Source organism: Suncus etruscus, chromosome 17, assembly GCF_024139225.1.
Source record: "Suncus etruscus isolate mSunEtr1 chromosome 17, mSunEtr1.pri.cur, whole genome shotgun sequence".
NCBI lineage: Eukaryota > Metazoa > Chordata > Mammalia > Eulipotyphla > Soricidae > Suncus > Suncus etruscus.
This window is the reverse complement of record NC_064864.1, coordinates 43,964,170-44,030,536: the sequence shown is the minus strand read 5'-3', so window position 1 is coordinate 44,030,536 and position 66,367 is coordinate 43,964,170. Positions and strand designations below refer to the sequence as shown.

Genomic DNA, 66,367 nt, shown 5'->3' with positions numbered 1-66,367 from the left:
TCCTGGCTGTCTGCTCAGAAATAGCTCCTGGCAGGCACGGGGGACCATATGGGACACCGAGATTCGAACCAACCACCTTTGGTCCTGGATCGCTGCTTGCAAGGCAAACGCCTCTGTGCTATCTCTCCGGGCCCAGCTGCTGTCTTTCGATCTGACTGAACTGAAAGCAGGAGCTCAATCCTTACACATTGGTCCTAGCAACAGTAAAGCAAACGTCAAATAATGATGGCAATAACCAAGGGAAGGGAAAGGACAGTGAGTGGGGAAGCCAAGAATGGCATTCTGTGAACATATAGAGCAACAGTACTTGGTAAAACAAAGGAAGAGGGAATGAGGTCTCTACTGCCATAGGCTCCCAGGTATCTGTCTCTTCATTAAAATGCTGTCACAGAGTGTGTCACAAAGTATCTCTACTAGTTGAATCCAGAGACCAAAGCAGATGAAGGAGGACTACTTACTGAGTAGTCTTGGGAATGAAAAGTTTTGAAACTTCTTGGGGCCAGAGCAATAGCACAGAAGGTCCAGTGTTTCCATGCACGTGGCCAACCCAGGTTCAAACCCCAGCATCCCACCACCCAGGGTGATCTTCATGTCCATTTAAATCTATACATATTTGAAAGGAACAAGAACACCACAGAGCAAGTCCTTGGTGCCCCTAACCCAGCACTCTCAACAAAAGGGATGGGACAGACTGGACAAAGGCTGCACTGGCCTTTCCTGTCTTTCCTGTTCACTTCCCTCTCACTCACTGCTCATTCTCTCCTCTTGGTCAACTACTTAATTTTTTGTTTGTATGTTTTTGTTTTGTAGTCACACACATGGTGTTTAGGGCTTACTCCTGCCTTTACATTCAGGAATCACTCCTGGCAGTGCTCAGGAACCTTATGGGATGCCTGGGACTTGCAAGGCAAGTGCCCTACCCACTGTGCTCTCTCTATGGTTTTAAAGCTGGCAGGCATAGCCTCAGCTCCTCACAGTTCCTATGTGAAGTAGCCAGGAAGGACAGGGTCTCTCTTGCCCCTCAGAGCTGCTGAGAAACAAAGTGAATCAGCACTGCACACACTTGGCCTTTGTGAGCAATCCTGGCCTGTGTAGAGCAGGCTGGGAGGGGCAGGCCTGGATCCTGAAAAAGGGCAGGTTCTGCCTCCAGCAACCCCAGTATAGCTTCTTAGCACTGCAATTAAGGCCTGTGGAATTTGTTCCCAAGCCTATGTACAAGAATCAGTCCTTTGCCTGCCCCAGAGAAAGTTAACTCCAGGTCACAGAGGACAACTCCCTCTGCTGCTGACATTTCAGTTTGTTGCAGAATTTAAAACTTGATGTGAGCCTTTTTTTTTTTAAATTACTTTATCAAATGCCGATTGCTAGGTACAGCAGACATTCCTGAAAGAAGACACATGCCCTAAAGGATCTCAAAATGTGACAGGAGGGTGGAGTACAGTTTGGAAAACACTAGAGATAAGTGTTGCAAGTTAAAATAGGTCATGAAGTGGATTCTTCTGGAGTAAAGGATAGTCTACGGCTTTTTGCTGGAACTGAGGCTGAGTCTTTGGACTTCAGTCTTGTCCACTGAATAAAGCTAGTATTTCCACACACACACAAAAAAAGGATAGTCTATCTGCAGCCTAATGCACAAATATCCCCGCCATGCCCCTGCATCTAGGACACATGATGTGCTTATCTCGTTTGTTAGATGGGCAGCAAGGGAAAGAGTTTCAGACCATACTGGTCACAGAACCTTTACTCACTTTCAAGTTTTTTCTGGAGTTGTTACTGCATCAAAGAAATTGTGGTAATACTAACACCCACATCTGTGACCTAAAGTAGCCAAACCCTGGTTCAGTGCCTAGAGTTGTGATCATTTGTTCTGAGCCTTGGATAATTTGTCTGAGGTCTATTGGCCTTAGACCTTGGATTTCCATTCAGAAGGATGTTGAGAGTTGGCTCTACCCCCTTTAAGTGTAAATTTTTACATATGGGTTTTTCTGCATGCTTGTCACAGCTTCTAAGAGAATTTCTAGCCAGTGTTAACAGTTTCCCTTTTCCAGGTGGCTAGTGTCTGCTCTGTATTAGTTGGGTATTTTGTTTGGTTTGGTTTTGGTTTTGGTTTTTGGACCCGCTTAGCAATGTTGAGGGCTCAGGGCATACTCCTAGCTCTGCACTCAGCAGGTTTGGAGGACCACGTGGGTGATGAGGAATTGAGCTTGGGTCAGCCATTTTCAAAGCAAACACCCTACCCACTGTGCTATTGCTCTAGCCCCCGGATTATTTGGGGGGGGGGATGGTGTGGGCGGGGGCACATCCAGTGATGCTCAGTGGTTACTCCTGGCTCTAGCACTCAAGAATTATTCCTGGGCCCGGAGAGATAGCACAGCGGCATTTGCCTTGCAAGCAGCCGATCCAGGACCTAAGGTGGTTGGTTCGAATCCCGGTGTCCCATATGGTCCCCCGTGCCTGCCAGGAGCTATTTCTGAGCAGACAGCCAGGAGTAACCCCTGAGCACCGCCGGGTGTGGCCCAAAAACCAAAAAAAAAAAAAAAAAGAATTATTCCTGCAGGTGTTTGAGGGACCTTATGAGTGAAGAGCCAGGAGTAGTCCTAGATGTACCCCAAAACATAAACAAGCAAATAAATAACTACAAATAAGAATACTCCTGGCTTTTCACTCAGAAATTGCTCCTGGCAGACCCGGGGGACCACATGGTATGCCGGGTATTGAACTTGGGTCTGTCCCGGGTCAGCTGCATGTAGGGCATACACCCTACCGCTGTGCTATCTCTCCAACTCCCACAAGTTTTGATTTTTAAAGAGCCTTAAACTCTATACTCTTTATACTTTCCCATACAAAGTCTGTCCCCTCAAGTTTATTTTACAACTCATCTCTTCAGGTGAGCTTATTACTTATTTCCTTTTTTCTTTCCTTTTTTTTTTTTTTGGGTCACACTGGGCAGTACTCACGGCTTACTACAGGCTCTGCAATCAGGAAGCCTGAGTACTCCTGGCAGCCTTGGAGTACCACATGGGGTTTTGGGATAGAGCCTGGGTCTATCTGCAGGCAAGGCATGCTCCATACCTATCACTCCAGCCCAATTTACCTGTGTTGAATTCAGTGGAATAGATCAAGCTCTTATGAACAATTCTTTACTCTTCCTACTTGGAATTTCTGCAGATAATGCCAGAATAAACACTAAATATATAAGCTCTAAGTGGCCCGGAGGGAGTATAGCATTCTGTTTAGTCACTCAGAGGACTGCCAGGTTTAAAACAGAAAGAAATGAAAGCTAGGTGGCAGTTTAGTGAGGATGAATTATTTAAGTTGGGTGCCAGCTCATTCTAAACAAAACCCACTTAGAACAATGCAGTTTGGAACAGCCCAATAAAGTCTTGTCTGAGTATGTAAAACAAGAGGTGAGAGAGACTCGGGAAATTATTTATTTTTTCTATGTTATTTTGGTTTTTGGGCCACACCCAGTGCTGCTCAGAGGTTACTCTACAAACCTTAAGAGCTCAGGGGACATATGGGATGCCACATATGTGGCATGCAAAGCAAACTCCTTCTCATCGTCCAATTGCTTCAGCCCTCTAATAATTTTGAGGAGATACTGTCATCAACACAGACCTCCATGCATATCAACTTGATTTTGGATGTCTGAATTACTGAGACTACAACTTCTTGTATCTGAGAGCAACCTTAAATGAGAAGGGAGCTGGTTCTCGAAAATGCAAAGCCTCAGTGATACCAAAATGGCTATGGTTGGATGATGCAGCTTCTTCAGACTACAGTCCACCTCCTTTGTACCTGTGTGTGGGTCCTTAGATAGTCAGAAAAGCCTATCTCGCCACCTGAGATCCTGGTCCTATTTAGCCTGGAGATTTATAAATGTTTCCTGACTTTTTTTTTCCTTCTCTCTTCCTGCTGTATATCATCAGCATCTTCAGGAAACCACTCCATTCCCTGTAGGTGACTCCATTTCAACTTTTGATTTAGTATTTTTGGGGGCCATACTGACATTGCTCAGGTATTACACCTGGCTTTGCACTCAAGAACCACTTCTGGCACTTGGAACCATATAGGATGCAGGGGTCAAAACCACATTGGCTGTGTGCAAGGTGAACACCCTACCTGCTGTGCTATCACCACAGCTCTTCCACTTCAGCTTTGACCTGGATAGGACAGCCTGCATTGCTGGCTTTCATCTTAATGCTCTTCTGCTCCCTGGATCTCATGCTCTTGGGATCATGTGACCATGTGACACAACAGTGGTCTGGCATTTCCCCAGGGATAAGGTGCCAGCTGGTGTGAATGTGTTTGACCTCATGACAGCAGACTGCTGGTTTCCTGCTGCCAAGACTCAGAGTTTAACCTAAAGTTACCCTTCGAAAGGGTAGCACAGGTTACTGGGGTATGACTCAACCATTGTAGCTGCTTTCTTTCACTCTTAAAGATACAGGAACAGGATTTCAATAGGGTGGTGGACCACAGAGTTAAGTTTCAGGAGATTTTGAATTGTAGCCATAACAAACAAACAAAAACCTCTCAGACTCAAAACAATCAGATTCACTTTACTTTTATTATGAACAAAACACAACTCAGATCAGTACAACTAGCTTGAGAATTGATATTAATAGAAATTATTCCAAAATTATTCTTAGGTCACAAATAACTATTATCCCACATAAAAAGGAAAAAAAAAATCCTACCCAATCAAGGAAAAGGTATCCTGTATGTTTCCATGGCAACAAGTTCATGCATTCTCAGATTTTGTCTGACTAGTTATCCACTACTTATCCAAGAAATTCAGTCTCTCAGACAGAACCATGTATAATGATGAATTCAGGATGCATGGTTCTCAGTGGACACATATTTGCGGTGGATACTGCTACTATAAAAATACTCAGGACTTAAGAGAATTCCTCTGCTGAAGGAGTCCAAAATGCTTTATAAAAAGCATTAGTCACGCCTCAAAACTGCCCTTTGAGGTAGGTCAGTATTATTATTCCCATTTTAACAGAAGGGAAACTGAGGCACATTATAGTTAGGTGACTTGCTCAGGGTCACATAGCAAGTCAGTGGCACAGTGGTAGGAGAGGCCTCGAACCAGTCACGTTATATCAAAACTTGCTCGTTTTAATTTAACCCTTTCACGCTGACTGATTTGAACTACAAGTACAGAGAATACCCTCAGGATACTAGCCAACCAAGGAGAGAAAAGGCTTCCACTGTAAAGGCTACACCCCATCTCTTAATCTAAAATTTAAAAAAAAAAAAAAAAAAAAGGATAAATCAAGTACATTCAAATTACTTCCACCCGCCATCAAATGTGGGCACTTAATAAAATTTTAAAAGAAAACAAAGCCCGAAGAAAAAATTTCAAAATGGAGCCCTTCTAGAAGGACTTCCTGCAAAAGCTCGACTGCTCATTTTCCAGCCAGGCCCCTTTCCTACTAGCCACTCCCAATCACTCTCCCGTGTACAGCAAGGCCAGAGAGACAGGTGGGCTGGAGGGCAGGCTCATAAGCAACACTGATTAGAAAAGATGTAAGGCACCCAAATAAGTTGTCAGCACACCCACAAAAACAAGGACGATGAGAAATTCAGACCACTGATCTGAGTTTCTTGAACCATCAATGTGTCATTTGAATTTAGCTTTAGAATCTTGAAGAGGGGAAAAAAGTCCTGTGCTCAGCAGACATCCCTCCCACCTACATCCTGATCTCCACAGGGGACCCTCAGTCTGGTGCAGGGCAGACTGTTGTTCAGATCCATGGAATAAGAATTAGAAGGAAAAATTTCTAATCATAAATAATAAAGCAGATATCTTATGACCTAAGCTGAGATGAACTAGCCAATGGATATTTCTAAGGCATTGGTACTAGTCTGATTTAAATCACAGTTGTTCTTCCAAACTATCCTTTTCTACTAAGAGGAACTGCTTGAAAGAAAGAGTAAGAATGCCTTCGGTCCAGGCTGACCCAAACAATGAACAGAGAAACACAGGCTCTTGTCCTTCCTTCTACCATTGGCCTCAACTGTGCACAGAACACGGGGCACTGTGTTTCCAAGATAGAAATGCTCTGATCTCAGGCACAGGGTTTGTAGTCCGAGGTGCTCCAAACATGGATGCTGTGTTGTTTCAGAGTCCTTCTATACTAATGCTGGCACTAGGCTGTGCCATGGGGAATGCTGGCTAGTGTGCTGCACAAAACTATTCAGCAAAGGTCATGGCATTTCAGATCACTCTTGCCCCAGGGCCAGGCCATCCACCCTGACTCCTTCGGAGTGAGGCACTTTGGCACCTGCCTATGCTTCTTGTACTCCCTGCAGAAGACGAGGCTTCCACCTACTGCTGCAAGCATTGCACTGTTGGCTGGGAGGCCTGATGCACACACTGGGCAGGCTGGCCAAGTATGCAGGGGCTGTCCCCATACGCACCCCGGTTCTGGCCCAGACCAAGGAGCCTAAAAATGCCAACCCTTCTTCTGCTCTGTGCCTGACACACTGGCATACAACGAGGCTTTGGCATGGCGGTGCCTCGTGAGAGTATCTCTGTGCCAGGGATATTTCTTAAACAGGGCTTTTGCCAATCCTGTCTTGAGTCATCAGTGTGGCAGCAGAGCCCAGGGGGACAGGCGGGGACTCTGTGAAAGTGGCTTGGTAAAGAGGTGTGGAAATTTGGTGGCCCTGAGCATTTCATCTGGAAGAGAGGGAACTGCCTAGCTAGAATAAGCATCACTGCCTCTGGATGCACAAAGGAGCCTATGGGTCCAGAGGGCAAAAACCCACAGGAGACACTGGGCAGAGGCTAGTCGAGGGAGGTACCAGCTTCCTACCTTGCCCCTTGCAGACCTATGTGCTTTATTAGATTGCTGTTAACAGGAAAGGGATTGGTGCTGTGGAAGACACTTCCAGTTTTTTGTTTTTTTTTTTTTTACTAATTCCCTGGAGACACTGGAGTTAATCAATGAATCTAACTAACTAATTTGGAGAACCGCTTTTCACATTAGGACATCTGATAACTTAGTAACCTGTGACCCATCAGTTCCCAGAACTCCTCTGTAAAGTTACCTGCCTATGCTCATGGCCTGACTTCATCACTTGCCAGCAGTGAGCGGGAAGCAGACATTCCATCTCATTTTTCCTCTCCCCCTTCAGCTTCCACAAGTCACCTTTCACCAAGGAAAAAACACTCTCAAAGGATTTGACTACTCTAAGCAAAGCATATAACTTGTATATATATATATATATATATATATATATATATATATATATATATATATATATATATATATATATATATTTAAGACCGATTCCATTCTACCTCCTAAAATTCTTTCTCACTGAAGGCAACTACTCTTACCACTATGCCACCAACACATTACTTTATTGGCTGCCTGGAAACGTCAGTCTCCTTATCACTATGAGGGGAGTTATCCATTTCTCCCAAGGCAGAGTAGAAGATGAAGGCATTTTGATAATCCCATGAGCTGCTAACAACTCAATTCTGAACATACCATCTTCAAATGTTCAGTAAAATGATTTTTAAAGTCTTCCTTTAAAGAGAAAAAGGAGCCTTGTCCAAAAAAGTCCAATTCTGATTAACTATAACCACACGCTTCCTCTTTATCCCCAGCCAAAATTATGGTGGGATACTGGGATATGCTTTTGCAGTATGGCTGAGCCTCATGGCCAATCCCTGTGCCTGCAGTCAGGAGAGAGAGAAGGCAGGTTGGGGGCTGGGGCTACATGCACTCCCTAAGAGGGTTGTTTATCTTGGGGACAGCAGGAACCTCAAATTATCCCACTCTCGCCCCTGACTGTTTCCTGGCTTTAGAAGCTTTATGCCAAATTGTTAAGTTTTTGTTCCATCTAGCCAAAGCCTAGGCTGAAGATGGTGAAAGAGGGCCTCCCCAGAAGAATTAGTGTCATATCTCTAGCTTGAGCTGCCAATGCCAGGACAGCTAAAGAAAGAGTTGTCTGGGAGAAAGACCACTCGTTTTGGACTACAAAAATGTGGCCTGGACTTTGCAAGCTGGACACCTGTCAAAGCAGGCCTGGGGGACAATAAGGGAGCAAGAGAAAGGAAGATTAAAGGAGCAAAGAGAAGGACAAAAGAACTAAAACAAAGAGAAGAATATCAGCTTAGCATCATATGAAGGCAGAGTTGTTGGCTTTCAATACTTTTGCATTTTAAAATACTGTACTGGAATGGGTTAACGTCATCATCTTTAGCATCCTGGTAGCATTATTCAGTAGTTAATAAACAGAACATTAAAACTGCCTGGCTGGCTTTTGGAAAATGGACCCCAGGGACCAGAACTCAGCCACTCTTGATGCTGCCATCTCCAGTTCTTTTAATCCTGGCCAAAACAGCTGCCTTGGAGACTTTCTTCCGGTCGTAAGCCAGCCCCAGCAGAGCCATGCAGTCGATGAAGAAAGTGGTGAAGTTGATGTGATAGCGATACTCGCTGGCTGAGTAGTCATAAGGAAAGGCATGGTGGTAGTTGTGGAAGCCCTCACCTGGAAGACAAGGAGAAGAGCCATGGAATGGGCAGCAAGCTGAGCCCCATGCATACACTCCTGTTATACGGGGGAGTGCAGTAACTTTTACTCTTGCCCGAACAATCTCCTCTGAGGCATTCAGAGATGAATGGGAAGCCCTCAGCACAGGGGTTCTCTGGTAGTTCCTCTAGTGCACAGAAACTAGAGAACTACTGATGGCAGGAATGGATTTTAGATGGGAGAACTCCAACATTTCACTACATCTCAGTCCCACAGCATTGAGGCTCAAGTATTTAAGCATGCATTAGGGTAGGAAAGGGAGAGCATCCACACTGAAAAACTTTTGCTGGGCTAGTGATGCAGCTCAGCAACAGAGCATGTGTCTTGTAAACATAAGGCCCTGAGTTCAATCCATAGCACCTCCATACACTGGGAAAAAAACATTTAGTATTTCTTAGAAAATTGGGCATCAATAGTCAAAGATCAGGAGAAAAGCAGCCCAGCGCAGAGTCCTTGATAGGGTCCTCTAAGCAAAGGTTGCTCTCTGAGAAAATAAGAATCAAGCAATTTAGGGCCAGAATGATAGTAGAGTGGGTAGGATGTTTGCCTTGCACAAAGTCAATCCAGGTTTAATCCCCAGTATCCCCATATGGTTCCCAAACCCACTAGGGGTAATCTCTGAGCGTTGCTGGGCCCAAAAACAAATGAACAAAAAAATGATCCAAGGGTCTAGCTATTTTTTTTTGTTTGTTTGTTTAGCTATTTCTTATGAGATCTGAAATTCTGAGAGAAGCAGTTCAGATTGTGGGGTTGAGGAAAAACCAATTCTGGATCAGATGCTTTCTGTACCAGACAATGCTTGGAAGCCTCGTAATCAGCGTTCTTCAACCCTTGGCAGGAAGCATCTTTCTGAATCCCATTTAGCAGTGGCAGTGCTAGCCCCTATGTGTAAAGCCGATAAAGAAGAGCTAACAAAAGACAGTGTTGAACCCTTTGAAGACAAAAGCAGCCCAGCAGGATAACCATGATATTAATAACAGGCAAGGAAAGGAAGTCCTGCAAGCAATGACACCATCCGGGGCCTCTCCCGGGTGGCTTCTGTGATGCCTGATTGGCTACAGTGTGACTGAGTAGGAGGGTGGGAAACTGGGGAGGTGTCACTAATTTTCATTAAGCGCTTTGCAGCAGGCTCCATGGAAGTTTTCCATGCCTATACTTATCAGATTTCAAACAGAATTGGACCCACACGTAGCCCAGAGAGAAAAAAAGGAGGATCAATGGGTGGAAAGCCAAGACTCTGCAATAAGGATGGCAAGACACAGTCCAAGAGTGGTTCAAAGGAAGATGTCAGGCAGGTGGGGAAGAGGAGCATGTGACTGCGGGGGAGGTAATTCAAGTCGAGAAAGATTCTAGTGGCAGGAAACCAAGCGAGGAGAACAAAGGGTGAGGTGTTAGGGAGGATAGAGGTGGGCAGGGAGAAGAGAATGATAACTGAGACCCATGAGCTCTTGGCAGCCAGAAGCTGACTTTTTTTGACTCACAAAAGAGCAACCCCAGGTCTTACGCATGCCCGCCAAGTCAGGTACTTTACCACAGAGCCATATCCTGGGCCCTTGGCAGCCACTCAGAATTGAGGGTTAAAAAGAGGTTGGAGGTAGAAAAACAACCTGTAGATCCATTTGCAGTATGAATCTCTAATTCCAGAACTTTCCATTTCTTTTACCTTTTTTGTTTTGTTTATGAGCCATACCCAGAGATACTCAGGGCTAATTCTGCACTCAAGTGATCATATAGAATGTTGGGATCAAACCCAGGTCAGCCGTGTGCAAAGGCAAGTGCTTCAACTACACTAGTGTTCTAGCCCTGAAACTTCTATTTCTTTTTTTTTTTGTTTTGTTTTTGGGTCACACCCAGCGGCACTCAGGGGACTATTTGGGATGCCGGGATTCGAACCAGGGTCTGTCCTGTGACGGCCACATGCAAGGCAAAAAACTTACTGCTGTGCTATCATTCCAGCCCCCCGAAACTTCTATTTCTATGACAATCTCAGACTTACATGACTGAGTCCTAAAGTGGTTCAGAGTAGGACCATGTACTATTAGAGAAGACCCTCCAAAGAGTGGGAGAGGCATGAAAGTTAGAGAATCAAGAGTCTTTATTAGGGCCTGGAGAGATAGCACAGCGGTATTTGCCTTGCAAGCAGCCGATCCAGGACCTAAGGTGGTTGGTTTGAATCCCGGTGTCCCATATGGTCCCCCGTGCCTGCCAGGAGCTATTTCTGAGCAGACAGCCAGGAGTAACCCCTGAGAACTGCCGGGTGTGATCCAAAAACCAAAAAATGAGTCAAGACCCACCATGGAGAACATAAGGAAGATTTTGCAGAGGAAAACAAGGAGTGCTGCATTTCAGTAAGCATAATATAATGACAACAAAGTTGCTAAAATACTCAAGGCTGACCAACAACACATTACATTATCAATGAGGAAGGACTGGTCACCGGACACCACCAGGAGTGATTCCTGAGTGCAGAGCCAGGAGCAACCCCTAGGCACCGCCAAATATGGCCCAAAATACAAATCCCAAAAATGCTAACTGAAGGCCTTGGTCAACTTCTATGAAGTTGGAAATGAAAGGATTAAAAATAGTAAGCAGGGGCCAGAGAGATAGCACAGCAATGGGGCATTTGCCTTTGCATTAGGGTGACCTGGGAGGGACCCGGTTCGATTCCCGGCATTCCATGTCAGGCCTGTCAGGGGCTATTTCTGAGTGCAGAGCCAGGAGTAATTTCTGAGCACTGCTGGGTGTGGCCCAGAAACCAATCAATCAATAAAGTTAAAAAAAAAAAAAAGGAAGCAGAGAATTGCCTGAGATTGGCTGTTGGGACTAAAATGATAAAGAGTGGGGAGGCCAAGGGTCTCCAACAGCTGCTCTCACGTCCTGCATGACAAGCATGAGGGAGGTGCACACTGTGTCCGGCCTTTCAGAACAGAGTAGGAAAGAAAAAACTGATTGAGCTCAATGCTGCCGGTTTATTCATCTTTAATAGCTCATTTAAGTATTAAAAAAACACTAGGCTAACTGACCATTTAAATAAGCACTTCTCAATCAGGGGACACAGGAAGGAAACAAGGCTGAGAAACACTGACATGGATGTCCCTATTGTTCTATTTCTGCCTCTTCCCTGCCCCAGTCCAGGGCTGGTTAAGGACACACCTAAAGGGGACCTCTCAAATGCACAGGCACCTTTCAACCTCTTCCTTTTTCCTAAGGCCCTGCCTCACTCTCTACAAGCCCCCCACTCTCGTGACCATCCCCCTAACTATTTTGCCTTTTTCACAGTGGGAAAAAAAAATTGGTGGCGAGTACTAACGACTTACCCACAGCACCCAGTGAAACCAGAATGTTCTCTCGGGGATTAATGGTCTTGTCGTAAGGGCGGTACCCGTAGAGATGTGCGGCACTGTTCACCAGCCAGGTGGCATTGAGCACCAAGGTATAACGCATGAACGTGGCCACATACAAGCTGTTGTAGAAGGTTTCATTCCAGAAATACCAGGGTACCAGGGTGGGCAGGATGAAGCACATGAGCAGGATACCAGCTTTGTAGTGCCTGAAGAAGAGTGTGAACAGGAGTCAGGTGAAAGGGCCCACCCCGGCTTCTATGCATCCTAGGCTTATCCCATCTCCCTAGAAATTTAAGCGGGGTGTGGTGGATCTGGGGATCAGAAGACACGGTCAGGGTTTTTTCTCATAGTAACTGTAGTGAAGGAGTCAATGATTTTGCTTGGCCCAAACTACAAGCAGGAGAGCAAGGACTGGGAATTTGTGTCCTAGCCCTAAACCCAGTGCTCTTAAGGACTATAACTCGGTGAGGAAGAAGCAACCTTCCTTTGTGGGCCAGTTCCCATTCTGCCTCTTGGTTTTAGTCTTACAGGTTCCTGTCTGGTCTTCTCAGTCTGTGCTTAGTGTTTATCCTGCCTCCCTCAAAGCCTTGCTCTTCTCAGTCCAAGGCAAGTGTTGGTCCCTTTGGAGGCTCTGCCCCATCCCCTGTTCTCACACACAGGCCATGCCATAGTGCTCCCAGGAAGAGATTTCCTCCAGCTCCAGGCAGAAAAGTCTCTCCTTCAATGTGACTGTAAGTTCTTAAGTCTCATTGGCACCTGCACAATTTAACCTGAAGTCTGCTTCAGAGCTTCTCCAGAAGAGTTTCATCCCCACCTAGCCTCCTGTCACCCCCATGCCCTTTACTTCAAGCATAAGGACAGTACTAGAACATTCCACATGCTTTTTTAGCTCATTCCCTTCTATTTGCATTGTTCCTCCCCATAACCACACCTGGAAAAAAATTCTATCTATTGCTGGTTTTCTCAGCTATATTCTTTCTTCCTCATCAATCATGTATCACCTAACGATGTTCTCTCTGCAATACCCCACAACCATCACTGACTTTTTGGGTTTTGTTTTCATTGCCATAAAAAATGTTTTGCTAGGGGCCTGAGCACAGCAGTAGGGCATTTGCCTTGTACGCTGCTGATCCAGGACAGACCTGGTTCGATCCCCAATGTTCCATATGGTCCCCCAAGCCAGGAGAGATTTCTGAGCACATAGCCAGGAATAACCCCTGGGCATCACTGGATGTGGCCCAAAACAAACAAACAAAATGTTTTGCTTTATATTATAGTGATTTCCTTTCATATCTCACTGCCTCACCCACCAACCGCCCAGTAGGCAAGGAACTAGAGTAGCTAGAGACCTGTTTATCTTCCTTTTTCCTGAATGTTTCAGAAAGACACCTGACAGTGCTCAGGGCTTACTCTTGCACTCAGAAATCACTCCTGAGTGATTCCCAAGCTCAGAGCCAGGAATAACCCCTGAGTACCACTGAATGTGGCCTAAAAGTCTAAAATAAAAAAGAATTCAAAAAACAAAGAGGGGCCGGAGAGGTGGCACTAGCCTAGGACGAACTGTGGTTCAATCCACCCCCCCTTGTGTCCTATTTGGCCCCCCCAAGCCAGGGGCAATTTCTGAGTGCATAGTCAGGAGAAAATCCTGAGTGTCAAATGGGTGTGTGCCCTCAAAAAGTAAAGAAATCACTCCAGACAGGGCTTGGGGGACCATATGGGGTGTCAGGGATCAGACCCAGGTCAGCTGCATGCAAAGCAAGCCCTCCCAGAAGTACTACTGCCCAGTCCCAGACCTGTTCACCATTGTCTCTGTCCTGAGGTCTTTAGTAAAGAAAGATGCTTGTGAAGAAAGAGCAACTATTTATGGCATGGAGCTTGACAGCAGTTAATTGGGTTTGTTTGGGGGAGTGGGGGCACACCCTGTGGCGGCGCTCAGGGGTTACTACTGCTCTGTGCTCAGAAATCACTCCTGGCAGGCTCAAGGAACCATATGGGATGCTGAGGATCAAACCCGGGTCCATCCTGGTCAGCTGTTTGCAAGGCAAACGCTCTACTGCTATGCTATCTCTCTGGCCCTAACTGGGTTAAAATGAATGATTCTGAACCACCAAACCCAGTCAGTGTCTCAGTTTATGTAGTAAGTGATAAAAAGAAAAAAGGGGTCCCAACACCTGCTGCAATATCCACCATCACTTCTCTCACCTCCTCTGAAACATCACCAGCTTCTCAGACTTCAGGTCAGACAGGTCCAGCAGCGCCCCCTTCTCCTTGACAGCCGGGTGTTTGCGAACAAGCAGCCAGCCCACGTGAGAGAAGAAGAAGCCTCGGCGGGAATTGTGGGGGTCGGCATCTGTTTCTGAAAACTTGTGGTGGACGCGGTGATCTCGGGCCCATTCAAAGACGTCATTCTGGAAGGACAATGAAAATCGTAGAGGTTGAGGACAGACCTCTAGGGGAATCCCAAGAACCTATTGCTTTCAGCTCAACCTCACAAAACACCCAGGAGTCGTGGAGGGTAGAGGAACACCACTGTCACCGCCCTATTGCTCCCAATTTGCCAGTCAAGTGGACAAAAGCAGTCTAAAGACCCCGGAGCCCAGCCAGAGGACTAGGTGCTGCCTTGAGAGGACTGTGGTGAGCAAGCAGGAAACATGGAGCAGGACTCAAGCTCAGAGAACTAGAGGTAGGCAGCCGGGGACCCAGGATTTTGTTTGGCAGAAGCAGTTGCAGGGAGCCCTATTCTGGCAAAAGACAGTTCAGGCAACTCTGTAGGAAATCACTTTCTCTATCCCTGTGCCATTCCAGCCCTGGATTCATGTGCTAACATTGTTCCCTGCCCACAGGATGACTGAAGGAATCTTTGAGGTTGCCAACACTGTGGCCGAGATGCCTGGGAGGCCCGTGGGAGAAGACCATGAAGGAAGGAAGGAAGCCGTTTAGCTCTCTACTTTCTCCTTCTCGCCTCAAGCCAAGTCCGCATTACCAGTTGTCAGCCTTTAAGCACATCCACCACTCAAGAAAGAGACACCCCCACTTCCTATACGCCCCCTCGCTGCACTCCTGCCCTCAACAACCTCCACTCACTGGTGACTCAACCGGCTGCTCGCCCACATGCACGCCCAGTCCCAATTGCCTAACAAATCCATGGCACAGCCCACATCTATAAAGCAAGGAACCTATAGCACCTTCATCCCAAGGCTGTGACAATAAATGAGATCATCTGTGTCAAGGGCTTATAGAGCACCGGGCACACAGGCAGCTTCTCAGTCTCTGCCTCCCACCCTCACCCCCATGAGGATGGAGTGCAGAAGCAGGCAGGGCTTGTCTGTGTGGGAGCCACGATTTGCTCCATTCCCTTCAAACTTGAGCTTGTCTGCAAAACATTAGCCTCAACCCCCACTGTGCAGGACGCCCCAGACATTCGCTCCCAAAAGCACAAGGCCAGCCACATGCACTATGTTCCATTAGGATGAAGGACCACTCACAGCCAATAGATAATCGGGGACCTCAGGATTTAAAACAAACAAACTAAACCCGCCAGTCCCTGGCAGGTCAGTATTTCCTGATAGCTCCTATTTCCTTTTCCCCATGTGGCACAGAAGCAGCCTAATGCTTTTGGGGCCTAGAGACTGAGGTTTCCCTGGAAGCGACCATGGCCAAGAGGAACAAGACAGTGTCTAAGATAGTGCTGTTTAGCACCCCTCCCCCAGTACCTCCAAGTTCCCCCTGAGCAAGTAAGGAGGGCCGTAGTCTTACCTGGAAGGCCATGGTGTTGGCGATGATGAGGAAGATGCGCAAAGGCAACCGAGCTTTGTATGTCCGATGGCTCCACAGGCGGTGTGCCCCGGCTGTTATGCCCAGGGCACTAATAATGTAGTATATAAACACTGTCAGGAGAAGTCAGGAGCAGTGGTTAGTCGTGGCCCCTACGAAAGTTTGTTACCTGCTGCTCTCATGTTGGAGTCTACAACTACTTTAGGTTTGGGGTGAAGCTCTGCTTTACCCTGAAGTCCTCATACTTAGGTTTCTTTGATTTTGCCACTTAAAAAAAATACCATGAGGTGTCTGATAGCAGGAGGATGGCTTACTGGAGCTGTGTTCTTTACTATGGGTCTGTGGGAGCCAGACCGTAGGTATAAACAGGTTGAAAGCCAGTGGTCTAGACTGCTTTGATTAAGACAAATCCACTACTATGGATTCACTGACTGGTTTGCAGGTATACAAAAAGTTTGAAGATGTGCTGGAACAATAGTACAGTGGGTAGGATGTTTGCCTTGGGTGTGGCCAAGCCAGGTACAACCCCAGGCATCCCATATGGTCCTCAGAGTACTACCATGAGTGATCCCTGAGCACCATGAATACTCTTAAATAATGTGTCCCTCGAGGCTGGAGAGATCGTAGGGCGTTTGCCTTGCATGCAGCCAACCTAAGACGAATGGTGATTCTAATCCCGGCATCCCATCTGGTCCCCTGAACCTGCCAGGAGCGATTTCTGAGTGCAGAATCAGGAGTAACCCTTAAGTACCACTGGATGTGACCCCAAAACAAAACAAAACAAAAAAAATGTGCCCCTCACAAAAATAAAAAAGAAAAAGAAAAAGAAAGGAGGGGGAATGGGGCCGGGCGGTGGCGCTAAAGGTAAGGTGCCTGCCTTGCCTGCGCTAGCCTTGGACGGACCACGGTTCGATCCCCCGGTGTCCCATATGGTCCCCCGAGCCAGGAGCAACTTCTGAGCGCATAGCCAGGAGTAACCCCTGAGCATTACCGGGTGTGGCCCAAAAAAACAAAAAAACAAAAAAAAAAAGAGAAAGGAGGGGCCAAAAAATTGACTTGGGGAATCAAAGAGATAGTACAGGGATTACGGCACTTCTTGTAGTCAACCATAGTTGGACCCTCAAGCACTGCATACTATTGTCTCACACACCCTTGAACACAGAGCTAGGAATTAGAAGCCCTGAACACTGCCAGGTGTGACCCCCAAACAAAACAACAACATGAGTCAGAAAGAGAACTCAACAAGTTAAATGGAAGCTCTGCATGCAGGTGGCCTGGATTTGATCCCAGGCACTGCCAGGACTCACCGTCCTCTACCCCCCTCCCCCAGTCAGAATAGCCTAAACACTGCTGGATTGCTGGATGTGGCCATAAAAAAAAGTGATAAGGGCATGAGAGATAGTTCAGGGATAAGGCACTTCCTTGCACGCATGCATGCATGCATCAGATCCCAGTTTGATCCCTGGTAGTACACAAGATCCCCCCGCAGCACAGCTGATTATGGCCCAAATCCCCTGGCCCCCCAAAGTAGCAATGAATTATTTAACAAGACTGGGGTTGTGTTTCAATGGCAAAATAGCATGCATTTGACCTGGATTCAACCCCCAACACTGCATAAATAAAATAAACATAAGTAAATGGCTGAAGAGATAGTACACCCAGCTGTGCTCAAGGATCACTTCTGATGAGGAGCTCTAGGGTTCAGATGTAGTGCTGGAATTGACCCTGGCTCAGCAGAGTGTAAGGCAAGTACTTTACCCCCTGTACTGTTTGGCTCCCCAAGTATTTCAATCTGTTTACAGGCAGTTGGGAAGTATCAGAGACAAGCCTGCCCTGCACGTTGTCATATCTGCACAGTGAAGCTGTATAGTTTCTGATTCATTTACTACTTGAATGGGATATAATGTCCAGAGACGCTCCGAGGTAACTGTCTATGGATAGGAAAAAAAAAAAAAAAAAGCCAAGTTCTAAAACTGGCTTTCTGACAACAAGCTATTTGTATTCTAGCTCTATCAACCTCCACAAGATAAGTGCAATTTCTGTGTCTCCTCTCCTTTACCATGTCCTGGTGAGCCCTGACCGCCCCCAACTCACCAGGCCTGGCTCAGAACAGAGGGGTGGAGCATCCTCAGACTGTCCTGCCTCAAATTCCTAGGGACTACAGGTTTAAGAGGTGCTAGATAGAATCTTTAACTGCAGCTGCGTTGCTGGGTGTAACCCATCTCCCCCTGATCTAAGAGGCAGGGGCCTGAGGCCTTGGTAGAGCTGCTACCACTGACAACTGTTTCATTCCTAGGCAAACAGCTAGAAACAATAGCTCTTCAGTGGCCCTAGAACTTGTTGCACTGGGAGACAACACACATTGTAACAAACTGTCCAGTGTTCTCTCTGGCATGATTTTGTAAAGGAACCTATTTCCAATTATCTTCCTTCTAATCTATCCTATTTCTCATAGGAACCCTGAGGGGAAACAAGGCGCCAGAAATGGGGCAATGTGGGGCCAGAGCAAGGGTAGGGAATTTGCCTTGCACGCAGCCAACTGGGGTTCGATCCCCAGCATCTCGTAAGGTACCGGGAGCCTGCCAGGAACAAATTCTGAGCACAGAAGCCAGGAGTAAGCCTTTTGTACCACCGGATGTGGCCCAAAAAAACCCAAAAAAACAAAAAGTAAAAGGGGGGAAATGTAAGTTCTGTCCTTTGCTTAGAATTGGGATCAGGCCCTAGGGGCTTGTTGGCCTGTAGCCATATGCCACTCCTCTTCCCAGATAAACTATCTTCACTCGGGCTGGGGGAAAAAAGGGTTGAGCCAGAGCCAGCCTATAAAAAAGAAGAAAGAAATCCCGCCCAGAGCTGGGAAGCACACTGGGGGAGCTGACTCAGAAAACTTCAGGACCCTTGCATGAGCAAGGGAAAGAGGAGCCTGAGCTCCAGTATACATTTCAGCCCATCAAACAGAATGGAAATGAGTTGGAGATTCTCTAAATCTATCTGAATAGGAGGGCCCAGAGAGATAGCACAGCGGCGTTTGCCTTGCAAGCAGCCAATCCAGGACCAAAGGTGGTTGGTTCGAATCCCGGTGTCCCATATGGTCCCCCGTGCCTGCCAGGAGCCATTTCTGAGCAGACAGCCAGCCAGGAGTAACCCCTGAGCATCGCCGGGTGTGGCCCAAAAACAAAAACAAAAAAAAACAAAAAAAAAATATCTGAATAGGAGGAGTTCAAAATCTCTAGGCTCTGCCTTAATGAGAGACTGGAGACTTGCAGCTTGACTTGCGGATACTCCCTCGAGCTCACCCTAAAAGGGCTCTTCAGAAAGGCTCTCAAAATTGCTCAGCCTCATGAGAAAAGCTGAAAATCACAACCAGTTGGCAACTGTCCTTAAGGATAAAAAACGAATGAGAAAGATGAAGCCAAGCTCTTAAATGTGAACGTGGGACTGTCAAGGTGCCCACTCTGACCCCAGCCCTCTTACACCTCCAGACAAAGACATTTTGATTCAAAATTTGATTCAAAGACATTTGCACCACAGAGTCAGTAGGGATCAAGCCTGGGTCAGCAAGATGCAAGGGAAGCAAGCACATTCTTCACCCCTACACCCTCACTCCACATATTAAGACACCTATCACAGAACAGAATGAAAAGTCCCCTTCTGAGGTTCAGATAGTAGAGTGGATAAAGCACATGCCCTACACAATGGCTGGCCAGGTTCAATCCCTGGCACTGCATATAGTTCCCTGAGTGCTGCCAGGAAGGAACAAATAATCACCCAGTCTTGAGTGCCACAGTTCTTTCCAAAAAAACACAGCACATCCCTAAGGGTAGGGCACAACATGGGTTAGAGACAGCATTCTGCCCTGCAGTGCTAGGGTCAGGGAGGAAAAGGGGAGGAACAGTGTGACCCAACTTCGGCTGGGAGGTAACAAAAACATTACCCCATGACTTGGCTGTCGGGCATGGTGGGAAGGGTGATGTGCAACTCCCTGAAATACGCCAAATCAGCTGCTAATTCCTGAGATGGAGGCAGAAATTCTAGGGGATGTCCAAGAACAGTTGCCCCATTGCCCTGATAAACAGTGAAGTCCCTCCTGGCCACCAGACAAGCCCATTTCCTGCACCTGGTCTGCCCTATGGAAAAACTGAGGTCCTCTCTCTATTGCACTTCATGGTCTATGGCACAAGAGAATTTCCCAAGAATTCCAGGGTCCCGATTCCCCCTACCTTTAGACCTTAGAGGTCCAGAGGGACATCGGTGGGCATCTCCAAACATACACCAGCTCTTTAGCCCACCCCCTGGCAGCAATACCCCACCCAACCTCTGGAAACCAACATTTACTAGAGTTGAGGTTTACCTGCCTCAGAGCAGCCCAGATTTTTCAGAACTCCCCACTCTGCCCTTCTCAACTCAGGCTTAAGGAGGCAGAGTGGGAAGCTCCTGCCTGCCAAGCACACCTGTAAAGTATCCAGCAGGCACAGCCCTGCCCTAAAGGGGGGCAGCTCATTAATCCTGAAGTCTCAGGGCAGGGTAGGGCTGAACTGGAGATCTAGCTTGGCAGCCTGGGGCAGGGGCTACGCCTGACCTAGTGGTCCTTTAGCAACAGGAGAAAGGAAAACAGGGTGTGTGGAACCGGCTGCCATCAACCTAGTCCTAAGGACATTTTGCTGAGCGAGTAGACACGTGCAGAGTTGAAGGGCAACACAGCCTTGAACTTGGGCTTTTCTGGAACTTTCATCTTTCCACATAACAAAGAAGCTGTATCAGACCCATAAGCTGGGATGGGGGGATCATTTTGTAGATCTCCACTTCTCCCTCTGCTTCCTGGAGCAGTTTTCCTTGTGCACAGACTAGGGAAAGAAAGTTCCACCTTGCCATGCCTCCAGGTAAGAGGCCTCTATTCCTTTTGTGATTGGCAGGGAGCCGGGAGAAGCAGGCTCAGAAATGACTCAAACAGAAAAAGCTCTTTCAGGGAAAGCTGACTCTGGTACAGGTCTAGTGACTTCAAAGCCTGCAGCACAAGATCTCAGTCAGGGCTGTCTCCAACAGCCGTACAAAACCCCCTCAAAGTAGATCCTTTGCACCCTCATCCTTGGGGAGTCCACTCCAGTCCACTCCCTTTAGGGATCCCGAATGCACATCTGGAGATTGGGGCCTCTTACCCCACAGGAGAGTGTACAGTTGGCAGGAGGGGATCAGCACGATCCCGTACAGGGCTCCCAGATGCAGCATCGACATGAGGATGATGTTCCGCCACACGTACTCCACTTTCGGCCTCGGGCCCTCCTTGTCCTTGTAGGTCGGGTCGAAGATGTCATCTTTCATCTCGGGCCGGATGTCTTCCTCCAAATAGAGAGGAAGTTTCTCCACCTTGCCCCCACCATTCTGCAAGACCCTCGGGGGCGGCGCTGTGATGGTGGTGGTGGTGGTATAGGAGCTGGAGATCTGAAAGAGAGATAGAAGCGGGGGGTGGGGGTGGGGGGGGGATCAGTATGGAAGAGACACGTGGACCAGGGGTGGGGGTGGGGTGCAGTCCACACCGGGTCAGGCTGGGGGAGGGGAGGGGCGGCGGGTAGACCCTGCCCCCCAGACCCAGTTGAACTGAGGGCGGGTTCTATGCTCCCGGTTGAGTGGGGGGGGGGGGAAGTTGCCGGGAACCACGCAGAGTGAGGGAGAAGGGGGGTGCCGGGGTGGGGGGAATAAAGAGGGGGTCGTGAAGCCTCAAGGTGAAGGGGCAACACGGGAGTAAAACATTCGCATTCCTCCAAGCACAAAGGAACCCCCGCAAGCATGCTAGACTAGTCAAGGTCCCCTCACGATTTGATTTATTAATTTTTTTTTTCCTTGAAAAGCTTCCTAAAGAAAAGTTGGGGGAAGCCAAGCGCCTTAAAATACACACACACACACACACACACACACACACACACACACACTTCGCAGAGCCCACAAACGCACACACCAAAAAAAAAAAAAGGCAGTGTTTTGGGGGAGAATTCGTGGAAAGATGGCTCTGCCTGGGAGCTCAAGACACTCGCCCAAGCCCTAGCCCAAAGACCCCGCGGCACCCAGGGGACCCCAGGGGGTCGCTTACTTACCTCCTCCTGCAGCAAGTGGGCCGGCATCTGGGGCTCGCCGACACCGGGATCACTTTCCCGGGGCTGAGACTTGGAGTGCGTTCGCGCAACTACAAAACCTGTGTGCGCGGAGCTTCGCGGGGGGACCTAGCGCTCCCAGATCCCAGACCAGAGCCGATGTGCGGGTTCCTCCCCGGGCTCGGGAGATTTTTAAAGGCTCGAGCTGGCAAGTGGGTAACCCTGCCCCGTATTTCCTCTGACCCCCTTTTATTCGCTGCCAACGGAGGGCAAAGTGCGCCGAGCTGGCTGGCCGTGGGAGCCCCACATGGGCGGGAAGGGGTGGAGACACGGAGCCGAGGCGCGCGGGGGGCCGGAGACGCCAGGACCTGGATGCTGCCGACGCACCGAGGCTCTGCCGCCCGCCGCAGCCCCTGCCCCTGCCCCTGGGGAAATGCTAATGGTTCCGGAGATTCTGGCGCGTCATTGGCCGAAGGGAATTTGGTGCCACCTCGTCTCGCCGTTGCCATTGGCTCGGCGCAATCTGCTGTTCCCTCTGCCGCGGCCGAGCTCCGCGCTCCCCCTCCCCTCCCTCTCTCCGGTTCGGCTCCTCTCGCACCGGCCGCTGTGGGCCGCCTGCCCGGCACCCCACCGGCTCGGAACCCCGGGGTGGGCTTTTTGCGCTTGGAGAGGGAGCGCGCGCGCCGGGAATTGGAGAGGCGCGGGGGTCCCGGGGAAGTTGCGCTTGCAGGAAACTCCTGGGGATCGTAACGTGCCACTGGAGGGGGATTCGCTCCAGACCACTCGGGGAGACGTGGCTGCTGCAGTTGGCGAAGGGTGGGCGTCGAAAGGGGGCCCCCGACGCCCCGCCTCTCCGGCCCGCGGGTGCGGGGGGCTCGCGCCGCCGGCGAACAATGGCTCGGCTCCACCCCCGGCCAGCGCGCCGCCCACCCGAGGCCGGAGGAGCGGCCCCCACGCGCTCGGGTCCACCCACGGCTGTGCCGCCCCTGGCCACGCGTCGCAGCCCACGTCCGCCCGCCAGGCCCCCCGAGCTGGGGGAAGGGGTGGCCCCAACACACCCTTCGGGCATGGATGTGCGGGACGTGCGCCGGGATGGGCACAGTTTTTTGGTTGGTCCTGTCGCTATCATCCTGGAAAGGGCAGCAGGACATGTGCCTTTTTCTCCCAAATGCCCGAGAAAGGACGAATGCGAATGCGAGCGAGGGTTAGCCAACAGGGATTGTTTGCTCCAAGGCCATCCACGAGTTAGCGTTTTACTGCGTGTCCATGCTCCCCCGCTATGACATAGGGTTGCTCGGGTGCTTTTTCGAGGAAGGAGTTTCAGCGAAGGGGTCTGGGAGAGAATAGCTCCGGGACTGAAGCTGCAAGGGTTATGCAAGGCAGCTGGGAGCGACACCCAACTGAGCCCCCTGAGTAGCCCCGAGCACCTCTGGGTGTGTCTATAAAACCAAGCGCACAAAAATGATCCGCGGTTCCCGGGGGGCTCTAAGTGATTGGAACTCGGTGTTCATTCCACAAATATATTAGAGCTTAAATCCTTAATGCTCCAGAACTCGGGGTCCCCAGATACTCTGACTTAAAGAATTGGCCTTCATTCGCCCTCGCTCCGGCCCAGGAGGATTCTTGCCTCAAGAATCTCCCACCCGGGGCCGGAGAGAGAGCATTGAGGTAAGGCATTTGCCTTGCATGCAGAAGGACGGTGATTCGAATCTTGGCATCCCATATGGTCCCCTGAGCCTGCCGGGAGCGATTTCTGAGCGTAGAGCCAAGAGTAACCCCTGAGCGCCGCTGGATGTGACCCAAAAAATAAAACAAACAAACCAAAAAATGAATCTCCCATCCGAGTTGCATTGATGACTGAAACCCAACTACAATCATGCTTGTAATCATGGTGCTTAAATATTTTATTAAAAAAAAAAAAAAAAAGAATCTCCCATCCAGCCTCCACTTACAAACAGTCCCAGGATCGTGCTAGCAAGAGGAGAAATGCAGCTTTGAACTCAAAATTGACTTCTCAGGACGTGAGCCCGACTTGAAGCCCTCCGCTCTGAGCCACATGGTCTCTAGAGCACTGCTGGCAGCAAGGCCTCCACTCCTCAAAGTGTTGCCACCAAACCGTATGGGACTGCTCTAAAAAAACGACCCGGCAGGGGTCAGAACCCTAGTATAGTGGTTAGGGCATTTCTTTGCAAGTGGTTGACCCGGGTTTCATCCCTGGCATCCCACGACGTCCCTTGTGCCCTCCGGGAATGATGCCTGAGCGAAGAGCCAGGAGTAACCCCTGACCGCCTCCAAGTGTACCCAACCCCCAGAAAAGACTGGGCGCCCATAATGCTCACTGATCTTCTCCACATCAGGCCAACTCGGATCTGCTGCCTGGTCCCGCCCCTCCAGGCCGCTCTCCAGGGCCGTGTGGAAGTTCTGAGTGAGATTAGATGTCTGCACATTTTCAAGGGCAGTCTTCCCGCTCTTATCATCTCAAGAAGTACTTGGCATGTGAAGTTGGTGTGCATAGTGCTCCTCTTCATACCGCCCCCATTTGATTTGCTAAATTCTGAGAATAGCATGGTTATTCTTCAAGGTAGGAAGGAGGTTCCAGTTTCTTTTAGGAAGCAACTTCGTGGCTAGCGTGGTTAGCTTTGCTTGATAAGCATATGCAGTTTTCAAATTGATTGTATTTTATTTGTTGTGGGCAAGAAGTTGAAACAACCCAAGGGTTGGGGGAAGGTTCTTTGGAACCTCACTTGTGGCTCTGGCACCACTGGAGACCAGTCTCATGAGGGACAGACTTGAATGATAAAGATATGCTCCTGGTTATGCATTCAGGGATCATTGCCTGCAGGACTCAAGATCATATGCAGTGCCAGGAATGGAACCAGGACTGGCTACATAAGGCAAGCAACCGACCTTCTGTGTTCTTTCTCTGGCTGCAAGGCAGGCACGTTTGCAACCAAGTCTAACTGCCTAAGTATACTTTTTTTTTAATTTTATTTTTGGTTTTTGGGCCACACCCGGCGATGCTCAGGGGTTACTCCTGGCTGTCTGCTCAGAAATAGCTCCTGGCAGGCACGGGGAACCATATGGGACACCAGGATTCGAACCAACCACCTTTGGTCCTGGATTGGCTGCTTGCAAGGCAAACACCGCTGTGCTATATCTCTCCGGGCCCTTTTTTTAATTTTTTGGGAGGGCTCACACCCGGAAGTGCTCAGGGGCTACTCCTGGCTCTACGCTCAAAAATCGCTCCCAGAAGGCTTGGGGGACCATATGGGATGCTGGGATTCCAACCACCATACTTCTGCATGAAAGGCAAAGGCCTTACCTCCATGCTATCTCTCTGGCCCTTAAGTAGTGCCCATGGGTTATTCCTGGCAGGTTCTGGGACCATATTAGATGCTGGGAATCAAACCCTGGTTGGTCACATGCAAGGCAAAGCCCTGCCTAAGTATATAGCCCCTGTTTCTTTCAGGTTCTCAACTTCATCAAGGAACACTTTGGGAAGGAAAAAAATATAGTGTTCTGGAAAAACCACCCTTCTAATTTAGACACAGTTAGATGTTACTGCTGGAATTACTGTTGGCATTATTCCTTAGGCCAGGTGCTGTGTCATTTATCTTCTGCCAGAGAAAGGCCTGCCAAGACAGAAAATGTAAAAGCATTGTATTTCTCTCTGAAGACAAACTTTCCTGGCAGAGAACTACTGGGAATTTAAGAAAGGTTTGGATTAAAGGGAGAATTTTGGGAAGAAATAGTCAGAGCTCACCTCATTGTTGAGAACAACCACTGAATCCCTACCTGGGATTCCTGCCCTGAAGTTCCTGGGGCACATGGCTGGATTCTGAATGCATCTCCTGCTGAGTTTTCTGCTAGAGGAATAACATGCTGGTGTGTGATATGGTATCAAGAAGTGTTGATTTAGGGGCTGGAAAGATAGTACAATGATTAGGATGCTTGCCCTGCATATAGCTGACCCAGGTTCCATCCGGTATCTCATATGTTCTAAGTATAGCCAACACTACTGAATGCAGAGCCGGGCTAGCCCTTGAGCATCTCTGGTGCTGTCAAAACAAAAGTAAACCTATGCCTGCTCTGACGGCAGGCAGGAGAGGTTAACTGGAAGGTGAGAGGGAAACTGCTGACTTTGGTGATGAGGAAATGTGCATTGGTGAAGATTATTATGCATTGTATGACTGTAACTCAATCATGAACTACTTCATCTATGGGGGAAAGGACTGTAATAGGAACAATCTTGTAACCACGGTGTTTAAATTAAAATTAAGAAAAAGAGGCAAACCAGAAAAAAGTGTGAAATCAATGGAAATTTGGAAGTTATAAACAAGTGTGTGACCAGTGTTTGTATGCAATAAGAGTTTCTATGTGGAGAGAATAGATATTTTAGTGTGTGAGAGGAAAATATAAAATGTGTTTGGGAGATAGAGACTGAAGCTCTACATTTCTCTTTGGAGAAGGGGTGTAAGGTACCAGGGCAGTTTTAAAATTTTCTTTGGATTCTTCAACTCAAAAAGGCACAAAGACTCAGAGGCCTGGCTACCATCTTGATAAAGTGCCCAGAGAAGAAGAACAGAGGAAAAAAGCACACACACACCTCTCCTGCAAAGTTTCCAGTGTTCCTGTCTGCCTCTAGGTGAGGAATTGTGCACATTCTGGACAGAGCTGGAAGTGCAGGTCTCTGGAAATGTTCTCTGGCTCACTCCGTTTCTCTGGGAATCCCAGCCTTGGAGCTTGTCCATCCAGAGTCCTACTGCAATCTGGAGCACAGACCCAGAGGGCTGTTTCCTCGCCATGTTTGGCCTTAGAATGATTAGAGGAATTTGGGCATATTCTTGGGAGAGTGCCACTACTTTCAGTATGACAAGAATGAAATGATACCACTTATCTGTCTCAGACACTGCTCCATGATCCTTTACTAGCAACCACACATTATGTTTTCCAGTGGTTTTGCTGCAGGGGGTGAGGAGGGAGGGAAGAAAGCAACCTCAAAGCACTTGTCCCTAACTGTCTCCCTTAGAAACAGAAGCCACTTCAGCTCCTGAGGCTTAGGATGCACCCATCTCAAGTGACAAGGGTCAAACCAGCACACTGACCTAGAATCTAGGTTTGCTTTTTTTGTTTGTTGGTTGGTTGGTTTTTGGTTTTTGAGTCTCACCAGTGGCTCAAGGGGGTTACTCCTGGCTCTGCACTCAGAAATCACTCTTGGTAGGCATGAGGACCATATGGGATGCCAGGACTTCAACCACCATTTGTTTGAATCAGCTGCTTGCTAGGCAAACACCCTACCATCATGCTATCTCTCCTGCCCTTGTTTTGTTTTTGCATTACACCCCGGTGATACTCAGGGATTACTCCTGGCTGTATGCTCTGAAATTGCTTCTGGCTCCGGGGGAAATATGGGACATGGAGGAATCGACCCTACGTCTGCCCTGGGTCAGCTGCATGCAAGGCAAGCATCCTACCACTGTGCTATCCCTCTGGCCCCTAGGTTTGCTTTTTGGACAAGGATCCCCTCTGAAGGAAAAGAAACAAATGGTTGGGCCAGAGAGATAGCACGCAGTAGGGTGTTTGTCTTGCACGGGTCCGATCCAGGAAGGACAGTGGTTGGAATCCTGGCATCATATATGGTCCCTGAGCCTGCCAGAATTATTTCTGAGTGCAGAGCCAGGAGTAGCCCCTGAGCACCACTAGATGTGACCCAAAAACCAAAACCAAACAAACAAATAAAAAGGTCTCAATAGTGATGACAGCTTTTATATACAAAGGGCTCATGGACCAATAAGTTTGACTGAAATGCAACATAACAAAGGAGCCAGAAACTGTGTACCTAAAAATACACACAGAAGTGGTAAACAAACACTTGAAAAATACTAAACTTCCCTGATAATTCAACAAAAAAGACCAGTAATAGGCAATTCCTGCCACAGACTTGTGAATATCCGGGACTGAGGAGATAGGACAACAAGTAGAAGACTTCCTGGAATGCAACTGACCCAGGTTCAATCTTGGCATCCCAGATGGTCACATGAGCCTCACCAAAAGTGATCCCTGAGCACATAACCAGGATTAAACCCTGATCAATGCCATCTGAGGCGCAGGTCCTCTCCCATCTCCTAAAAGGACTTGAGAATATTCACTAAAAGAAAAAATGATATAGAACAAGCATTCCTTTAAACTGTTGGGAATAAGTGTCATTATAATGTCAAAATGATATAAAACAATATGACATAAGGGCCACAGAGATAGCATGGAGGTAGGGCATTTTCCTTACATGCAGAAGAACGGTGGTTTGAATCCTGGCATCCCATATGGTCCACAGAGCCTGCCGGGAGTGATTTCTGAGCATAAAGCCAGGAGTAACCCCTGAGTGCTGCCGGTGTGACCCAAAAAGCAAAGAAAAAAACAAAAACAAAAACAAAAAAACCAATATGACACAAACTAAATTATGATACAGCTTTATGCAGCCAACACCAATACAAGTATATTGGACCATTTATTACATGTGTGAGACTCTGGGGTCTATTCTTGACACAGCATGGCTTCCTGAGCTTACCTGGGTGTGACCCCCAAACTGAAAAAAAATAATGTTGGAAGCATTTTCTTAGAATACAGAAAAATTAATACCATAATGCTAAAGGACCAGGGTTTATATTTATTTTGTCTCGGTAAGGAAGAAAAAAATTGACCCTGCTTCTGAAACTTGCTGAGACACCTACTGACCTTGAACAATTAATTCATTGTATCTGTTCTAGGGATATTTTCTTTTTTGCAAAACTGTATTAAATAATGTGTTATGGTGATTAGTAAACATTCAGGCACATAGCAATTTGCAAATTTTATTTATGTGTTTGCTGGTGTCTGTCATCCCTAAAGCAATGTTGGCTTAGACAATTGATAAATAGTTACTAAACGAGGTACTTAGAGTATAGTTTGTTTTTGGATCACACCCAGCAGTGCTCCGGAGGTGTTCTTTGCACACCTGGCTCTATACTCAGGAATCACTTCTGGCGGTACATGGAGGACCATATGGGATGCCATAGATTGAACCTGTTTTGGCCTCTTGCAAGGTAAATTCCCTACCCGCTGTACCATGGCTCTGACCCAGAACATGGCTTTAATAAATAATAGTTCTCAGGCCAGAGTGATAGTACAAAAGGCAGGTAGGGCATTGCCTTGAACGTATGTGGCTGACCTGGTTTGATCCCCGGGATCCCATATGGCCCCCAGAATCTGCCAGGTCTTATTTCTGAGCACAGAGTCAGGAGTAACCCCTGAGTACAGCCGGGAATGGCCTCAAACTCTCTTCCCTCCAAAAATCAATAGTTCTTTATGAAGTACTTAGTTTCTAAGGGCCCGTTTGTTGTATTTGGGATAAGTCTCCCACCAAAATGGGGGTTCCTGGAGTGGATCCTGAAATTACATGGCAGGTCACCTGACTGCAGGTTATCTTGCCAAGAGTTGCAGGCAGAGTGGGGAGCAAGAATGAATGTTTCCACTTTCTGCCCGACCCAATTGGGTAGCCTGGGGAAGTGTCCTGTGGGAGTCAGGAGATGTCATGCTCTGCCTGGATTCCTCTGATCTACACTGAATAGATGCTGCTCTTTCTGCTCCTGTTCTCCAGGATCATGCAACTTTCATCACAGAGAAGAATCTTAAGGGGGGATCCAATAGTGATGTACAATGTTTATGTGTGAATATTTTTTGTTTGTTTGTTTAGCCACACCCAGAATGCTCAGGGGTTACTCCTAGTTCTGCATTCAGAGATCAATCCAGGTGGGCTCAGGAAACCATAAGCGGTGCTGAGAATCGAATTAGGGTCGGCAATGTGCAAGGTAATCACTCTATCCTTTATACTATCTCTCTAGCCCTAGGGATCATGGATGTTCATATTCAAAATTCTCCATGATTTGACTCTTAACATCCCACCTTAGCCTCCATTCCTTTCTTTCTTCCTTCCTTTCTTCTTCTTTACTTCTTTTTCTTTCTTCCTTCCTTCCCTTCCTTCCTTCCTTCCTTCCTTCCTTCCTTCCTTCCTTCCTTCCTTCCTTCCTTCCTTCCTTCCTTCCTTCCTTCCTTCCTTCCTTCCTTTCTTTCTTTCTTTCTTTCTTTCTTTCTTTTTCTTCTTTCTTTTTTTCTTTCTTTCTTTCTTTTCTCTTTTTCTTTCTTCTTCTTTCTTCTTTCTTTTTTCTTCTTTCTTTTCTTTCTTTTTTCCTTTTCTATCTTTCTTTCTCTTTCTTTGTTTTTGTCTTTCTTTCCTTCTTTTTCTTTCTTTTTTCTTTCTTTCTTTCTTTCTTTCTTTCTTTCTTTCTTTCTTTCTTTCTTTCTTTCTTTCTTTCTTTCTTTCTTTTTTCCTTTACAGAGGAGAGCACGAACGCAGTCCCCCACTACCACAAATTATGCAATCGAGTTTCCCACATTTGGGGAAATCGCAGGGTTCAGCACATCTGGAGTGCAATGGATAAACCTTGCCTTGGGGAAACCACCTTCATGATCATAGTATCTCCCCTATCAGGTAAGTATACCTCCTACTTTTTGTTTGTTTGTTTGTTTTGTTTTGTTTTTGTTTTTGGGCCACACCCAACAGTGCTACGGGGTTACTCCTGGCTATCTTAGAAATAGCTCCTTGCAGGCAAGGGGGACCATATGGGATGTTGGGATTCAAACCAACCACCTTAGTTCCTGGATCGGCTGCTGTGCTATCTCTCTGGCCCCACCTCCTACTTTCTTGATGTGACCTATATCACACCAGGCTGCATGCTTGCTGATTTGGTCAGCATGTATTGTCTTCCCAACTTTGACTCCAGTCAGGGCAGAGTACAGTGGGTAGGGTGTATTCCTTGTACACAGCTGACCTGGATCTGGTTCCTGTCACCCTGTGTGGAACCTAGAGCCCCACAGGTATTGATCTCTAAGTGCAGAGCCAGGAGTTAAGTCCTGAGCACTCCCAGCTATGGCCTCCAAACCAAACCAACTTCTTCCCTTCAATACTCTTAAAATAGCACTTAGACTCAAAGCCAAATTCAGGCTCCATTCCAAGGCCTCCCTGATCCTCACTACTACTGGAATATTCTCTCTCTCTCTCTCTCTCTCTCTCTCTCTCTCTCTCTCTCTCTCTCTCTCTCTCTCTCTCTCTTACTTTCTCTCTCTCTTCCTCCCTCCCTACTTCTTCCCTTTCTCTCTCTGCAGCTTTCATCCCTTCTGTCTCTTCTGTCTTCTCAGATTTTGATGAGCTTAATCAATTATGGAATATATAAATATTTCTTCTCTCTCTCATTCCCACCCCTTCCCAATAACCCCACCTTCTCCTCTGTTTCACTCATATAATTTAATCAATTGTAGTACTTCTACAATATTCTTTCTCACCTCTCTCTTTTCTCCTCATCCCTTTCTTCTCTTCCTATTTCCCCCTCTCTCCTTTCTTTCTACTCTCTTTTCACTTCTCTCTCCTTCCCCTCTTCTCTCTTTTCATTTCTCCCTCTTTCAACCATCCTAGAGTGGGGGCTGGAGCTATAGTTCAAAGGGTAAGGCATTTGCCTTAAATGGGGATGACCCGGGCTTGATCTCCAGCATCGCATATGGTCCCCCAAACCTGCTAGGAGTGATTTCTGAGCACAGAGTCAGGAATAACTTCTGAGCACTGCCAGTGTGGCCAAAATAAATAAATAAGTAAATAAATAACAGCTCCCCCCCAAAAAACAACAACTTACTGGAGTTTAATCATGTTTGGCATTTCTTCACTAATATAAGAATTATCAGGGTCAATAGCACAACAATAGCACAGCAAGTAGGGCATTTCCCTTGCACACTGCTGACCTGGGTTCACCCAGCATTCCATATGGTCCTTGAGCCTGCCAGTAGTGAGCAGAACCAGGAGCACAGAGCCAGGAGTAACCCATGAGCAATGTCAGTGTGACTCAAAAACCTAAAATAACAACAACAACACAACAACAATAATACCAGTATGTCTTACCTCTCCTACCTATCGAACTCCCAGTTCCTTGAGGCAGGACAGTGCTGCCTTCTTTGTTCCCATATATTAGGCTCAGGAGAAAGTAAAAGCATAGGGGAAATCATTGATTGCCAGAATCATGGAGTAGTTACTCCATGGGTGATATTGATGGAACAGAAGAAAATACTGAGAGAACTCATCTCTAGAATAATCTTTAATCTTGTATATTTACAAAAAATCCAAAGTTTCTGTTATACTTACTGGTAAAATATTAAGTCCTTTCTTCCAAAGATAGACAAATAACCAATTATGTCTGCTTCTACTACTTCTAGTCAACTATGTGCTAATCAAAGTTCCTAGCAATCACAGTAATCAGAAAAAAATGAGCAAAGAAAACAATAATAGAGAAGAAAGCTTGGAAATACAGTACAGCATTTAGGCCTTTGCCTTGCACTTAGTTGGTTTCTCTCGGTCAATTCCTAGTATCCCATATCCCATATCCCTGAGCCCACCAGGACTACTTCCTAAGTCTAGAGTCAGGAGCAACCCCGAGCATTGCCAAATGGGGCCCAACCCTTCACCAGCAAAAAGAAGTCATAATTCTTCAGAAGACATTGTGGTGTGCTGGAGTAACTAGTTTACACCCTAATCAGGATGTCTTCTTTGCATGTTTGCCCCATCGGGGTGGAAAGAACCTCTGGATAGGCTCTCTACCCCAATCTATTCTCCATCCAGGGGGTGGTCTTACTCTTCTCAATAGTCTGTGGCTCAAGGAGATTTCCACAGCTTGCTTGCTGCTTGTTGCTCACTCTTGGTGGAAGTTCTGGACCTGTTTCATCTCCCCATCTTGGTGTGGATTACTTCCTGCATTGGCTTTGTTTCCGGACCCACATTTCCCAATCCCCTCAGGACTGGGGTGTGAAGATTTATCTTCAGTGGAATGCCAGGAAACATTGGTAGAATCAACATACAGAGAATGCCCGGACTAGTGGTGACTTTAGAAAGGTTAAGGTTACAGAGTTTATATAAATTATTGTATTTTTCTAATACTATTTAATAAACAACATGGGGCTGGAGTGATAGTATAGCAGATAGGGCATTTGCCTTGCAAGCAATTCATCCAGGTTCTGTCACTGACACCAGATGGTCCCCTGAGCACTGCCACGAATGATTTATGAGAAGAGAGCCAGGAATAAGCCCTAAACACTGCCAGGTGTGGCCCCAAAATTGAAAAATAAAACAAAATAAAACAAAACATAAAACATTTGGAGGGCTGGAATGTGGTCAAGTGGTAGATCACATGTTTTGTTTTTGTTTTTGTTTGGGGGCCACACCCGTTGACTCTCAGATCTGGGGTTACTCCTTGCTATGCACTCAGAAATCACTCTTGGCTTGGGGAGACCATCTGGGATGCCAGGAGATCAAATTGAGGTCTGTCCTAGGCTACTGCTTGCAAGGCAGACACCTTACCTCTAGTGCCATCGATCCAGCCCCTAGATCACATGTTTTATATGTGTGAAGCCCTTGGTTCAATCCCCAGCACCTCAATGCCCCTAAGAAAAACCAAGAGAGGCCGGAATAAAACAACAGTCGGCCAGCAAGATTATTGAGAGACTGGAGCATGATGTATATGAGGAACCCCAGGTTCAATTCCTGGCACATAATCACATTGTCCTCCAGGCACCCCAGAAGCAAGCCCCTAAGTAGCCTCCTCAGCACCACCAGACTCCCCCTCCCCCAACCAGCAATAATAACAAAACAGGAGAATCAATTTAAAATAAGATTTTGCATTGGCACAATACAAAGAAGATTAGCATGGCCCCTGCACAAGGATGACATGCAAATTCATGAAGCGTTCCATATTTAAAATAAATAAATAAATAGGATTTTGCAGGGCCAGGGCATTAGCACAATGGTAGGACATTTGCTTTGCAGGTGGCCAACCCAAGACGAACCTGGATTTAATTTCCAGCATCCCATATGGTCCCCTGAGCCTGCCAGGAGTGATTTCTGAGTGAAGAGCCAGGAGTAATCCTGAGCATCACCAGATGTGACCTCAAAACAAAAATAAATAAATAAGAAAAAGAATTTTGCAAATCAATACAAATAAAATATTTCAAAAAAAATTATGAGATTTTTTTTATTTATTTACTTTGTTTGTTTTGGGGGCACATCCAGCATCATTTAGGGATTGCTCCTGGCTCCAGGGACCTTATAGAATGCTGGAGATCAAACTCAGGTTGACCACATGCAAGGCAAATAAATGCTCTATCCGTTTTGCTATAGATCTGGCCCCTATTTACTTAATTTTTTCTGTGCTTGAGATTAAGGTCGGGCCTCTTCAACTCTACCTCTGACCACTGCCTTGGAAACAGATTACTTTAAGAATAGCAAAATTGGGCCCGGAGAGATAGCATAGTGGCGTTTGCCTTGCAAGCAGCCGATCCAGAACCAAAGGTGGTTGGTTCGAATCCCGGTGTCCCATATGTTCCCCCGTGCCTGCCAGGAGCTATTTCTGAGCAGACAGCCAGGAGTAACCCCTGAGCACAGCCGGGTGTGACCAAGAAAACAAACAAAAAAAAACAAAACAAAACAAAAAAAGAATAGCAAAAATTTGGGGCCAGTGAGGTGGCGCTAGAGATAAGGTGTCTGCCTTGCAAGCGCTAGCTAAGGAAAGATCGCGACCGAGGGTCGATCCCCCAGCGTCCCATATGGTCCCCCAAGCCAGGGGCAATTTCTGAGTGCTTATCCAGGAGTAACCCCTGAGCATCAAATGGGTGTGGCCCGAAAAATCAAAAAAAAAAAAAAAAGAATAGCCAAATTTGTGCTGGAAAGGTAGTACAGCAGATAAGGTGCGTGACTTAATGTGGATGACCAGGGCTTGATCCTTGGCATCACATATGGTTCCCTGAGTGATTTCTGAGTGTAGAGTCAGGAGTAGCCCCTGAGCAATAACAGGTATACATCCCAAATAAAAGAATAGCCAAAGTTGAGGCTAGAGAACTAGTCTAACAGGTAAGGTTCTTGCCTTGCATGCAACTAACCTGATTTAGTTCCAGCATGACCTATGGTTCCTTGAACCTGCCAAAAGTAATTTGTGAGCACAGAGCCAAGCATAAGCTTTGAGCACTACTGGATATGATCCACCTAATCTCAAATAAATCAAATTGGCTAGGCATTTCTTTAAAATATACTTAGTAGTACCTTAACACATGAAGAAAAACTCAATATTCTTAACCACCCGAGAACTCTAAGTCAAATCCAAATTGATAGAACTGAGGTGTGCTTCAGCAAGAAGAAGCATACTTGGCACATGGAAAGTGCTAGCAAGGGAAACAAACCCAAACAAACCCAAAAAGCTTTGCGTTTTTTGTCATTTTCATTTTGCAGCTACATCTACCCCTTTTCTCCCAAAATAAGACAGTGTCTTATATTAATTTTTGCTCCCAAAAATGCAGTAGGTCTTATTTTCACAGGATGTCTTATTTTTCCATGAAAAATAATATGGTACACATTTATTGCTAAAAGAAAATAAAGGAGGATAGCACAGTGGTGAGGTGTTTGCCTTGCACGCAGCTGATCAAGGACAGACCATGCATGATTCGAATCCCAGCATCCCATATGGTCCCCCTTGCCTGCTAGGAGTGATTTCTGAGTGAAAAGTCAAGAGTAACCCCTGAGCACTGCTGGGTCTGATCCAAAAAATAAAAATCAAAAAATCAAAAAAGAAAGGAAAGGAAATTTATTATCTGTTATTATTATCTGTATACAGTACGATAGTATGGTATTTGTCAACACAAACCAGATAAACTGTGAATCATGCAGTAGCCCTAGCTACTAGTAAGGGTGGCTCTAGTAGTCAGTTTATGGTAAACTAATTTTTATTCCAAGGCAGAGCCTAGCGGGGGCCTTATTTTTGGTGGGATGTCTTACATTTCACCCAGAAGAAAACCTGTAAGTAGATCTTATTTTCGGAAGATATTTTATTTTGGGGGAAACATGGTAACAGAGCTCAGGGTTACCCCTGGCTCTGTACTAAGGGATCACCCCCCTGGCAGGCTCAGGAAACCATATAGGGTACTGGGGATTATACCCTGATTAGCCATGTGCAAGGCAAATGCCCTACCCAGCACTATTGCTTCGGCCCCACAAATCCAAAAGTGAAATACTTTATGTGTATCATAATCATATCAGAAAATGATGTGATGTGGATAAAATAAACCTTCAGACACTATTAATGGTGAAACAGAAGATTTGTAGCAGGACTCTGAGTGACACATTCTAGGAATTGAGCAAAGATGAATAGGTCATAAATCGTAAGTTAAGGCAAGAAGAGTGAACAAGTGAACAAGTCTAATTTGGTTACAGGAACAGGAACTGGGTCACAGAAATAATTAGTAAATGTCTGTATGAAACTTAAATTGTATTAATCACTTTACCAATTATTTTATATCTTAGCAACCATTGTGCAATATAAATGAAAAACATTCCCCTAGAAGCAATGTAGTCTGTAACTTGCTTTAAAAAGCTCATCGTGGGGCCGGTGAGGTGGCGCTAGAGGTAAGATGTCTGCTTTGCAAGCGCTAGCCAAGAAAAGATCGCGACCGCGGTTCAATCCCCCAGCGTCCCGTATGGTCCCCCCAAGCCAGGGGCAATTTCTGAGCGCTTAGCCAGGAGTAACCCCTGAGCATCAAATGGGTGTGGCCCAAAAAGCCAAAAAAAAAAAAAAAAAAAGCTCATCGTGAACTGTATTTGGGGGTTTGAGCCTTTTTGGCAATAGCCAAGTCAAACCTGAATTGTAAATAAACTCTTACCTCTCCAGGTCTTTTTCTTGGTCAGATTTCTGTAACAAATGGGAATGGGAAAATGGTGCAGCCATTCTCTGAAAAATTGTTCTGCTGCTCCTCCAAAGGCTAATAAAGTGCCATTGGATCCAACAATTTCACTCCTGAGCACATACTCCTGAGTACATACTGAGGAAAACCGAAAATGGCCACACAAAAAGTTGCACGCAAAATATAAAACATCCCAAATGTCAACCAGCATTGACTAATGGATAACTAAGGTGTGGTATAGCTTGACAATGAAGTAGTATTTGGCAAGAAAAAAATAAAGAATGAATTGCTGGCATATTCCATGGCATAAATGAACCTTGAAAATGCTGGATTGTCTCAGTGGTTGATCACCCATTTTGCATATGTGAAGCCCTCACATGAGGTTCATCCCCAGGGCAGCCAAAAGACTAGAAAAGTTAATGCTGAGTGAAAGAAACCTGTAAACAAAGAACCCCACTGGGCTTGGGAGAGAGCTCCAAGAACTGAGCAATTAATTTGTGCAGGGGGCCTTGGTTCAATCCAATCTATATGATTTCGCAAATATCCTGTTAGGAGCAGTCCTGAGGAGCTCCTGAGCACTCATATCATCCCCGGATCTCCTCCCCAGGAGTGATCCCTGAGCAAAGAGCCAGGAGTAGACCCTGAGTGCTGTTTGTGTAGCCCAATCCTCTACTCCTAAAAAGGAAGAAATGAAAAGTGGAAAGAGGCACAGTCCTTGTTCCTGTCCTCTCTCCACTCCATTCAGGTGTCCTGGCAAGACAGGATTCAGATCCATACCACAGTGTAGGGAATGGGCAAGAATCAGCTGCCCCGGTAAGCTGGTGAGAAACAAAGAGCACAATAGATTTAGAGCCCAGAATTGCATCCTCCCCCGAAAAGATCCACTGTCTGGCAAAGGCCAGTTAGGAAACAGTCTCCTCGGGCAAACTCTCCCACTTTGCCCATAGCTTTTCTCAGAACTACCTGTTCTCTGGAAATTTTTTAGCAGAGATCATTGTAAGGTGAGGCTCTGAAAACAGCTCAGGGAAAGAGTCCTAGTTGTGGTTATTATGTCACTAAGTGAAGATTTAGTAAGGGTCTGGAAAGATAATACAATAGATATGGTGTTTGCCTTGCACACAGTTGACCTAGGTTTGAGCCCCCAAGCCAAAAGGTGATCTCTGAGCACCACTGGCTGTGGCCCAAAAAAGAAAAATGAAAAGTATTATAGGAGGCCAAGAGATAGTGCATGGGTAAGTCTCTTTCCTTGCATGCAGCCAATCTGAGTTCTATCCTTGGCACCCCATAAGATTTCCCCAAGCCCTGCCAGGATAAATATAGTCTCAGGAGTAAGCCCTGAGCAGAGCAGGGTATGGACCCAAGACAACAAAATATTTTTAAAAAACATTATAAATCAAGTTGCCTAAAATAAAGAAAAGTATTAGAGGCCAACACCGAAGCCTCTAAAGTTATAGGGCAGTGAAAGCAAGTGCAAAGAAAAAAAGGCACAAGACTTTTCTGGGCTTCTCATGAATAAAGATGTTGCCTGGAACCCCAAGTGTTCCTATATGATATAGAACCCCTTTACACTAAGTTTGTTTTCTTGTTTTCTTGTGCTTTGTGTGTCTATTACTTTTTGTTTGCTTGTTTTTGTTTTGGGGTCACACCCGGCAGCACTCAGGGGTTCCTCCTGGCTCTATGCTCAGAAATTGCTCCTGGCAGGCTCTGGAGACCAAATGGAATGCTGGGATTCAAATCACTGTCCTTCGGCATGCAAGGCAAATTCCCTACCTCCATGCTATCTCTCCAGCCCATCTCTATTACATTTTTTAATCTTTCTTTCTTTCTTGCTTGATTGATTGATTGTTGGGCCACTTTTGTTTACAGGTTTCTTTCACGCAGAATTAACTTTTCTAGTCTTTTGGCTGCCCTGGGGATGAACCTCATGTGAGGGCTTCACATATACAAAATGGGTGATCAACCACTGAGACAATCCAGCATTTTCAAGGTTCATTTATGCCGTGGGATATGCCAGCAATTCATTCTTTTTTTTTTTTTTTCTTGCCAAATACTACCCAGTGGTGCTTTAAAGGTTACTCCTGAGCCTGCACTCAGAAATTGCCCCTGGCAGGCTGAAGCACCATAAGGGATGCCACAAATGAACCATCCCTCCCAGGTCGGCCCTATGCAACTTCCTACTGCTGTGCTATCTCTCCGGCCCTGCATGAACCATGTTTCCAATGAAACACTTTAGTACAATAGCCAGCATATGCGAAACTGACCATGTCCAATGACAGATGAGTGGACGCAGGAGTGACCATAGCGAAAAACAAAAGTCATGCCATTCATGGCATGGAATGGGACTGGAGGGTGTCAGAGTTGAGAAAAGTGAGTCAGAGAGAGGACAAATACCAAATGATCTCATTCATCTGTGGAAGGAAGAGAGAGAGAGGGGGAGAGAGAGAGAGAACAAGGAAATAGCCTTTGGTCTTGGATTACAAAATTAAAGAACAAATAGCAGTGGTGAGAGGAATGGGAAGGAAATGAACATCAGCTCAGGTCAGTGGAGATATGAAGACAGTGGTGGAGGGCATGAGCACTTGGATGGGGTATACTAACTTTGTGCGCCAATTCTATACTTTCACATTGTTGTACCCTTATTACCTAAATTAGCATTAAAATATTTTTGTTTGTTTTTTATTTTGTTTTGTCTAGTCACACCAGCGTCACTCAAGAGTTACCTCTCACTCTGTGCTCAGAAATCGCTCCTGGCAGGCTTGGAGGACTAAATGGGATACCGGGAATTAAATCAGGGTCTGTCCTGTGTTGGCTGCATGCAAGGCAAATGCCCTACAGCTGTGCTATCTCTCTGGCACTCAGCATTGAAAATATTTATTTTGGGGTCACACCCGGCAGTGCTCAGGGGTTACTCCTGGCTCCATGCTCAGAAATTTCTCCTGGCAGGCACGGGGGACCATATGGGACGCCGGGATTTGAACCGATGACCTTCTGCATGAAAGGCAAATGCCTTACCTCCATGCTATCTCTCCGGCCCCGAAAATATTTTTTAAAATAAATAAAACTAGGGGCCGGAGAGATAGCATGGAGGTAGGGCGTTTGCTTTACATCCAGAAGGATGGTGGTTTGAATCCTGGCATCCCATATGGTCCCCTGTGCCTGCCAGGGGCGATTTCTGAGCACAGAGCCAAGAGTAACCCCTGAGCATTGCTGAGTGTGACCCAAAAACAAACAACAAACAAACAAAATAAAAAAATAAAACTAAACAGGGCTAAAGAAATTGTACTGCGTTAAAGGTGCTTGCCCTTCATACAATAGGCCTGGGTTCGATCCCCAGCCCCCAGTGGAGTTTCCCCAACTCTACCAGGAATGATCCTAAATTCAAAGCCAAGATAAGCCCTGTGCACCTCTGGGTGTGGCTCCCAACCCCAAAACAATAAAATCATAAAAACAAATCAAAAAGGGCCGGAGAGATAGCACAGTGCTAGGGTGTTTGCCTTGCATGCGGCCAATTCAGGACGAACGGTGTTTCGAATCCCAGCATTCCATATGATCCCCTGTGCCTGCCAGGAGCAATCTGTCAATGCAGAGCCAAGAGTAACCCCCAAGTGCTGCCCAGGTGTGACCCAAAAACCCCAAAACAAAACAAATCAATGAACTGAGTTATTCTAGCAAGTGTGGTATAGAATTGCAATTGCAGTTTAAAAAAATAACAAACCTTCTTGAGGTATAATTTACATGTAAAACTACCTATTTACATAATATTTACATAATAACATTATATTACATAATAATCATTTACACAACTCTTTTCATAGAGTTGTGGCTCCATTACCACTATTTCAGAACCTTTTCATTCTCTCAAAGAAAACACTCCTTCCTCCACCACCAGTCTCCTTTTTTTTTTTTTTTTTAATTTTTGGGCCACACCCGGTAATGCTCAGGGGTTACTCCTGGCTATGTGCTCAGAAGTTGCTCCTGGCTTGGGGACCATATGGGACACCGGGGGATCGAACCGCGGTCCGTCCAAGGCAGGCACCTTACCTTTAGCACCACCGCCCGGCCCCACCAGTCTCCTTTTATCTTTTTTTTCTCTTGTGGTGCCTGGAGTGAACCTGGGTTTCAGGCATGCAAGGCAAATGCTCTCCGATCCAATGCTCCCAGCCCCATGACCCTGTGATTCACTCTCAAGCTTAGACAAACTATAATTACTTTCTCTTTTTTATAATATTCCTATTCTGGACAGTTAATATAATGGAATTCTACACTATGGCTTGAATTTTATTGCCTTTGTTTCTTTGCTTGCTTTTGTTTTGTGGGCCACACCTGGAGGCTGCCAAGGGTTCAACCCTGATCAGCTGTATGTAAACCAAGTAAGTACGGTAATCTCTAGATGTTCACTCTTTTTTTTTTTTGGTTTTTGGGCCACACCCGGTGACGCTCAGGGGTTACTCCTGGCTATGCGCTCAGAAGTCGCTCCTGGCTTGGGGGACCATATGGGACGCCGGGGGATCGAACCGCGGTCCGTCCTAGGCTAGCGCAGGCAAGGCAGGCACCTTACCTCCAGCGCCACCGCCCGGCCCCATCTCTAGATGTTCTCTCCTGTACTCTTTCTACTTCTTTGAGGTGAAATATCTGACTGTCCCATTGAACCTCCCTCTGGCCTTCAGGGAAAAGTCCTAGCAGGACAGCTAATCCTGGGGCTGCAGTCCTACTACTCACCTTCCTTCCAGGTAGTGAAAAACCTGCAACGTGCCTTGAAACCATGATCTGACGGGGTGGGGGGAGGGGTGGGGTGAGGAGATTTCTCAAGCTTGGAGCTTTACCAAAGGGTGTGGCCCAAAAACCAAAAAAAAAAAAATTTCTTTTCTGGGGCCGGAGTAGTGGCGCAAGCTGTAGGGCTTTTGCCTTGCTATGCGCTAACCGAGAATGGATCTCGGTTTGATCCCTGGTGTCTCCTATAGTCCCCAAGCCAGGAGAGACTTCTGAGCACATAGCCAGGAGTAACCCCTGCATGTCACCGGGTGTGGTGGCCCAAAAACCAAAAAAAAAAATTTTTTTTTTCCTATTGTTTTGGTGTATTTTTAGACCACAGCCACTCTCAGCTTTGTGCTCCAAAGACCACATATGTCCGACTCAGCTTCCCTACATGTCAGCTTGTTGTTTAGTCTGCTGCATTTTCTTACTTTTTTGCTAAGAATTTAGGAGGAATCCCAACTACAGGGATTGTGGCTTATCCCCTCTGGATCCTGGGACTCATATTCCATTTTATCTTTCTTTTTTGGGGGGATGCACACCTAGTGATGCTCAGAAGTTACTCCTGGCTATGTGCTCAGAAACTGCTCCTGACTTGGGGGACTATATGGGACTCCAGGGATCGAACCCAGGTCCATCCTGGGTCAGCTGTGTGCAAGGCAAACACCCTACCATTGCACTATTGCTCTGGTCATATACCATTTTACTTTTTTTGGGTGAGGACATACTGGGCGGTGCTTAGGGCTTATTCCTGGCTTTGTGCTCAGAGATCATTCCTGTTTAGGCTCAGGGAAGTCTGTGGAGTTTTGGGAACAAAACCCAGGTCAACTTGGACAAGGAAAGCATCCTACCTGCTGCACAATTGCTCCCGTTCCAGCTGTTACTCAGTTTCAGCTGTATAATCAGTGGCCCTGGGTATCCCAGCCTGTCATTTGGCCTGGAGCTGGAACCTGGACTTGAGTGGTGGGATCCCTGGTCTAAGTGTTGGAATTCCTGAACCTGTTCTTGTACCTTTTCACGGTGTAGATTATATCTTGCATCAACATTTGTTTTCAGACCCATGTCTCCCAGGTTCTAGTTTTGGAGCTTGGGGCTCCATTTATACTCCAGCATCTGGAAGAGATGGAGGGCCAGCACCCGTCTTCCAGAGCGGTCAGTGCACACACTAAACCGACATTTATGGAGCTTTCCGGGATGTAGGGCACGGGCTCAGGGCAGTCACAACAGCCCACCACCATGTCTGACTGTGGATGGGGCTCTCCGCAGGGGAGACCCACCTGACTAGCTTGAGAAAATTAGGGAAGACTTCCTAGCAGAGATGGCAGGGCTACATCTCCACAGTCACCAAATGAGAGTCATGAAGGCAGCTGACCACACCTGGTGGTGCTCAGAGTTTACCCTGCCTGGTTCTGCACTCAGGGATTACTTCTGGGTGTCTTCATGGACAATATGGGATGCTGGAACTTGAACCCAGGTTCGCCACATGCAAAGCAAGGGCCCTGCCCACTGTACTATCTCTCCTGTCCCAGTTACTCTGTTTAGCAGCCCAGCAGAGGTCAAGAAACTCTCAGCTGCGCCTGAGATGGCCCAAAGGTGGAAGTGATCACACATCCCAAAGAAACATTACCCATGTTTTGGGCAGGAAGAGAAACCTATGTCTCAGTGTTCCTGTGTCCAGTTATCCCTAGACCAGTCTTCTTCCTTTCCAGCATGTGTCCCTGGTGTCGCTGTCAGGCACACAGCTGGTGTTTGTGCACACTGGAGGTCCGTCTGAACAGTGTGACGCAGACAAGACATTTCACAACGTGGTGGGCAGGAGAGAGCTGGGGGCAGAATGCTCAGGCTCAGACCCCAGCTGAGGGCTTCCACACAAACCAGCCTTCCCCGGAGACTCTCTTCCTGGAGCTGCACCCTTACCCTCAGACTCACAACCCCTCTCATTGCCAAAGAATCCAAAGGGAAGTCCTAATTCCCAGCTCTTCGGGGTGGCAGCAAGCACCTCCCTCTGGGTCAGAGGTTGCTCCTCTTTTGCAAAGGGCCTGAGGCTGGAGAGACCAGACAGTGAGGAAGGTGTCTCCTTCCCAGATTCTATCCCTGGCACCCCATATGGTAGCCTGAGTACCACCAGAAATTATCCTGAATGCAGAGCCAGGAGTGAGCCCTGATCACCATTGGAGTGGTGCCCCCCAAATAAATCCTCAAAGCAAAGGACACCCCCAGGGGGTTGCAACTAGTTTCCAAGACACTAAACCAGGACTCTCTCAGAGCCTTCAGAGCACTGCTCCTCCCTGCTGCACCCTCAACCCCACTTGTTTCCCCAGGGTTATCCCCATACTTTCCCTGCCCACCTGGCATCGAGCACCTTTCCCCAGTGCTCTAGCCTTGGGACAGCACTGCTGCTCCAATCCTCCTTCCTGACAGTAACCTCTAAGGGCTGACGTCACCGCTGCTCAGCTCTGTCACAGCTGCTAGGCCTGGCACAGCTGGGTGGCCAGGTCCAAAGGGCAGGGTGCCAGTTATCGAGTCAGGCTCCCCAATTCCCTTCCCAGCCAAGAGCCAGCTGCACTCGTAGCCTGAGCCCCTTGGAGCCCGAGGATCCGCCAGGGAATTGCTCGTTGGCTGGGCCTGCCTGGTGCCTGTCGGAAAGGTGCCGGCCCACTCTGGGGCGCAGACACGGAGCCAGTGTTCTGCTCCCAGCTCTGGGGAGCACGCGGGTGTCTCAGAGGACAGGACAAAGCACAATAGCCACTGGACAGGCTCAGATCTGGCAGCCTGATGCTGGCCGGGTGTAAACAACTCAGGCAAGGGAGAGGGGCCTTGCCAATAGAGATCCTGCTAATTCCAGGCCCCAAAATTGGTCAGGGAAAGAGTCAGAGCATGAGGGCCAGAAAACTTTTTCAGCAGAGTGAAGTGATGAAGAGTAGATGAGTCTTTGGGGCCCGGTTATCAGTTACCCTCCACACACCCACCTCGCCCCTAGATTCTACCTTGACTCCCTGCACCCTGAAACCAGGGCAAGTTGCATTCTGGAAGGGCTCCTGGGTGACCCGAAGTGACTTTTCCTTCTACTGCCCTCTGACTTCCCCCTTCCTGTTTCTTTGTTCTGGGAAGTGAGGACTCCCACTCTCTCCCTCAGCTACACCTCTGACACCAGAAGTAATGTGTCATAGCTCGTGGGAGTCCAGGCTGGTTCTTCTCTATGCCCACACCAGAGGTTGGCTGGATTTCCATGGAACTCCCTGAGTCCTCTCCTCCTTCCCCTCAGAGACCCTGGATATGCAGTGTCGCCTGACCCATGCGTGCTCTCAATAGAGCCCCTTGTCTTCTGTCCAGGATGTAGCCAGAGGAAAAAGTGGACCCTCCCTTTGACATACACACTTAGAACTGTCCTAGCTGCGAGTTCACAGGGCAGAGAAGCCCCAGAGACTGTGCACTGGGGAGCAGGAGTGGGGGCTCTCTCCTGATAAAGAGCTTGCCCTGTCCTGATATGTTGGCACCTCGAGTAGTCTCCCTAACTTCCTTTGTGCTGCTCCTCTGCTGGCTGACTCTTGCAAATGCCAGCTTCTTCCCAGCATCCACGAGCTTCCTTGCCAAGGCCAAGCTGTCCATTATGCTCCCTGTTTTATTCCAGGGCCAGAACAATTGGCCAGATCTAGTGTCAGGGGAAGGCTCCTTGAGATGGCAGGACCCCAGGAAAAGTATGTGGCCCGCTGCTGACTGACCAGCTTCCTGCCAGGCATGTCAGTGCCTGTGGGTCAAGGCTGAAGCCAACACCTGGCTTGACTCTATTGCCTTGGCTTTATTCACAGGCTGAAAGACACGGAAAAGGAGGATGGATTTCACCATCTTCCCTCAGGAGAGCAGGAACAAACGGTACAGACAAGTGAGAGGGGAAGGGAGAAGGTGCTTTCTATGGGCGTGAACATGGTCAAGTGACTACTTGAGGAGAGAGTATGACAGATCAGGTGCTCTGCTACCAAGTAAAGCCTCTTGAACTCTGAGATTGTCTCTTCTCTGAAGGCAGGACAGGGGCCTTGAGGATGGGCCTCTTCCAGCCACTGGTGGGGTCGCTGACCCCAAGGATTCTCCCAGGCCCCACTTCCAGATCAGATCCAGCAACAGCCTTTGTTCTTCCACAGCAGGAATATCTGGGCTGGGGCCAAAGTGGAAGCACAGCAGTAGGCGCTTGCTTTGCAAGGTTTGATCCCTGGCAACCCATATGCTCCCCCCAAGTCAGGAGCGATTTCTCAGCACTGAGCCAGGAGTAACCCTGAGTGCCGTGGGGGTATGGCCCCAAAACAAAACAAACAAACAAACAAACAAACAAAAGGAATATCTGGAGCTGGCCTCTTCCCAAAGGCAGCAGGGCAGGCTCTGGAAGTGAAGATTTCCAGAAGGTTCTGCCAAACATCTTAGACCCAGAGCTGAAAAGCACCTGAGCCATCCTGGACTCTGTCCTGCACTCAGGGTCAGCAGCCTCGTGGCTCCACAGCTCTCACGACCCTGGTTCCCCACTACCACCACCATCACCTGGGTTTGCTCTCACAGGCCCCCTAATCCCACCCCACAATGCGTGTCTCCAGTCTCAGCGCCTGCATCTCAGAGGACCTGGTTGGCACGAAAATACCTCGGGTTCGGGAATGATAAATCCTGAAATCGCAGAGACAGACACGACCTATAAAAAAAACCACTTAGCGGCCAAAGGAGCTGGAGGGAGGCGCGCAGAACTTCAAACCGTGTTCATTTACAGAGGTAGGGCAAAGAGCCTACTGCCACCTGGCGACCATTTGAGGAAAGACACTTTTGCAGCCTTCCCTTGGATTAGGGCTGTATTGCGTTTTTAGTGGCATGGAGTGGGGTGGGGTGGGATGGGGTGGCACACTCTGCAGTTAGTGCTGGGAAGCCACCAACACTCCCCAGGTGTTTGATTCAGGCGGAAAACTCTGGGGCGGGAAGGTTTCCCTTTCTGTCTGAAGGAACAGTATGCTCTTGCAGAAAAGGTCTGCAATTTAACCTTTTCAAACTTTCAAGCCACCACATTTGTTCCAGATCTATAGAGCTGGTGCTGCTCAGCCTCCCAACATCTCAAAATTTCATACCAGTGTCAGTCTAGAAGAATCATAGCAAAATGGGAAACTTACACAGTAGGGGTTGGAGTGATAGTACAGCGGATAATGGATTTGCCTTGAACATGGCCAACTTGGGTTCTATCCCCCTGCATCCCATATGGTCCCCTGAACCTGCCAGGAATAATTTCTGACATCCAGGAGTAATCCCCTGAGCATTGCTGATGTAGTACCCAAACAAAATTACAAAACAAAACAAAACATAACTTGCACCAGCCACAGCCCAGGTTTAATCCCTAGTACTATGTGTTCTCCCAGTTTAAATAAAGCTTAAAAAAAAAAGTGGGACCGGAGAGATAGCACAGCAGTAGGCCTTTTGTCTTGCACTTGGCCAACCCAGGAGATAGTGATTCAATTACTGGCATCCCATATGGTTCCCCGAGCCTGCCAGGGGCAATTTCTGAACAAAGAGCCAGGAGTAACCCCTGAGTGCTGCTGCTCTGGTTGGAGAAATAGTACAGTCGGTCAGGCACTTGCCTTGCATGTGATCAACGCAGGTTTAATCCCTGGCACTTCACATGGTATTTTGAACCCCTCCAATAGTGTCCCCCAACCCTAGTAGAGCTGGGAATAATCCCAGAGCACTACGAGGTATGGCCCCAAAACTGAAATTGTAGGAAACATTGACAAAATAAATAGCTACTGTAGGAGCTTGAAAGATAGTACAATAGGCAGGGCACTTGTCTTCTACATAACCATCCTGGGTTAGATCCCTGGAACCCCACATGGGGTACCCCCAGGAGTGAACCCTGAAAACAGAGCTAGGAGTAAGCTCTGAGCATTGCTGAGTATGGCCCGAAAGTTAAAACCAAAAACAAAAATTCTGTAATCCAGAGACACCATTCCTAACTTTTTATTCTTTAATGTAAGTTCTTGGGCCTTTGAACATTGTTGGAGGGAGCATCTTCTCTCTGAACAAGATTATAACAGAACTTAATATTAGTTAATATTACTCCTTTTATTTTTATGCAACCGGCACATAAAATGTGAGTCCTGTTGATGTAAATGCCAGAGTTTTTAATCTTATTTTTATTATAATATCATGAATTACATGAAACAAAATGTTCCAACACCAACTCCACCACTAGCATGATCTTCCATCCATCAATGAACCCTGTTTCCCCACCACAACTACCAGCCTAGCTTCCTCCCTTCTATACACAAACTTACTTCATATTGTTTGTTACAACACAAAGGCAAATGGAATGATCAAGACTTAGATCAATAAGGGTTAATTTGTGATAATTGTCATATCTCTCCATGGTGTTATTAAAACCACTGTCTGAGGCTATCCTGGTCTGCTAAGTGCTAGCTGAGCCTTCAGTGTTGCTGTTTAAACTTATTGAGCTTGGTGTTCTTCTCTGCATCTTTCCCAATAGATTTGCTGTGATCTTACAGTATAGAGCATAATTTTTTAATATAAATTTTTATTTTGATCATAGTGGCTTACATATTGTTGACAATAATATTTTAGGTACATATTTACATAAAATCAGGGGGGATTCCCATCGCCAAATTGTCATCCCTACGCCTCCGTTTCTATCCTACCTCCCTTTTCCTTTTCCCTCACCCCAGGGCGGCTAGAATATGTGGTCCCCTCTGTATCTAACCCACTACTTAGTAGTCTTGCACCTGTTTGGTCTTGATGCCTCCCTTATTTCCCCCTCTACCTGGAGTCAGGACTAGCTAGTTCAAGTTGCGTGGTTTTGTTTGAAGGAGAAAAAAGTAATAAACTGGGGTAAGAGTCTAATACCCCGAAAATGGGCGGAGTCCTTCTAAAGGCTCTCATCATCAATCTGGGAGATGGAGAAAAAGTAGGTGAAACACTCCACTAGTACCAAAAGAAGTGTCAAATATCCAGTGAGGGCTCCAGCTATATCGATAAGCACCACACAGAGCAGACAAAACAAACAAACAAACAAGTAGAAAAAAAACAAAACAAAAACAGACAAACAAAAATCACGCCATGGTCTTGAATTAAGAAACATGGCATAGCACATAACGAAAGAGAAGAAAGGAAGAGAAAAAAAATAAGTATAATTGGGGACTACACTTTCAATAATCACACCCAAACAGAGAAATCGACCAAAATAGATTGGTAAATCAAAAATAATAAAAACAATAATAAATAAAGGTAATATATATATTTATATCAAAAAAATAACCAAGGTTTTGTGCTTTTTGTATTTTTGTTTTTTCCCTCCTGCACTGGCACAGTAAATATTGGGGTCATTCGAAAAAGAATTCACTTGGCCTAAGAGATATGGGATTTCTCCGTCCTTGGAGCATACTGTCATGGGATCAACTCTAGACATTGCTCAGGATCCTTTACTTTCCCGGTGGTGTTTTTTTTTTTTTTTTCTTCTTTCTTTTTTTTTTTCCTTTGGTATGTGGAAGACTTCTGCTCTGTGTTTAGAGGTCTCAGTATCTGTACAGATCCTGAGGTGGGACTTATGATGAAGTCAGTCTTTGTGGTTCTAGAGGTTCTGTTACCTCAGTGTCATTTTAATCCATCTTCTGTGGTTGATGATCTTGATCTTTGCACTGAGCCTAGGGTGGCACCTAGGATAGCGTCTTTCTTTGTGCTCCCAAAAGCCCCATTCCGTTACAATTGTCTCTGCCGGATCTTTGGGGCTGGGGATCATGATTCTTGTGCAGGTCATAGTTCAAACCCTAAACTAGGGCTTATTTATTGGTCCCAAGATGTATACAGTCTGGTCGTGGATCAAGCAGCCAGTCATCTGTAAATCCCGATCTTGGGTTTTTGTCCTACCAAAGGGAGCCAAGACTTCTGGTTTTGTCTTGTCGTTAGTTGGTAAGGTAGGCTAATCTGCTCTAAGGTCAAGATGATCGCATTTTCCCCGTTGTCAGGATATCATGTTAGAGCTGGGCCTTGTTGTTGGTCTCGTCGTATTAAGGCCGTCCTGGATGGAGTTTTTTCCTGCAGCTGTTGTGAAGAGCTGTGCCGTTTCTATGTCGGGGATCCAGGGTTCAAGGCTGGATGAATGGTATCTAATCACCTGAGGTCTAATTTGATTCCACATGACATATTTTCAAGGCAGGAGATATCCCTATATTTTAAATAACTATGAGTTCCTATCTCTAGTAGATAAGAGCTCTCTTTTATTTTTTTTAAATGTAAAATTTCCCCTTTACTTAGTGTGCCTTTGTAGGGGGAAGTGGTGCTACATTATAATGTCTGTGTATTCGTGGGTGGACTGATGGGATAACAGTCACAGGTCACATACCAAAAAACGAAGAAAAAAAAAAAAGGAGGGGATTGAAACTGTATGTGCTCACAAATATATATGAAGGACAAACATTTTAAAAAAGATAAATAAATAAATTTAAAAAAAAAAAAGAAATAAAATGAGTTAGCGAAATTTTTATGGGACCAAAGTGGTGCAAAAGACTACCTTACATTTGGGGGAGGGCAGGTAATGAGGTGGTGTATTACAGGTCTTATGCCTATGTTGGAAGTACAGTTTTTCCCATTGTCTTTTGGGTTTTTCTTGTGGTGTGTGGGTTCCCAGGCATCTTCCTAACCCACCCCCTGACCTTCTTCAGATTGGTAAATATTTGCGGCAGGGAGGTCTTGGAAGAGTTCTTGCATTGGGGATACTTTTGGATCTAGGCCCGGTTTCAAGGAGCAGTTCGCGTTAGGGGGAGTTGGTCGGGAGGGCCTCGCAGCATGAGTCCAAAGGGGAGTTGGCTGTCTTTTCTTTCAGGAGACGAGGTGTGGGTTTATCTGGGTGTCCTCTCGCCTGGGTGCTGGGTACTGGTTCGTTGGGTAGGAGGTCGATCTTGATGCCTAATAGAATAAGGAGCTTCTCCTCACTCACGCCTCCCGCCTGCACGCCGGAGCCCCTGGGGGGAGGTGCCGACCCAAGCCGCGCAAAGGGGCTCGCATAATTTTTTTTTTTATTGGTCAGTATTTTCTCATGATTGAATATCATTCAAAAATATAAATTTTCTTGGGCCAGAGAGATAGCATGGAGGTAAGGCATTTGCCTTGCATGCAGAAGGATGGTGGTTTGAATCCCAGCATCCCATATGGTCCCCCGAGCCTGCCAGGAGAGATTTCTGAGCATAGAGCCAGGAGGAACACCTGAGCACTGTCAGGTGTGACCCAAAAACCAAATATATATATATATATATATATATATATATATATATACATACATATATATATACATACATACATATATATATGTTTATAAATTTTCTTGTTTTGGGGCCATACCCGGTGATGCTTGTAACTGCATTATCAACCATTCTGGTTAATGAGGAACATACTGTTCGTGTGTGTTGGGGTGAGACTCACGTTGCCAATGACAGGAGAATCTTTGGAGTTTGCATCTCCCTGTAGAAGCTAATGAAAATAATCACTCCAGAGCAGCTTTCCCTGAGACTCAATAATGAACTTATTTATCCTCAGGAGACTGAGATGGAAACTTCAGAGAAGGCCCTGGATTTCCTTCCTATTAGACCAGTGCTTCTCAATTATTTTCTGTCATGCCCCCCTAGGAAGAAGAAAACATTTTTCACACCCCCATGTGATTGTAAATAGTCACTTTAACCTGAAAAATAAAAATATATAAAATAATTAGAGTTGATTTTTTTAATCAGAGGTAATGTCTGGATTAATGGCTACAATGAGCATGTTTTGCAATGCATGGCTTTTGGAAGTGGGGTTTGAAGCAGGACACAGTGACTCTCAGCTCCAGAGACAGACAGAGACATAAACACTGGGCTTAGGGCCCGGAGAGATAGCACAGCGGTGTTTGCCTTGCAAGCAGCCGATCCAGGACCAAAGGTGGTTGGTTTGAATCCTAGTGTCCCATATGGTCCCCCGTGCCTGCCAGGAGCTATTTCTGAGCAGACAGCCAGGAGTAACCCCTGAGCATCGCTGGGTGTGGCCCAAAAACCAAAAACCAAAAAAAAAAAAACAAAAACACAAAACAAAAAAAAACACTGGGCTTAGCTTGTTAAGACAGTGTTTGCTGAGGTCAAATGTGCCCCCCTTTACAGAGCCTCATGCCCTCCCAGGGTCTGTGCCCCACTATTTTGGTTTTTTTGGGTTTTTTTTTTGGTTTTGGGGTCACACCCGGCGGTGCTCAGGGGTTACTCCTGGCTGTCTGCTCAGAAATAGTTCCTGGCAGGCACAGGGGACCATATGGGACACCGGGATTCGAACCAACCACCTTTGGTCCTGGATCGGCTGCTTGCAAGGCAAACGCCGCTATGCTATCTCTCCGGGCCCACCCCACTATTTTGAACCACTGCTATAGATATTGATATCTCCACAGGTAGTGGCTTGGAGCTATCAGGGTGGCCCTGAAGAACCTGACCAGGAGGGCATTGTGAGAAAAAAGGAATGGCAGAAATGAGCTCATCGTGCAATAGTACAGTGGGTAGGGCATTTGCCTTACACATTGCCAATCCAGGTTTGTTCCTCGGTGTCCCATCTGTTCCCCAGAACCAGCCTGCCAGGAGTGATTTCTGAGAGCAGAGCCAGGAGTAACCCCTGAGCACCACCGGGTATGGCCCAAAAACCCAAAAAATAAAATAAAATAAAAAGAAAGAAATGAGCTCATTTCTCTATGGCATTTGCACCAGCAAGGCTCATGGCCAGTGTGATCCCCAGGAGACCAATGAATATTGTGCTAAGAGGAATCACGATGGAGACATGCTTTTGGTCTTTATGTGCCACCTGGCTTGCCACAGAGGCTATGAAACTCTTGAAAGAGTTGTTTTTTATCCAAAGGCAACTTTTGCAATGTTCTCTATCTGAAATGTCTTCATTCCATTTTGTTGATGTCAGCAGGTCTGGAATGGGTCTGGGCTCAGGGAGGGAGACCTGGGGCTTCTGTCCCTCCGAGATCATGACAAGTCTTGGCCGATGTTATCTACCTGTGCTTTGCAGGAGGCACACAGGATGCAGGCCACAGAAAATAAGCACCTTTGCTTGTTATTTCTAGTACATGGCTTACAAAGACTTCAGTACTCACTTGCCCCCTCCCCACCCCTTTTTTTGGTCTTTGGTTGTGCACAGGAGCTACTCCCAGCTCTGTGCTCAGGTTTCATTCCCAGTTTTGGTGCACAGGAGACCATGCAAGGTGGGGGATTGAACCAAGGGCCTCCAGCATACCAAGCAGGTCCTGTTCTCTGGACATATATTCTTCTTTTTCATCTTAAAAGACTCCATACGGTTGGGGCCGGGAAGGTGGCACTACAGGTTAGGTGTCCGCCTCACAAGTGGATGGACCGCGGTTCGATCCCCCCGTGTCCCATATGGTCCCCCCAAGCCAGGGGTGATTTCTGAGCACAAAACCAGGAGTAGCCCCTGAGCGTCAAACGGGTGTGGCCCAAAAACCAAAAAAACAAAAACAAAAAAAAAAGACTCCATACGGTCAGCAGAGTAAGTCACATCATCAACGCTTTGCAGGAGTCTTAAAGGGACTGACCAAAGCCAGAAGCTAGTGACTGGCTAAGTTAAGAGTAAACCCAAGGATTTGGGCTTTAAGTTCAAGCATAAAGGATTCTGTGGAACTGGTGAGGCACAGCTGGAGCCCTGGATTACAGGGTATATTGATTCCCATAAAGTCAAGTGTCCATAGAAGTTTGAGGGCAGGTAAACTGCAGAGCCCATTTTTAGAAATGCCACCTGATCAAATTCGCAATTTCTGAAGTATAAATCAACAACCGGGAATGCAGAGCACCCTCAGATGACATTTCTCAAGTGGTGCTCGTGTTGTGTAATGTGTCCCCTGTGGACTTCAGCGCTTGAGCCACACTTGTGGTGAGTGCTCAGTTCTGGGGAAGGAAAATGGTTGCCTGGGTAGATGACCTTAAAGAGAGTCTAGCTCAAGCTCCCAGGAGTGTAGGCCATAAGAGGTGTCACACATGAGTCCCCCTCCCCAAACCCTGGCTGATCACAGGCCTCTCTGAGCATAGAATTCTCCCCAGGGAAGCAAAGAGAGTCTTAACCTCCTCCCACCCTGCCACTGCTGTGTCCTGCATTCTGAATTCTCCTCAAAGCCAGAGGGTCCTTCTGCAATGATTGAAAAGCTTTTGGGTAAGAGGTGGCAGACTCTCTTCCTGTGCCATCAGCAATTTTGTACAAAACAGGCCCAGAGCGATAGTACAGCAGGCAGGGTAGGGCACTTGCCTTGCACACGGTTGAACTGGGTTTGATTCCTGACACCCCATATGGTCCCTGAGTCCCTACAGGAGTGACCTCTGGGGCCGGGCGGTGGCGCTGGAGGTAAGGTGCCTGCCTTGCCTGCGCTAGCCTAGGATGGACCGTGGTTCGATCCCCCGGCATCCCATATGGTCCCCCAAGAAGCCAGGAGCAACTTCTGAGCACATAGCCAGGAGTAACCCCTGAGCGTCACAGGGTGTGACCCCAAAACCAAAAAAAAAAAAAAAAAAAAAAAAAAAAAAAAAAAAAAAAAAAGGAGTGACCTCTGAGTCAGAGCAAAATTCTAAGCACCATTGAGTATGATCCCAAAGCAAAGTAAAGGGGCCAGAGAGACAGCTTGGCAGTAGGGCGTTTGCCTTAGACGCTGAAGGATGGTGGTTCAAATCCCGGCATCCCATATGGTCCCCTAAGCCTGCCAGGAGTGATTTCTGAGTGTAAAGCCAGGAGTAACCCCTCAGTGCTACTGGGTGTGACCCCAAAACAAAACAAAACAAAACAAAAACAAAGCAAAGTAAAGAAAACAAAAATGTATATGAGAAAGGAGGGGGGGAGAGAGAGAGAGAGAGAGAGAGAGAGAGAGAGAGAGAGAGAGAGAGAGAGAGAGAACAAGAAGAGAAGAAAGTGCGAAATTGATCCAAGGGCCATATACATGGAAAACACTTGTTTTATCACTCAGCTACATCCTGGTCACTTCTTTAAATATATATATATATATATATAATATATATATATATTATATATATATCTTTTTCTCCCTCCCTTCTTCTCCCCCCGCATTTTCTTCCTCTCTCTCATTTTTGACCCATGCCCAGTGATGCTCAAATAACCATGTAGTGCTGGGGACTGTTCTCCAGCCTTCCGTCTGTGTTCCAGCCCTTTGAATCATGTGCCTAACCCTTGGCCAGATTCTTCATGTGGGTGGGGCCAGCCCTGGCAGTGCTCAGGAATCATCCTGACAGTGTTTGGGAAACCATATGGGGTGCCAGGAATTGAACCCAGGTCAACCATATGCAAGGAAAATGCCCTACCTGCTGTTCTATTGCTCTTGCCCCTGATCAGCTTCTTTTACTAGTCTCTGGGCCCTGGGATGGCAGAACCATGCATCAGGCTGGGATAGAGTGGCTGGACTTACTCAGGGGCTGAGAGCTGCCTGGGGGTCATAGCATCATAATTTCTTGTTTTGGATCTGGGGCTTGATAGGTTGGGAGTCACTCCCAGCAAATACTTGGGGGTGGGGCTATGTGGTGCCAGGGGTCAAGCCCACATGCACTCTGTGCCGTTGAGCTGTCTCCCTGGCCCCACTCAGAACATTAGTTTGCGAACACTGGTTGACGTGTACAGGCCCTTCTGTTTGCTTTTTTTGTGGGGTCCAGGGTGTGCACAAGGCTGCAGTCTGATTTGCTCCCAGTCACCAATCACACACAGCAACAGAGAGGGCAGCTGATAAGCCAAGAGAGCTGATCATTGAGCTTCCATATGATCCAGCTATACCACTCGTAGGGATATACCCTAGGAACACAAAAATACAATACAAAAATGCCTTCCTCACACCTATATTCATTGCAGCACTATTTACAATAGCCAGACTCTGAAACAACCAAGATGCCCTTCAACAGATGAGTGGCTAAAGAAACTGTGGTACATCTACACAATGGAATATTACACAGCCATCAGGAGAGATGAAGTCATGAAATTTTCCTATACATGGATGTACGTGGAATCTATTATGCTGAGTGAAATCAATCAGAGGGAGAGAGATAGATGCAGAATAGTTTCACTCATCTATGGTTTTTTTTTTTTTTTTTTTTGGTTTTTGGGCTACACCCGGCGATGCTCAGGGGTTACTCCTGGCTGTCTGCTCAGAAATAGCTCCTGGCAGGCACGGGGGACCATATGGGACACCGGAATTCGAACCAACCACCTTTGGTCCTGGATCGGCTGCTTGCAAGGCAAACGCCGCTGTGCTATCTCTCTGGGCCCTCATCTATGGATTTTTTTTTTTTTTTTTGGTTTTTGGGCTACACCCGGCGATGCTCAGGGGTTACTCCTGGCTGTCTGCTCAGAAATAGCTCCTGGCAGGCACGGGGGACCATATGGGACACCGGAATTCGAACCAACCACCTTTGGTCCTGGATCGGCTGCTTGCAAGGCAAACGCCGCTGTGCTATCTCTCTGGGCCCTCATCTATGGATTTTTTTTTTTTTTTTGTGTGGTTTTTGGGTCACACCCGGCAGTGCTCAGGGGTTATTTCTGGCTCCACGCTCAGAAATTGCTCCTGGCAGGCACAGAGGACCATATGGGGCGCCTGGATTTGAACTGATGACCTCCTGCACGAAAGGCAAACGCCTTACCTCCATGCTATCTCTCCGGCCCCTCATCTATGGATTTTAAGAAAAATAAAAGACATTCTTGAAATAATTTTCAGAAACAAAAGAGAGTAGGGCTGAAAGTTCCAGCTCAGTACATGAAGCTGACCATAAAGAGTGATGAGTGCAGTATATAGAAGTAACTATATTGCGAACTACTATAACAATGTGAATGAATGAGGGATGTGGAAAGCCTGTCTAGAGTACAGGGAGGGGTGGGGAGGAGGGAGATTTGGGACATTGATGGTGGGAATGTTGCACTGGTGAGGGAGGGTGTTCTTTACATGACTTAAACCCAACCACAATCATGTTTGTAATCAAGGTGTTTAAATAAAGATATTAATTTAAAAAGAGAGAGAGAGAGAGATGACCAGCCACACTCCTGGGCTAGGCCACCCTCCTGCAGGTGAACCTGGAGGGATCTGAGGCTGGGGGAGCACAGCAAAGACTACTCCCATCTTCTCCTTGCCCCACTGCACCTGCACTCAGCACCACCACACTGGCTCATCTCATGGCTCTTTGTCTTGTCCTTTGCTCTCTGATCCTGCCTCCAGGGCACCTTTATCCCAAAAGGAGCCCCAAACCACAGAAGTGAGAAGCACCTTCCTTGTCACTTGGTCATCTGGAGGTCTCAGGAAAAAGAGGAGCAGTCTGGACTCGGGTGATTCTTCCTCCTCCTCCCTTACATATCTAAGTGCATCTCACTGGGAGCTTGGGCTCCTTCTCCTCAGCCACCTGAGAGGGCTCCCCTTGCTCCACCCCAGGAAGACAAAGGTGAGACATTTAGGGTACCTCCACATCCCAGCTGAGCTCTGTCTGGAGGCAGCACCTGGGGCCTTTTCAGCAAAGATCTCAGCCCAGCCTCCAGCCAGTCCCAGTGACTCCTCTCATCCTGGCCTGGGGGCTTGGGCCCTCCTTCCACCCTCTCCCCCTGCTGCTAACGCCAGCACTGACCTTGTCCCCTGCACTGTTTTTTTTTTTTTTTTTGGTTTTGGGCCCACGCCTGGTGACACTCAGAGGTTACTCCTGGCTTGGGGAACCATATGAGACGCTGGGGTTCAAACTGAGGTCCGTCCTGGGTCAGCTGCATGCAAGGCAAACACCCTACCGCTGTGCCATCACTCCAGCCCCTGTCCCTTGCACTCTTATCCTTTCCTTTCCTCTCTTTTTTCTTTCCAGCAGAGCTGGCAGGAGAGGGCGAGGAGACTGGTGATCCTCCCCACTCCCTGACACCTCTCTCTCTCTCTCTCTCTCTCTCTCTCTCTCTCTCTCTCTCTCTCTCTCTCTCTCTCTCTCTCTCTCTCTCTCTCTCTCTCTCTCTCTCTCTCTCTCTCTCTCTCTTACACACACACACACACACACACACACACACAAACATACGCACACACACAAACATACGCACACGCACATACAGATTCTCCCTACAAAAGGCTACTGAGACCAGCTGCTCCCCAACTCTCTTCGGCTTTTTGGGGCTGAGACTAGTCCCTTTCTCCAGTGAGCGTGGGGACCTACGGAGTCAGAGCCCCCAGCTTGTTCCCCATGAGTGTGGCAGGAAGCTCCGAGGGGCACGAGGGGATGCAGAGTGGAGCCTGGGACAACCCAGCCTACAGTGGTCCCTCGTCGCCCTCTGGGACCCTGAAGGTCTGCACAGTCTCCAGTGCTGCCCCAGCCCAGCCTGAGAAGGTCCACCAGGCCCCTGTGTCCAGCTGCTGCCTCCAGATCGGCCGCAGCATCCGAGGTTTGTGGAGGAGGGCACCTGGAGATTTTCAGCTTCTTAGCTGGTCCAGTGGGCAAAGTCGGCTCCAGTGTGTGTGCAGGGCCCAAGAGCCTGGTGCCTGGAGACACTGTCCATTTGATGACTTGTCACCTCTTAGAGACTCTGAAGGGTAGGTTAGTGCTCATTTATGGGGGGACCTCGATGCGGTGAGACTTCCAACTGCCCCCCCCCCAGCTAGAACCTTCCCTGCCTTGGCACACCTTTTTTGGGGAGCTGGAGAAGTTGGGGCTGCCCGGGGAGAGGCGGTGGGTGAGAGGAGGGTCTGGGGCTAAGGGTCGCAATGTAGGGACTGCTAAGTGAGGGGATCAAGAGGAAGCTGGCACTTCCACTGTGCCCCCAGGATTGTGGGGGACCTCCCTTCCTGAGAACACAGCTGAGAACCGGGCGCTCTATGTCAGGAGCCGGCTGCGGGAGCTACTGGTGTATGCAGTTTTCCTGTCGGACATTTGTCTCCGTGAGTACCCCTGGGGTACGGGACCTTCAGAGCTGCCATGAAAGCCCAATCATTGTCTACCTAGTGCAAGATACAGGGTTAGGGCCCGGAGAGATAGCACAGCGGCGTTTGCCTTGCAAGCAGCCGATCCAGGACCTAAGGTGGTTGGTTGGAATCCCGGTGTCCCTTATGGTCCCCGTGCCTGCCAGGAGCTATTTCTGAGCAGACAGCCAGGAGTAATCCCTGAGCACCGCCGGGTGTGGCCCAAAAACCAAAAGAAAAAAGAAAAAAAGATAGACACAATCTTGCCAGGTGATGGAGTGTCTCAAAGGGCGGAGCAAGGCCTTGATGTGTGGATCCTGGGTCTTATCCCCCTCCTGGGTCTTATCCCCCGAGCCAAGTGTAGCTCTCCCCCGCTCCCCACTTCATACAAATGAAATAGCAGCAGCTGAGTTAAGGAAGGGACATTGCTTAGGGGCTTTGTCAAGGGCTATGGGAAGAATCTACTTTTCCTCAGACTGCAGTGCTCAAGACTGCCTCAATCACACGGCAATAACAGGGCTTGAACCTGCAACTTTGCCCTTACCAGGCAAGTGTTTCAAGTCATGGGACCATCTTCTGGCTCTCAGAACCCAGATCTTTGGTTTTCTTTCACACCAGGCAGCATTCAGGAGTTACTTCTGGCTCGGCACTCAGAAATCTCTCCTGGCAGGCTCCGGGACCATATGGGATGCTGGGGATTGAACCCTAATTGGCCACATTTAAGACAAACACCCTACCTGCTGTACTATCACTCTGGTCCAAAACCCAGCTCTTTGGGGATCACCCTAAACAGTGCTCAGGAACTACTCCAGCTTGATGTATTAGGGATGCTTCCAGCATTGATCAGAGAGCCACAGAGTTCTGGGAATCAAACTTGTGCAAAGCCACCCTCCCGTTCTCTGAACTGTCTTTTAATCCAGAATTTCATTTTTGTTTTGTTTTGTTTTGGGATCACACCCGACAGTGCTCAAGTGCCACTCCTGGCTCCATGCTCAGGAATCACCCCCGGCAGACTCGGGGGTCTATATGGGATGCTGGGACTCGAACCACTGTCCCTCTGCATGCAAGGCAAACGCCCTACCACTGTGCTATCTCTCTGGCCCCAAGAACTCCATTTTATTTTATTTATTTATTTTTTGCTTTTTGGGTCCCACCCGGCAGTGCTCAGGGATTACTCCTGGCTCTACTCTCAGAAATTGCCCCTGGCAGGCACAAAGGACCATATGGGATGCTGGGATTCGAATCATCATCCTTCTGCATGAACGGCAAACGCCTTACCTCCATGCTATCTCTCCGGCCCTATTTTATTTTATTTTTTGGATTTTTTGGGTCACTCAGCCTTACTGCTCAGAATTCACTCCTGCCAAGCTCAAGGGTTCTTATGGAGTATCAGAGATAAAACCTGGTTCAGCCACATTTAAGAAAAGTGTACATTGTACTAATACTCTACACCCCCATTTTGTTTTTATTCAAACAATCATTTGCTATTTTGGGGCCACACCTGATGGTACTCAGTACTTGCCCCTAGCTCTGTACTCAGGTATCACTTCTGACAGGGCTCAAAGAATCCTATAGGGTTTTCGCCAATTAATCCACATGGCCACATGCAAGGTGAACACTCTACCTCTTCAGCCCCAGAAGTCCTGTTTTTATATTCATTTCCTGACTCCTGCACAGCCTTACCACTGAGATCTAGCAGCGGGTGGAAATTTTCACCCTTCAGGAAAGAGTAGGAGATCCTCCTTTCTAAGTTTGGGGAAAAATAGAGTAATTTGATGGGGTTCACAGAGCTTTTATTCAGGGCCGAAGAGATAGCATGGAGGTAAGGCATTTGCCTTCCATGCAGAAGGATGGTGGTTTGAATCCCAGCATTTCATATAGGTCCCCCCTCCCCCGCCAGGAGCTATTTCTGATTGCAGAGCCAGGAATGTACTCTGAGCACTGATGGGTGTGACCCAAAAACAAAAAACAAAAAAAGCAACTCAGCAAGTCTTAGCGCTAGATATTTGATAAAAAGGGATAAAGATGGACTGGAGCAATAGCACAACAGTTAGGGAGTTTGTGCTGCATGCAGCAGATTCAGGACAGACAGGGATTCGATCCTCGGCATCCCATATGGTTCCTGGAGCCTGCCAGGAGTGATTTCTGAGTTCAGAGCCAGGAGTAACCCCTGAGCACAGCCGGGTGTGGCCCAAAAATAATAAAAAAAAAAAAAGATGAGGAGGGGGCTGGAGAGATAGCATGGAGGTAAGACATTTAGACATTTGCCTTGCATGCAGAAGGATGGTGGTTCAAATCTCGGCATCCCATATGGTCCCCTGAACCTGCCAGGAGCGAGGAGAAAGAAGCCAAGAGTTAGAAAAAAGGCCACTGCAAATAAGATCATCCATTCCACTGAGAAAACACTAACTTGGGGGGGTTGTTTAAAAAAAAAGAAAGAAAATACTAGCTCACAAGTGTAGAAGAAAGCATATGTGAAGCTCCCACAAATCTAGGGAAGCCTTGGTCTCTATAATGAGAAGACATATCTGTCTGACAGACAAAACTGTGGCAAGAGAGAATCAAAGAACTGCAGATATTAATAAAATTGCAGGGACCAGAAAGATATCATAGCAGGTAAAGCACTTGCCTTGCATGCAGCCCACCCATGCATCTCTTATGGTCAGCCCTAGAACCACCAGAAATGATTCTTGAGCACAAAGTAACCCCTGAGCACTTTGTTGCTCCCCCCAAAAAACAAATAAAAGTAAAGTTGCATGTATTTGGATGGCAGGTACATACTCTTTTCAGGTACAAGACTCTAGCACGATTCCTGCCATCCCATGATCTCCCAAGCATAACTAGGTGTTGCCCTGGTGGTTTCTGAGTGGCCCCAGGTCACTAGCACCTTCAGGTATGGCCTTGACAACAGTAGCAACAAAAATTAAGTTGAGGAGCCAAAGCAATTGCCCAATAGATAGGGCATTTTTCTTGCATGCAGATCCGATCTGGGTTTGATGCCATGTGGTCTCCAGAGCCTGCCAGGTAGTGGTTTTTGAGCACAGAGCCAGGAGAAACTCCTGAGCACTATTAGGTGTGGCCCAACCCTTCCCCCCAAATTAAGTTGAGTGCAACAAATGCTGTAAACCTTATGATAAGGGGACATAGTATTCAGTTAGTTACTTATAAAAATATTTCTCACAAGGACCAGAATGATAGTACAGTGGATAGGTCATTTGCCTTTCATGTAACCATCCAGTTTCAGTCCCTGAGCACCGCCAGGAGTAATTCCTGAGAACAAAGCCAGGAGTAACCACTGAGCAGTACTGGTGCTGCCCCAAACCAAAGCAACAACAACCACAACAACAGCAACTAAACAAAAAATTTAAATAATATAATAAAAAAACGACACAAACGAAATTTATCTAATGCCATAGAGTTGTGTGTGTGTTGTCTAATCAGCCCCAAACACCTTTTATTTTTTTTTTTTATTTTTTTTTTTTTTTTTGGTTTTTGGGCCACACCCGTTTGATGCTCAGGGGTTACTCCTGGCAATGTGCTCAGAAATTGCCCCTGGCTTGGGGGGACCATATGGGACGCTGGGGGATCGAACCGCGGTCCGTTCCTTGGCTAGCGCTTGTAAGGCAGACACCTTACCTCTAGCGCCACCTTCCCGGCCCCCCAAACACCTTTTATGTCTAGCTGGCCTTACATCTCACAGAAGCTCTATTCTTTTTGGTTTTTGGTTTTGGGTTTTGGGTCACACCGGCAGCACTCAGGGGTTACTCCTGGCTCTATGCTCAGAAATCGCTCCTGGCTGGCTCAGGGACTGAAACTGGATGGTTGCTTGAAAGGCAGATGACCTATGGGATGCCGGGATTCAAACCACCATCCTTCTGCATTCAAGGCAAATGCTTTACCTCCATGCTATCTCTCTGGCCCCAGAAGCTCTATTCTTTTGAGGATGTCTGATTCTTTTGTCTTGTAGTTGTTTTTGGTTTGGCCACAGCCAGCAGTGCTCAGGGCTTACTCCTATCTTTGCACTCAGGAATCAATCACTCCTGATGGGAGTGCCAGGGATTAAGCCTAGGTTGGTCTTGTGCAAGGCCTTTGCTTTACCTGCTGTACTATGTCTCCAACCTCTGAATCTTACTCTGAAGGTAGACTCTACCTGAAGGTCAGGTAGCATACAAGTTGATCATGGTCATCATATTCTGAGTCAGCCTCAGGGAGAACTGAACTCACTGTGCATGACTCCTGGCGGTAGGCCCATGGGAACTCATTGCACAGGTCAGAGTGTTGTCTGAGGTTCTCCCTGAAGTTCAGCAGAAAGTGCATGTAAAACAAATAGCAGATGGTTAGCTGGTGTACAATTCGTGGGTTCCCTATGATTACTTACAGCAAATGACTGTCAAAAATTTATTTGTTGACGTATTGATTTTTTTTGTCTGCACCATCTACTAGGAAGGACTGCCCTTCTTTCTCAAATTGCATGACAGCAGCTGAAGCCCAGAGGCAAAGCCTGTCTCTGGATTACTCAAATGGCTCTATTTCTTTATCAGTCTTTAGAGAATGTGGGAGGAAGTTTTCCAGCTCTTCAGTGTTATAGTAAACTGTCTCCTTTGTCCAGTTTTGCTTGCTTTTTGAACCGTGCTCGGTGGTGTTTAGGTTTACTCCTGGCTCTACACTTAAGAATCACTCATGGGGCAGGAGCGGTGATATAGCAGTAGGGCATTTGCCTTGCACATGACTGACCTAGGATGGACCATGGTTCAATATCCCCGATGTCCCATATGGTCCCCCAAGCCAGGAGCAATTTCTGAGAGCATAGCCAGGAATAAGTCCTGAGTGTCACCAGGAGTGCCCCCACACACACGAAAAAGAATCACTTCTGGTGGATTTAGAATACCTAGGATCAAATCTGGGTCACCCACAAAAAAACAAAAACAAACAAACAAACAAATAATCACTCCTGGTGGATCAGAATGCCTAGGATAAATCTGGGTCATCCACATGCAAGGCAAATGCCCAGCCCACTGTACTAGTGCTCTAGCCTTAAATATTCTTGTTTGTTTGTTTGTTTTTGTTTTTTGTTCTAGGCTAGTACTTGCAAGGCAGACACCTTACAGCTTGCACCACCGCTCCAGCCCCAGCCTTAAATATTCTTTAATTTTTTTTTTTTTTTTTTTTTTTTTTTTTTTTTTGTGGTTTTTGGGTCACACCCGGCAGTGCTCAGGGGTTATTCCTGGCTCCAGGCTCAGAAATTGCTCCTGGCAGGCACGGGAGGACCATATATGGGACGCCGGGATTCGAACCGATGACCTCCTGCATGAGAGGCAAACGCCTTACCTCCATGCTATCTCTCCGGCCCCATATTCTTTAATTTTTAATTATTTTGTTTGGGAACACACCAAGCAGTGCTCAGGCTTATTCATGGTGCTCAAGGTTACTCTGAGTGTGGTCAAGGAACTATATGGGGTACTGGGTTGGCCACATGCAAAGTAAATGCCTTAATCCCTGTTTTATCTCTTTGGCCCCTGTTGAATTGTGTGCATCTAATATAATATTTTAAATATAGCAATACAATGAAAGAAAAGTAATCAGTAGATGGAATTCTTTTACAAGCCAGCTTTCATTAGGCAATAAGCAGGAGGTATCCTTCCTGGCATGCTGATGGGTATTAGGTTAATGTATAACATACATGCAGAGAGGCTGCAGTCAATAGTGGCAACTTCTTTTTTATTTTTTGGTTTTTGGGTCACACCCGTTGACACTCAGAGGTTACTCCTGGCTATCTGCTCAGAAATCACTCCTGGTAGGCACAGGGGACCATATTGGATGCCGGGATTTGAACCACCTTTGGTCTTAGGTCGGCCGCGAATCACCTTTGGTCCTAGGTCGGCCAATTGCAAGGCAAATGCCCTACCGCTGTGCTATCACTCCGGTCCCAACTGTGGCAACTTCTTAACACTCACAGCTGAGTGTGTGTGTGAGCACAGGAAGGGTGTGACACCAGCACAGGCTGCAACTTAAACAATGTGCAAGAGCTAGGGCCAAAAAACGTGACCCGGTGAGGCTCTGGTGCAAATTGCAGTGTCTTCCAGTGGACATCATAGCCACCACAGTGTAATCAACTAAAAGCAATTACCTGTGTGAGCACTGTAACCAGAGAAGCATAAACCCTGGGTCCCTATGGCTGAGTGGGTGACCTACACCTGATATGCAACCTCAAGCCAGCACCAAAGCAAAAACATGCCAGGACCACAACCAGGCATATGCAACCTTGATCATCACCAGATCAATGGTGAGAACAATGAAGGAAGGAGAGGGATTTCTTGAAGAAGAATTTGGGGGTGCAGAAAGATAGTACAGCAAGTAAGGTGCTTGAGTACACTTCACTTGGATTTGATCTCCAGCAATCTATATGGCCCACCAAGCCCCATCAGGAGTGATCCCTGAGCACAGAGTCAGGAGTAAATGCTGAGCACTGCTGGGTATAATCCAAAGAAACGAAACTAGAATATCTTACTATTCAAATTATTCATTGTGCATCTTCTGCTAGATTAACATCCTTCTTCAAAGTTACTTTTACAAAATTCTAGAGGAGCCAGCGAGAACTTTGAAATTCTACTAGCTAAGACAAAGATAACTAGTATCATTAATTGTGCTTAATTCTTTATACATGTTGTTTATGTCACGTAAACATCAGTACTTTGGGTCTGATTCAGTATTTATCATTCTTTGTTTTTGAATTACCACCATTCAATAAAGTTGTTGTTTATTTGTTTGTTTTGGGCCACACCCAGTGGTGCTCAGAAATTATTCCTGTGTAGCTCAGAGGACTAGAGGGGATGCTGAGATTGAACCTGGATTGGTGGCATGAAAGAGCAAATCTCCTACCTACTCTGGTTTTCTAAAGTTTTATTTGTTTGTTTGTTTCTTGGGGCCACACCCTGTGATGCTCAGGGGTTTCTCCTGACTATGTGCTCACAAATTGCTCCCGGCTCAGGGGACCATATGGGACACAGGGGATCGAACCTAGGTCCATCTTGGGTCAGCCACGTGCAAGGCAAACACCCTACCACTGTGTTATCACTCTGGTCCCCCATCCTCTAAGTTTTTTTGTTGTTGTTGTTTTGTTTTTGGGTCACACCCAGCAGCGCTCAGGGGTTACTCCTGGCTCTACACTCAGAAATCTTTCCTGACAGGCTCGGTGGACCTTATGGGATGCTGGGATTCAAACCACTGTCCTTCTGCATGCAAGGCAAATGCCTTACCTCTATGATATCTCTCCAGCCCCTTGATCTTCTAAGTTTTTTTTTTGTTTTTTTTTTTTGGTTTTTTTTTTTTTTTTGGTTTTTGGGATACACCCAGCGTTGCTCAGGGGTTACTCCTGGCTGTCTGCTCAGAAATAGCTCCTGGCAGGCACGGGGGACCATATGAGACACCGGGATTCGAACCAACCACCTTTGGTCCTGGGTCAGCTGCTTGCAAGGCAAACGCCGCTGTGCTATCTCTCCGGGCTCGATCTTCTAAGTTTTAATATCACATAGATACTCTGTATTCTTGCAGTCTGACCCATTGAAATTTCAAAACTGCTGAAATATTAATGTGTTTTCCCTTTAAGAAACAATTGCTGGGGCCGGGTAGGTGGCGCTGGAGGTAAGGTGTCTGCCTTGCAAGCGCTAGCCAGGAAAGGACCACGGTTCGATCCCCCGGCGTCCCATATGGTCCCCCCAAGCCAGGGGCAATTTCTGAGCACATAGCCAGGAGTAACCCCTGAGCGTTAAACGGGTGTGGCCCAAAAAACCAAAAAAAAAAAAAAAAAAAAAAAGAAACAATTGCTACCCACCACTCAGAAGCTTTATCATTCCTATTAGGATGAACTGTCTAGTTGCAGACAGCCAGTTTACAGAGGCTAAAAGGAACTATTTCCAAGGAGGGGAGGTCAGGACCTTGGAGAGCACCAGCAAACCTCTGGAGAGAGTCCAAATTCAGAGTTGCCTGAGGCAGCTGGGAGAGGAGGAGGCTCGGAAACTATTAGGAGCACAAAGGTACTAATGTTGAAATAACCATTAAAATATAAAGGTCTTACTAGGTACCTAAAAATTACTGTGAAAGATTTGTAA

General features: G+C 47.1%; 2 protein-coding genes, 1 non-coding gene and 1 pseudogene across 3 annotated transcripts in view; 2 read left to right on the top strand and 2 right to left on the bottom strand.

The window, feature by feature from the left end:
* Nucleotides 1-8,130: 8,130 nt before the first annotated feature.
* On the bottom strand, nt 8,131-22,190 carry SCD (stearoyl-CoA desaturase). Its single transcript, XM_049764304.1, has 6 exons — nt 21,764-22,190; nt 20,831-21,113; nt 15,660-15,790; nt 14,106-14,311; nt 11,877-12,109; nt 8,131-8,517 (listed from the first exon to the last, which is right to left on the bottom strand). The coding sequence occupies exons 1-6, from the start codon at nt 21,788-21,790 to the stop codon at nt 8,318-8,320; spliced, it is 1,080 nt and encodes a 359-aa protein (XP_049620261.1). The 5' UTR covers nt 21,791-22,190; the 3' UTR covers nt 8,131-8,317.
* Nucleotides 22,191-30,128: 7,938 nt separating this feature from the next.
* On the bottom strand, nt 30,129-30,292 carry LOC125995138 (U1 spliceosomal RNA). The gene has a single exon (XR_007490729.1). It is a non-coding gene; the product is annotated as a U1 spliceosomal RNA (small nuclear RNA).
* Nucleotides 30,293-33,490: 3,198 nt separating this feature from the next.
* On the top strand, nt 33,491-33,588 carry LOC125995440 (uncharacterized; annotated as a pseudogene).
* A 23,958-nt stretch (nt 33,589-57,546) lies between these two features.
* The window catches only part of PKD2L1 (polycystin 2 like 1, transient receptor potential cation channel), a 52,068-nt gene continuing 43,247 nt past the window's right edge, over nt 57,547-66,367 (top strand). Inside the window, 2 exon segments of the mRNA XM_049790411.1 lie at nt 57,547-57,745; nt 58,125-58,238. Coding sequence (XP_049646368.1) covers nt 57,547-57,745; nt 58,125-58,238 — 313 coding nt within the window.

Bases quoted from the DNA above. Each gene is read 5' to 3' on its own strand.
- SCD (XM_049764304.1), bottom strand. From the start codon at position 21,790: ATGCCGGCCCACTTGCTGCAGGAGGAG. The intron at 12,110-14,105 runs GTGAGAGAAGTG...ACTCTTCTTCAG, and splicing joins CTGGTGATGTTTCAGAGGAG to GCACTACAAAGCTGGTATCC. The intron at 8,518-11,876 runs GTAAGTCGTTAG...CTTGTCTTCCAG, and splicing joins GGTTTCACTGGGTGCTGTGG to GTGAGGGCTTCCACAACTAC.